The 71,765-nt window shown below is 44.8% G+C and overlaps 1 protein-coding gene across 2 annotated transcripts; it reads left to right on the top strand.

Annotated features, from left to right (window-relative positions):
* The first annotated feature begins 52,063 nt into the window (after positions 1-52,063).
* NR2F2 (nuclear receptor subfamily 2 group F member 2) lies at positions 52,064-65,399 on the top strand. Of its 2 annotated transcripts, none has more exons than XM_061394286.1 (3): positions 52,064-52,876; positions 60,652-61,179; positions 63,905-65,399. In XM_061394286.1, exons 1-3 carry the CDS (start codon positions 52,834-52,836, stop codon positions 64,177-64,179), a joined length of 846 nt encoding a protein of 281 aa, XP_061250270.1. In that variant the 5' UTR covers positions 52,064-52,833; the 3' UTR covers positions 64,180-65,399. The 2 variants fall into 2 exon arrangements, with proteins under 2 accessions (XP_061250270.1, XP_061250269.1); XM_061394285.1 differs by lacking the exon at positions 52,064-52,876 and adding an exon at positions 57,888-59,040.
* Positions 65,400-71,765: the final 6,366 nt, after the last annotated feature.

Here is a 71,765-nt window from a genome sequence, read left to right as displayed (position 1 = left end):
CAGAACGAGCAAAGGCCCAGGAGTACAACACAGCTTAGCCAGTTAAAGGGCCATTGAACAGGCAGCGCGACAGGACTGCTAAGAACTGGAAGTAAACGATAATGTGTTGAAGCTGAGGACATAGGTAGGTAGTCCGTGTAGCGGCTTGTAGACCCCAGAAAGCATTCTGGAGGCTACCTTCAATCTAGTGCAAAGCAACTGAGGGTCTCTAAGCAGAAGGGGCCCCTGACCACATTTGTAGTGGGCTCTTTGGTGACGATGTTGTCAGTTTGAGCAAGGCACCTCCGTTTGTTCAGAAAGAAACACAGTGGTTTTGTTTCTCTAGCCCGGGTACCAACTGAGCTCTAGGAAACCACTGCCTCTTTACTGCTGGAAAACAGAGCCCTCTCCAACCTATCTGGTGTGTGAACCCAGCAGCAGGGTCCCCAGTGCTGACAGAGGAGCTCTGGGCCAGCAGGTATGACACCAAAGATTGACTTTTGAGTCAGTTCTAAGAAACAGTGACTGCTCTCAGGACAGCAAGACAGCTACTCAAACGCTGCAGCAAACCCGGAAGATGACACATAGGCTCTGAATGAAATGGAGTGAGAACAGGTCCCAAGATCCATCAGCGGTCAGTTTCAGAACTGACTGGGCTACATGACATCCCCCTGAGTCCCTGTCCTGCACCCTCTGACTGGTCAGGACCTACCCATTCTGATTCCCCGTTAGAGCACTCTGCTGGCAGGACTTCTTAATGGCCTGTTTCCTCCACACAGCAGGAAGATCCACAGAGCAGGAGAAGCAGGGATCTTCAGTCACCACTTAATCACTAAGGCCTGGTACTGTGCTGGACACTTGCAAGTGCCTGGTAATGTTGGTTTGTTTCATTTGTCTTATGTTCTACAACACTGCATTGTCATTGTGGATTTTTTTTTTCAATCTCCCTCTGTGAGTTCTTTGAGAGCAATGTCACCATGTTTGCATCTGCAGTTGGCACTTGATATAGGATTGTCTGTTAAGTAATGCATAGGTAAAGGAATTAATACGAAGGCACTTCACGAATGCCAACAGCTCCACCTTCTCTCTAGAATCCTACATACCATCAGTATTCACTGATGAAAGATGCTCGCTTAACACTGACGGTTAATGCATTCCTACATTTTAATACACAATCAAAAAGAGAATGCATGTAAAAACTGCTGAACTCCAAATAAGGTCTATAACTGGGTTAATAGTAGTGAATCAGTTCCCCAGTGTTGACAAGGTATGGTGGTCACACAAGATGTTATCTTTGGGAAAGCTGAATGAAGGGAACAGGGGATGTCCCTGAATTCTTTTCACAACTTCCTGGGAGTTTAAAACAGTTTTAAAATAGATTATAATGACTCAAAAACAAATTTTAATTTTTTTGCTCTTTACCTCTTTATATATTTTCATATTTTTTACTTCTAATTTTCATATCTATTTTGAGCACAGCTGAGAAAAATGTAATGATTTAAATGATGCTGTCACACACTACACCAGCAAACAGGAAAGATAATGCCCCAATTCTGGGCACTGTTCTTTTGGTCCTGACAGGTTGGCATTTAAAATATGCTGGGAGAGGAACAAGAGGCATTACTTTTGCCTGATTCAAGCATATCCTCGAAATGGTAGTTTCATAAACAAAGTGCCGACGGCTATGATCTTCTCTCCTCTCCTCCTTTTATCCTAAGTCAGGTCAATAAGTCTGCCTTCTGCAGAGCCCCGGTTTTGGAAGATAGAGAGCAATTACAGACTACAGGGAACTGTTAGTGGAAAACTCACAGGAAGCCAGAGTGCCTTTAAACTTCCTTCGGCGGAGCACCATTCTTTGAAAAAAATGTCAATGTTAGAAAACGATGTTTTAAACAAATGTTTAGTGTGTACACTCTCATGGTGTTCCTGGAGTTTTTAAATTACATTTTCAAGAGCCCACTGTCAGTTACGTGGATAACAATACGGGTCATGACTTCAAAAATCTGAAGCATGGTAGGCAATTTTTCTACTACTGGAAGATCTGAAAACCACCAATAAGAAATCCCTGTGTACACAGATTAAGGTGAAATTGCAGTTTATCTTAAACTGCTTAAACATGGAAGGTCAACAAGAACTTCCCCAGCATAAAAATCTGTAATTTCCAATACCATTCAATTAATAAGCTTCCTAGAAATCCATGTGATGAAAATTATGACAAACCCTGGAGATACCATAAAGTCAAATTCAAAGATAAATGACATTCCTCCATATAATCATCCTTTTTTTTTTCTGAAAACTGAAAACCTGTGAATAGGTACATCTAAGAAGAGTACCTGCTCAGAAGTCCCTGTGGTTTTGTGATAACCTGTTTAAATCAAGTTCAGCTCTAGGGATGGCACTGGGACATCATCTTAGCAACCCACAGGCTTGCCTGGAAAAGAGGTGGAAGGACCGTGTATGATAACCAGGTGCAGAAGGAGAATGCCTCTCTGATGACTGGAAAAGCTCATTAGACAAGGGCATCCATCTTTACTTCTTCAGGGTAACAGCCACACACTGTAGAGACAGAATTTCACTTAATAAAAGAAAGGGAGGGGAAAGTACAAGAATGTTTTTAATATTTGGCTTATCGATTCACGAATCAAAGAAGAAGAAACTATAATTATCTCTGGTTGTATCAGAACTGAGAAATTTCTTCCACACAATCTTTTGTGTGGCGGGAACAAAGCTTTATTCCAAAGAAAATTCACTTTAAAATATCCCCAAAGAGATAAAATACCCGCAAGATTCTACAGCTCTTTAATGCTTGCCATGGGCCAAATTGTGCAATTAGAATCAGTCACTTTAAGTGCTGAAGTCATATAATGCTAATAGATCACTTTATAATGTGAGCAGTTTTTAAAAGTCGTATTTAATTCTCCATTATCACTGGACTGAATGCTAGCTGTGTCCATACAATCGGTTAGAGATTCTCAAGTCCAGAGAAGACAGACGGCCACTTGCTAGGGCAGTGCTCTACCCTGGCTTTCACTCTGAAATCTGAATTGGAACTCTAAAATAGACCATATTTCCACTTTCTTCCTAACTGTGTTTATTTTTATTTCCAAACCAAATGACAAGGGCTCCTTTTGGTTTTGTAATTATTTTATTTCAAAAAGTACAGATTGAGACAAAATCCCCTGTGGGGTGTGTGTGTGTGTGTGTGTGTGTGTGTGTATGAACATGTGTGTGGTTTTCTTTAAGAAAATGAAATGAACCATAAAATAAGCCCTTAACAGTAACCTTAGAAATAAAACAAAATCATTTACAACACATGGGATTGTTGCAGGATATGTCAAGATTGGATGGTTTAAGGGAGCTCTCCTGAATGTGGAAGCAATTATCATGAAATTCATGACTCATTAGCAAACATTCCATATTGTTCCTCATTTCTGGGTCAATGTTATTAGGAAATATAGACTTAAGATTTAGCTGTTTCATTGACTTTAGAGCCAGATTAGAGATAGTTGGACCATATGATAATATAAAGCAAAGATTCCGTGCTTTTGAAGTTCTCAGACATAGGCAGTTTGGTCCTGGAGTTAAGTATGAATGAAATAACCTCAAAAGCATATAGGTAAGAATGAAGTTGGTGATAGAAGGGTCGTCTGCAAATGGAAAGCAAGAGTGCACGCTGCACATACGTACTAGCGGATGTCAGCTGGGATTTCGCAGACACGCTGCTTGGTATGCAAAATGGCTGGTGAACTCAAGTACCCAATACTGTATATAATGGGAACCAGATGTCTAACAGAGAGAGAAAAATATTTTATAGCAATAAATGTGACATTGACTCTTAAAGGGTTTGCTGCTTTTAAACAACTTCCCAATCTTTCCTTTTCCTCGTGCATTTTAAAGCAGATCGTGGAAAGAAACTATTTTCACATTTTTAAAGAAAAAGTGTTTAACTCGCCATGAACTTCTAAATTGCATACATAAGGAGAAATGATCTGAAAGAGATAATTTTGGAATTTATGAAAGCCCTGTGCCCCACAATGCAAAAAAAAAAAAAAAATTACTAAGGCTAATAAGGCATAATTCCTCTTGCCCTTTAAGAACTTAAAATATACAAGATGTGATAAGATGCATACAGCTGTTATGGGGACATGGCCAAAGCAGGCCCTGGGAAAGGGACAAACAGTACTCTGAGGACTTAGAGGAGGCCGAGAAAACTCCTCGGGCTGGCCGGTCCCATGAAGAAGGAGCCCTCTAACTCGTCCTGCTCTAGGCCTCCCGTTGGCTCCTCTGCATGCACCAGTGTTGCCCTGATGAAGGCCTCCAGCTCTCTGGCTTGCCACTGCACTGGTCTCCTAGCAGTTCTGCCCTCAGCTTCCCCCAACCCACTCCCAATATAACCCTCATTTTGCTGCTGGGCTTGTTGGTGTTCAGTTGCTCAGTCATGTCTGACTCTTTGAGACCCCATGGACTGCAGCACGCCAGGCTTCCCTGTCCTTCACTATCTCCCGGAGTTTGCTCAAACTCATGTCCATTGAATCGATGATGCCATTTCACCATTTCTCACCCTCTGCCACCCCCTTCTCCTCCTTCCCTCAATCCTTTCCCAGCATCAGGGTCTTTTCCAATGAATGGACTCTTCGCATCAAGTGGCCAAAGTCTTGGAGCTTCAGCTTCAGCATCAGTCTTCCTGCTGGGGTAGGGGTTCTGAAGCCTTGGTTCTATAAAGGAAGCTGGTTAAGTTGCAAGCTCTCTAGTTTGGCCTGGGTCCACATCTTGCCTTGTCACTTTCTGGTTGTGACCTTGAGGAATTCACTTATCCAACTTCCTTCAAACCTGTATTTTTTTCATCTGTAGGATGAGGATAACCAAAGTGCAGATCTCATGGGTTTGGTGTCAGGAATTGATGAAGTCTGCACAGAATGTGCTTGAAAGTCAGGACTCTGTTGGTAGAAACTCTTTTAGCTCTTCTACTATAAATCATCAGATCCAGGTTTTTAAAAGACAAAATCTAATGTGCTTATTTTGGCGTGCCAGACTGCTCAGAGAGAAGCTGGTGTTTGCCTGCTTCTCTAATTCTTTCTCTCAATCCCCTCCCTCAAATACACGACTCTCCTCCCATCCTTGTCTGCTTATCATCATCCAAAGAGGCCTTTGGGCTCCAGCCCCTGCACATTTCCACAGGTTACCCTGCCTGACATGGATTCCTCACCTTCCACCTTCCTACACAGGCAATGCTTGCTGACCCTGCTGGTCTGCTGTCTAGCAGATCTCTCTGTCTTCCCTGACATCCTATGAAAAAAAAAAATAGTGTTCCCTTTATGAGGCCAATGGTTGCAAACTCAGGGTGCACACAGATAGCATAGCTAAGTGAAGCAGGACAAGGTGATCAGTAGGGAGCGGTGAGGACTGTGGCGAAAAGGAGAACCCCTGCCCTGGCTAAAGGGTCAGCCACTCCTCACTGCTGCCATGAGAAAATGAGCATTCAGTATTGCCAAAACTTCCATTGCTTCAAAGGAAGAAAGAAATCTACATTCTCACCTGAAATCTCCGGTCGTTAATTGTTGACACCTAAAAGGATTTTTGCTTCCCAGGTGGCACTAGTGGTAAAGAAGCCACCTGCTAATGCAGGAGACAGAAGAGATGAGGGTTTAATCCCTGGATCAGGAAGATCCCCTGGAGGAGGAAATGGCAACCCACTCCAGTATCCTGCCTGGAGAATCCCATGAACAGAGCAGCCTGGAGGGCTATAGACCATAGGGTCACAAAGAGTCAGACAGGATTGAAGCAACTTAGCACACACGCCAAAAGTTTATTAATGCTATAACTTTGGGCCAGACAAAACCCTCTGGGGACCAAATGGCTAACTGTATGCAGACCTTGGCTCTTGAGTCACCAGACTTAGGGATTTCCTTACAGGTGCACCCCTCCGTTCTTTGCCTATAATTGTTAGCACACCTACTTCTCCAAGAAGGACAAGGAGTATGTTGGGCGTGCTTTGTCTATCCAATGCCTGTAGCGAGTGGCTCAAAAAAGCATCTCAGAGAAGTTTACACCGATGTTTCCTGAATCTGAAAGACAGGGTAGGGTCTGCAGGTGGGAGGTCGTTCCAGGCAGGTAAAGAATCAAGGAGTTCCCATTCCAAATGTCCCTCTTTCTAAAGAGAAAAGATTTTATAGATATCATAAGCCTTGGGCAGTATCTGACTTCCTTAGAACTGTCTGGGACTCTTCTACAAAGTTTCAAAGTCTACTCCATGATTAGCAACACTGGAATCAGCCCTAAAAAGATAAACCTAGTCTACACAGCCTACATATAAACTTAATCTGTACCTGGCATGCAAGTGAATAACTCAATGAATGAGCTAAATCTTCCTGCCAGAACCCCAACTCAAGTGTCAGACATGACACTGTCTTAATTTTGTTGGAAGGTGACCAGAGAGCAAATGCTGGATCAGAGACAAGCTGTCTCTGAAACTGTGGACAAGAAAAAGAAAATAGTGAAGACTGAGATGTGGACAACTTAGAAGATCCAGCAAAAGCGATGACAGTATATTTTTTTTAACTTTTTGAATGCCCACAGTCTTTAATCTGATGAGGTCCTTACTTCAAGGGATGAAAAGTAGAAGTGCTAATCATTTCATTACATCCAACTCTTTGTGACCCCGTGGACTGTAGCCTGCCAGGCTCCTCTGTCCATGGGATTCTCCAGGCGAGAATACTGGAGTGGGTTGTCATTCCCTTCTTCAGGGCATCTTCCCAACCCAGGACTGAACCCAGGTCACTTGCAATGCAGGTAGATTCATTTACCGTCTGAGCCACTTAGGGAATTATCATTCATAAATGCTTGGCTGTAAGTATGTCCATTGCAGCTTTGTTTACAATGTTGAAAAAATATAGGAATTGTTACATGAGAGCAGTAATAGAGGATTTACTATTGTTAGTATTTATTAATTAATAAACTATTATTAATAATTTACTGTTATGAATGACTATTATTAACAACAGGTGAAATCTACTGAACTCTTATTTATGTGGCAAGCTATGTACTTGGAATGTTGGGTTCCTTTTATCACTTAACCATAATGTTCTATCCATCTTACAGATGAGGACTCTGAGACACAAGAGTGTTTAAATAATTGGTCTGAATCACATAGCACAGGCATTTGAACTCAGTACTTATTTAATACCAGAGCTTAAGCAGGATCTTCCCCTTCTCCTGTAAATAACTGACATCCACTGTGGTCACTGTGAAGTCACCAAAATTATAATCTAGGAGAATATAGGATGATACAGACAAGACTGCTATAAGGTGGAAAAAGCAGGTTACAGAAAAAGTTCATCTTGCTCTGGCAATGTTAGAGGAAAATATCAGAATCTATCAGACACTGCTCCATCAGTGAAGAAGGATTTGAAGTGAGAAGAAAGACTATCTCACAAAAATCACTGCAGGTCAGTGCCAGATACAAGGAGTACCTCTAGCATCCTTCCATTTGTTCCTCTGCTTCTCACCCTCTGTCTCGTTTACTTGTCTCTTGCAAACCACCTTCTTCTGTAATCCCACCTCAGTGTAACCCAGCTGGGGCCTGAGATTCCCCCTCGTCCACTTAGCTGGGGTCTGGAGCTAGAGTTCTCTAACAACTGATCCACAAAACAGTAAATGGCCAAGAGGAAAGCACTGTCCATCTAAGAAATAATTCTATTGTTTGTAACTAAAAACCAAAAATATGTGGCAAAAAGATGGGAAAGACCCACATCAAGGTATTAACAGAGTTTAAATACACATTTTTCTGCTTATGTTTGCTTCTCTATGCATTCTAAGTTTTCTACAGCAGATATAAATTATAGCTGAACAGCAGACCCCACCTGAAAGTTGTTGCATGTAGAGCAAGACCTCACCTTGAAGATGTCAAAGTTGTATTGATGGGACTTCCCTGGCGGTCCAGTGATTAAGCCTGTGTCTTCCAATGCATGGGAAGCAGGTTCGATCCATGGCTGGGGAGCTAAGATTCCACATGCCTTGCAGCCAAAAAAACAAAACATGAAACAAGCAATATTGTAACAAATTCAAAAGACTTTTAAAAATGGTCCAAATTAAAAAAAAAATCTCTAAAAGAAAAAAAAAAAAAACTTGTATTGTTGGAGATGATAAGCATTAACTGCACCCAGGCCATTGCTCCATAACTACACGCTGAGCTAACGGCTCCTAGGATAGACAAGCCAGAGCAGAGAAGAAAGGCATGAGCTACATGGAATGTAAGACATCACTGCAGAAGGCAAGAGACAGTGTCCATAAAAGGGGAAACCAAAATGAAAATACATATTTCAAACAATCAGGTGGAGAATGGACAAGGAAAAGCAGGTTCATTGCTTTGGTCTGAAAAATGGCGGTGTGGCTGCAGGTAGCGAGGAAGCAGAACAAGAAGCAAGGCTTTTCCACGCACAGAAAGGAAAGCTGAAGTGCTGCCGGAGGAGATGAAGGGATGGAAAGATTGTTAGGCCCACAGAAGGTACAGTACACAGAAGACTGGGACAGTAGTGGAACCACGGTGGAGCAGGAGAACAGCAAAGAAACCGGAGAATGCAACACCAAGGACATTTGGGCTGAAATAAAGCTGGCAAGCACCCCCAGTTCAGAGTTAGGAATGTCACCCACTGCGGTCTTATTTATCTTTCAATTCTCCTCAATCACACTCTGCTGGTGGCCTTTCTGTAGGCAAGTGTTCATCTTGTCTATCACTTGGTGCTTGTTTCCCTATCATCCTGCTCACCTGGAGAATAGATATTTCATTCCTTTTCACTAATTACTTCATTGAATTTTTTACAACTCCAACTAGACAGGAAGCTCCTGGAGACTGGAATGCTATGATGAGAGATCGGCAATTTTAAGAGGTGTCCACAAGCTTTCTAACGCTCTTCAAATCCAGAGAAGGGGTCTATGTGCTCTCGCCTTGAATCTGAGCTGACCTGAGTGACTGGTGGACCCGTGATGGATGTGCCTGGGCTAGGACAGAAAAGGACGTTCCAGCCTTTGCCTTGTTCTCTTGGGATGCTGTCTTTGGAAACCTGAGTGTCCAGGAAAGGAGCATAAGAGCAATTCTGTCAGGAAGCTCAGGTCACAGGGAATGAGCAAGCGCTCCAGCTGACAGTCCCAGCGGAGAAAGCAGCGGAGAACGCAGTGGAGAAGGGCTGGCATCAACCATCACACCTGTGAGCGAGGCGGTCTCAGTGGTCACTCCAGTCTCTGCCATCTCATCCTTCTGGAAGGCTCTTTGAGACCCACCCAGCTGAACCCTGCAAACACTCAGAACCATGACGGATAATATAAAATGTCTGTTGTGGTTTTATGTGCGTATATGTCAGGGTGAATCTCTCGTGTAGAAACAGATAACTGGAGCAGGCACTGTTGGTTCTCAACAAATATGTGTTACATTTCATTCAACAGCAGACTAGGGATGGCAACGTTGTCTTTTGATCTTTTTCTCCCTTTTTGTCTTTCTCTCCATTATTTTCTGTTCTATAATCAGGCTCTCCTTATGTCCTCAGTCTCTCTCTCTTTCTTTCTCTCTCTCCAAATCCACAATTGTCCCTGTGGAAAAGAGCTCCATCCAGAAAGCCAGGCTTCTCTTCATACCTATAAAAGGCTTTTCCCTCTCTCTTTTGGAGTGTAGGTGCACGTGTGTGTGTGTGTGTTACTTGTTCAGTCATATTCGACTCTTTGCAACTTCATGAACTGTTACCCACCAGTCTCCCCTGTCCATGGAATTCTCCAGGCAAGCATACTGGAGTGTGTTGCCATTCCCTTCCCCAGGGGATCTTCTAACCCAGGGATTGAAGCTAGGTCTCCTGCTTTGCAGGCAGATTCTTTATCGTCTGAGCCACCAGGGAAGTCCTCTTTTGGTGTAAAAGAGCCCAAATTCTTCATTAAAAAAAAATTGTTCTCCTTTTCCTGTTCTTTGCTGACTTTAGTCCTCCTTCCCCAATGATCTTTGAGTCTTGGGTGTACTTTTCAGGTTGTAAAGATTAGGAGCAAGCTTCTCTAGCTGTTATGCTCTTGGTCATAACCTTACCCACACCTGGAAAGCACAGCTGTTTTGGCCACCTTGGGATCGTCCTGTGGCTGTCCCACCTGTCGGCTGCAGAAGTCCCAGCTTGCTTCCCCAGGCAGTACAGGGGGTCCGCAGGCAGCAGCCACATCAGGAGCCTGAAGGGGTGGACAGCAAGCAGGGTGGTCAGAACCGCTGTGATGAGGGTGCTGAGTGCCGCTTCCAAAGAGGTCTCATAGGAGAGATGCTCGGACGTTGTAATCTGGAGATGACTCACCTGGCCTGGAGAGGCACTGACTGTGTCACCTGAACGGTCACCGAACAGCTGAAAAAGAACGGAAGCTGAGAGATAGGCAAAAACCAGACCAGAAGATTCCCCAGCCCCTTGTGCGCAAGGGTGTGCGTTCCATCTGTGCTGCCCCCGAGGAGCAGCCCGCGCCGGGACCTGGAAACACCACCTGTGATAAGCCCACGTGGGCGCACACTGACGGAGCCCTGCGGCTGCAGGAACGCACGGGGATTCCGGAGGCGCATGGAGCTGCCCAGCAGAGAAAGGAAAAAGCCACCCCCAGGAATGGCAAACACGCTGCTAAAAGGACCACGTGCAGGCTTGGCCCAGCACACCAGCAGCAGGCAAAGTAATATCATCTCAGGTCAAGGAGAAAACCCACAGCCCAAAATAGACACCCTCCCCAGTTGCCGCTGGGTCTAAAATTATACCATCGAAGATTTATTCCTTTGCACACCTCACTTTCCCTGGGGGCCAGTCTGGGTGGGGGCAGGGACAGGCACCCATATGTCTTCACATAAAGGTGTAAAAGGCCTGACAGCTCCGGGAGTTATGTGGGGGCGGGAAAGGAAGGGAGGTGTTGAAAGGAGTGGAACAAGGCAAAGGAAGTGTTGGTGAGGAATACCAAAAGGAAACTTCTCCTATTTCAGAGTTTTACCCAGAAGGAAGCTAGCTGGCAGCTACATCATAAAACCAAGGCCTGAGCGATTTGCCAGTAAATCTGAACCATGCATGTAAACAATTCAAATCATTCATTCCTTGAAATGCCTTTATAATATATCATTATGCAGAGCTGGACACGCCTCTGCTTCAAATTGCTCAAAGGGTGGTGGGGTAAGGGGTGGGGAAGGGCAGGCGGAGGGAGGGGGAACAAATGAACCGGCGATTAGAAAGTATAACAAGAGGAAACAGAGAAAATGTCAGACTGGCACACAAAAGGAAGCTACAGGCAGGTAATCAGACCATCCTCAATCAAAGGCACCATTTCTGGGGCAAGATGTCCTCAGAAATTCAGGCAAGGCCTCTGTCTTTACACACAAAAGTTTGATTAACCTGACCCTAGAAGATTAAGCTGTAAGCAAAATCAAAACAAATAATCACTATTGATTATTTGTAGACCTCCAGTCTACTGTCCCAACAACAACCAGCTCCATCCTCTTCTATCTTTAAAGTCCTTAAAATATAGACAAGAATGTCAGAAAGGTACGCCCCCATCCTCCTTTCTTAAGCTACCTCTGGGGCAGAAAGCCAAGTACATGGATGCCATGGATGAGCGTTAGGTAGAGGCAAGACTCCAAATAGGGAACAGTAGAAGGATAAAAGTGAGAGACAAGGAAAGAGAGCAGAGTGCTGCGAATGAGAAACGTGTTCACACCATTCGGCCATTTATAAAGGGCTGTCATTTAACCTGACCTCCAGTCCTCCCAACTCAGTGAAGAAAGGAAGTTTTAGTCCTCTTTGTATGAATGAGAACACGGTGAATGAGAGAAATTTGGCGACTTGGCCAAAGTCATACAGTTGGGTATTTAGGGACATGGACAGGTCTCGAAAGCTGAGTCTAACTGAATAAATGCCCTATTCCTTCTACTCTAATAGTCTTTGGAGTTACTGAACCCAGGGATTCAAGAAATGTTCCTCCTGGGTCTGTTGGTAATACACTGATGATTTCTGTAACTAAGATTTCCCTTCTTAGCCTTGATTCATTTTTTAACTCAGCCACAACTGAATCTCAACCAGAGCCAGGCCTTGATCTAGGAATTGAAATGAATCTACGTGGGGATTTCACATAGATGACTCCATGATGGTCAATCTCAAATGTCCCCTTTACAGATGGATATTTTGCCAGGCGACCTCAAGTGGCCCCTGGCATCCTTTCCTAGTGACAATTGTCTAATTTCCCCAGAATGTGTAAGACATCTGAAACAATGTAGATCCTATCTTTATCCACTGTTTTACTACTTGTCTTCTCTCTCTCTAGAAAATAAGGTCGTTCAGAACAAGGACCTTCTCTTATTCAAAGCTGTCTCTCCAACACTTAAAACAATTCCTGCCCAGAATAGGTGCTTTAAAATATCTGTGTAATAAATGACGCTGAAAATCACAGAGAACTTTTTCCAGTGCCTACTATGTGTCCAAAGCAGTATGAGACTGTTTGCCTCAGCCTCAGTCCAAGGGGGCTTAAAATTTAATCAAGATTATACATGTCTAAATAGAAAGTACATGAAGAAGATGGGATTTTAATAATGGCAGAGAAAGGACCTGGAAGAATTAAAGCTCAATTTGAAATGCCTGTACACTGTACCACTTAATGCAAGAACAAGAGCCATCTTGTGATAATAAAAGGTAACAAATTTAAAATGAATAAAAGGAAACACTTTTTTAAAACAGCATATAATCTACCTGTGGAATTCACTGCCGCAGGATATTATTGAGGCAAATAGTCTAGCAAGATTCAAGAAAGGATTAGACATTTATATGAATAGGAATAATATTGGCAGTTACACTAACTAGGTTAAAAAGTTACAAGGCATGTCCGTCCTGGGCTCCAGGGCATAACTGCTCACCAGCTGGGGTGAGGAAGGAATTTCCCCTTGTGATAGAGCATTGCATAATTGGCCAGATGCACAATGGCTGGTATTTTTGCAGTCTTCTGTAACAGAGGTAGAGACCACTGCCCAGGGGAAGTTTCTGCAGAAGTCAGACCAATGACCTCTTACCATGGTTATTTCTGTCTTCCTGTTATACAGTCCTGAATAGAAGGTAGAGAAAACACATAAATTTGGAGGGGATTTTTACCTGAAGATTTTTCAACTTCAGAAAACAGAAAAGGTAAAAATAACTTTCTACTTTTTCATGATGAAACTATCTCAGAAAATGAAATCGTACTCTAGCTGTAATCTTATTAGTGGCATAGCCAACAGCTCTAGGAGGCTACCTGTGCAATTCCAAACCTCAGCAGGAGTCCTGGGAAAATCGTGTATAAGGGCATCATCCATCCATCTTTCACAGCCATCTAACACTACGCCTTCTGCGTGTGCACTTAACACATATGTGTTTAATGAAAGTGCATTTTTGCAGATGTGGGAGGAAAGCTTTTCATAATGCAGTCCACTCACATTGTGAAGCTTTTCTCTTTGTTAGAGAATCAGTTACACTGCCAGGCACTTCCTTTAATTCTTATAATGCATGCATGCGAGTGCTCTAAGTCGCTTCAATAGTGTCCAACTCTTTGCAACCTTACAGACTTGCCTGCCATGGGTTTCTCCAGGCAAGAACCTTGGAGTGGGTTGCAATGACCTCCTCCAGGATCTTCCCAACCCAGGGATCGAACTTGCGTCTCTGACATCTCCTGCAATAGCAGGCAGGTTCTTTACCCCTAGTGCTACTTGGGAAGCCCCTTAAAATGCATATTCTCCATTTTTTCTTCATCCTAATGTGAAAAAACCAAAAAGGCAGTTGTTAGCCATGCATTGGAATACAAGTCTCCTTAATAACATGTGATCACATTAAAGAAAACATCAAAACTAAATTATTCATTATACTAACTTACTTTACAAATCTTAGCTATGCACGTGCAGACAAGACTCCAAAGAAATGGTATCAGTGTTTGAATAATTTAAGAAAAAATATCTCCCATATTGCGGGACAAAGAACATTCTGCAAGCCAAAACATAAAGGGTAATTTTAATTTAAATCCTCAAACCAGAAATGAACCCAAAAGGTTTCAAAGATCTCTAAATAAGAGTAGATAGATATACAATAAAGTGTACATATGGTAATACGATGGGATCTTGTTACTCACGGATTCCTCATCTGTGTGTTCACTCAATCAAAATTTGATCCACAATTAGATGAATGTGTGGGTTCAGTACCCACTGCTATGGAAGGCTAATTGTACTACATCATCTTATATAAAGGGTTTGAGCATCTGCAGATTTTGGTATCCTCAGAAATACAGGAAACTATCCCAGATGGAGACGGAGAAACAACTGTATTCGTGGTTTTTTTCTGGAGAGAAAGAATCAGAGATGGACCGTAGTTATCATTAGTATTTTCAAATATGTTCTCACACAAGGTATGTTAAGAATCACTGGTCTAGGACCCATCCTACAACAAAATTCTCAAGTCATTTTGGACACAATCTTTTCCATCTGTGTACAAAAGTTGCTCTCATAAGATTTGCTTCCTTACCTTCAATCATTAATACTTAGATTCTCTTAGTAGAAAATCAGATACATGGGATCTAATTCCCACCCAGAGTAAACACCTTAAACATTTAAGGGTTCTTTTAGACAGCTATCTGTCATTTTATTTAGTGTAGGATGAATCTTTTCAAGTTTGAATGTTTTCTCTTGGTTTAAGTTTTCCTACTTACTTTTTCATGTGGTTACCATTAAGATTAGGGCTCGTCAGATTTTTATTTATTGGTGTTGGGTTGTTTTTGATTTGGGGTGTTTTTTTCTCTATTTTTGGTGGCTAATGCTTGTTTTTTACTTGAAATTAATCACATAGCACAAGGAATTGTATGTTGTAGAAGGTCTGTTGCCAACTAGGATGGGGTTCAAATTTCACTCCAGAAGTATTACTTTAGATAAACCAATTCCTATGACTCTCTTTCCTCCTCTGTAAATTGGAGCTATAATAAATTTGGCTTAATCTGATGAACAGATTAAAGGAAACACGACTATAAAGCATGTGCCACATTGCCTATCATATATTAAGCAGACAATAAATTTCATCTACTTTATAACTGTGGATATTTTGCCTACATATTTGTAATCATTAAGAATGCATATCCTATTTCAAGGTTATTATATCAGCTGCATAACAGTAAATATAAAGAAAATATTTTATACTTCCATTTTCCATATTGGTAGGTTTATATTAGGTTCTAACTATTGTAAGCAATAGTTTGATGAACATCTTCAAGCATTATCTTTTTAGTTCTGAGAACAGACTCCTAGAAGTAAAATTATTTAGTCGAGCGTTGTTAAAAAAAAGCCAGTGGCTCTTGACACATGTGGTCAATTGAGGTTCCAAAAGGGTTTTGCAAATGTACCCCCCTCTCAGCCATATAGAAGTGTCAGTTTCACGACCCTTTGGTGAATAACGGGAATTACTATTTACCAGTAACAAAATAATAATGAAAAGACTCTGTACAAGCAAGCTCTGGTGTTTCCAGATCTAGGAAAATAAATATTCTGTGAATGGTACAAATTTCCATTGCTTCAGCATCAGTGAGTTTCCTTCCAAGTGTTTTCTCAAAGTGTTGCATATAACCTCTCAGAAACTTTCCAGCTCAGTCACACACCTTGTAGTTTTCAGGCTGAGTGAAGTCACAGAGGGGAAGGCAGTTTCCTGGTTTTCCTGCCAGCTGTCCAGTGGTCCCATGAAAACCAGCGATCCAACTGTCACCACTAGCATGAAGGCACGGCATGCAGGACCATTCCCAGAGGAAATGGGACCTGGTGAGACTCATATATAAATATTTTCTTGCAAGGTGGAATACTGGAGACTGACAGCCCCATCTGACCACAAAACCTGGAAGGTGTAACCCAAGGAGGCATATCACTTGAGCCTTGAAAGGAATAATCTGAGGAGGAACAGTTGGTTTGTGCAGCTTTGCTAGAGACTAAATAATAGCTGGGTTTGTGGAAGGAGAGGAAAGAAAAGAAAGAGAATACTCTGGCCTTTGGTGGTGAGTTACTGCATGTGAGAGCTGAGGGATTGACAACGTCGAAATGGAAATTTTCTTCCTCAAGGTGACCAAATAGAGGCTTTTTCTTCCCTTTCCACATCAGTGTCCTGCTGACTCCCTCTTTCTCTTTAAACAAATCTTGAGGAGCCCCAGTTTTCACTTGAAATCTATGTGGGCATTGTTCTAACAAGAAACCATCTGACCTCCCTGCTCATCCACACCAAACTCTTCAACAAGAAATCTCTTTTAAGATGCTATCACTTAGGAGGCTAGTTCAGCAGCATCTCCTGGCTCACTCACAATGCAATATTCACAGAAAAAGTAAAAACCAGAGTTGGGCTCTTTTGACATTTATAGATGGCGTAGCGTTATTTGTTAAATTCCAGAACCTGGTGTCGGGTAAACAGGCTGAAAGGATTAATGACTCCAAAGGTGGGGATCATTGGCATGGATGCCTGCACATCTGGGTATGAAGTACACCCAAAAGCAAGCAACATGGTAGAAGGGATAAAGACTCAGCCTCCCATCAATACTACCTGCATGACCCTCCACAAGCAATGAACCTCTCTGGGCCTTTGTTTCTACTCTGTTAAATGGAGACAGCAACACCTGCCTCGCAGAGTTATATCAGGAAAGTGCCAGCTCCCAGTATAGGGGAGATCTTTATGTCCACGGGCTTCCCTGGTGGCTCAGAGGGTAAAGCGTCTGCCTGCAGTGCTGGAGACCTGTGTTCGATCCACGGGTTGGGAAGATCCTCTGGAGAAGGGAATGGCAACCCACTCCAGGACTCTTGCCTGGAAAATTCCACAGACAGTGGAGCCTGGTAGGCTACAGTCCATGGGATCACAAAGAGTCACACAGGACTGATCAACTTCACTTTATGTCCACACACGTGTGTCTACATGCATATGTGAGTACATGTGTACATGCATTTGAGTTTTTGAAAATCAATTACTCCTCTCCCTCTTTACAGCTCGTAAGGTGAGTTTTGAAAAGTCAATCAAGAAAGGAAGGAGAGAAACATATTTTCCTCTCCAAGAAAAATCAATTAAATGTCAAATATGAACTGTTCCTGGGAGTAAATTTTTTTAATGGGTTAAAGGCTTGGCCATTACAGACCTCCAATATGTAATTTCTAAGAAAGGACCAGGTAATATTTTTTTTAATTAAGTGGAAGATAAAATGCTCGAACCAGTGGATCCATTCAGAAACCACTTTTTTAGCCATTTTCCGGAGCTTCCCGATTGCATCATGCCTTTTAAGAGTCCTGATTTAATAGCACTTTACTTTAAACCTTCATTTGTGAAAAGCATTGATTTATGATAGGGCTGATTAAAGCAATGGTATCTTAAGCAATAATGATTTCAATTACTGGACTTTCACCAATGGGCATTATTCTGACTTACTCTCCATTCTTTCCCCATTTTGATTCACTGTAAGAGAATAGATATAATTTTGGAAAGTTCCCGCACAAACATAATATCAGAAAGAAAGGTGTAGGCAGATGGACTGCTGTACCCTTTTTGATGATGTGAGGGTGTTGCGTTTTAATATGCTTTGACAAACTAGAGCCCCAGTGAGCTCCTATCCGATACCACGAGGATTATCCAGAACTCCAAGACCACTCTAATGCCCCTGGAGCACAGAGAAGTCATAGCAATAAACATAGTAAAGACCAACCCTCCAAGCCTAGTACCTAGAAGCGCACTTTCTCTTCATGGACCTGGAGAAAACAGTTAAGCCCACACTTAGATCTGTAACTCCATTTGAAACTAGCATTGATGCAAAGCAGACCAAAGATTCCCTCCTGATCTGAAAGCCTGTCCCGTGGACCAGGCTGGTAAATTAAAAAGTGAAACTGGCCTGGGGTCATATGCTAGGGAATGGTGGCAACTTGGAAGGAGCCCTGAGGAATGGGGGCAGCTGCTCCTGCGCCTCAGCTAAGCCTCACCACGTGCAACTGTGGCCCAAAGCCTGCTGCATCTCAGGTGTCATAAGAATCCAGAAACCCACACTGCTATGTGAAGCTGAAGTTTCTCCCTTTCTGAAGGTTAGACAAGCACTGGCCAAACTGAGCCCAGAGGCCAACTCTGCTCAGATTCCTAGTGGGTGCACAAGTGGTGGATCCATCTAGTTACTGGGGGCAGGGGGGAAACATGCCACATCTTTTAAAAATTATCACAGTGTTTTTATTCCACTATTTCACAAACATTTAACAGAAATATGTGCAAAGAACTACATGCTGGGTGAAAGTGAAAGTCACTCAGTCATGTCTAACTCTTTGCCACCCCATGGACTATACAGTCCACAGAATTCCCCAGGCCAGAATACTGGAGTGGGTAGCCTATCCCTTCTCCAGGGGATCTTCCCAACCCAGGGATCGAACCCAGGTTTCCTGCATTCCGGGAGGATTCTTTACCAGCTGAGCCACAAGGGAAGCCTGGGTACTGGGAAGCAAAAAAAGAACAGTACCTTTTATCTGCCATCAAGGAACTGACAGTCTAGCATGTATATACAGGAACTATGGAGGGCTTCCCTGGTGGCTCAGCTGGTAAAAAATTCACCCGCAATACAGAAGACCCTGGTTAGATTCCTGGGTCGGGAAGATCCCCTGGAGAAGGGATAGGCTAACCACTCCAGTATTGTTGGGCTTCCCTGGTGGCTCAGCTGGTAAAGAATCTGCCTGCAATGCAGGAGACCTGAGCTCAATCCCTGGGTTGGGAAGATCCCCTGGAAAAAGGAATAGCTACCCACTCCAGTGTTCTGGCCTGGAGAATTCCATGGACTGTACAGTCACAAAGAGTCAGACACCACTGAATGACTTGCACTTTCACTTTTCATGGAGGATTTAGGGTTTAAAATTTTGAGAAGAAATAACCTAACATTGGGGCTAAATCTATCGCATTCCTTTTTTGTATTTAGCTCCCTTGATATCTTTTAATTAAGTTAGTTTGTCCCTATTCTGCTTTGAAGCTTTCTTTGAATTTGAGGACTACTGCCAGGATTTCTAAAGTCCATGTTGGGTGAATTCCCATTAAAACCCCAACAATGATTGGAAGGGAAAATTCCAATTGTACCTTGACAGTTCATTTCCATCAAATCAACTTTACAGATTTCTTAGTTTGGTGCTGTTAACTGGATGCTTGTATCATTTGAATCTAGCTAGTCTGTGCTGCTATAGTTTTTATGAGAGCTGACCAGCAGATGCTTTATGTATTAATCCCTCTGGAAAATCACCTCAATAACTTTTTTAACTTTTGGTTGGGGAAACGGGGAATTATAGAAATCCAAAGACACAAATGAAAGCATTTGGGTCCAACCACTAGAATTTTTTTGGTCTCACATTTGAAAAATGATGTGCTTAATTGCTTTACAGAAGAAAATCAGATCAAAGTTAAGATTCTTCTTTTTAAACTTTGTAATTATTTTTCAGACTCCTACTTGAAATGCATTAAAGTACTTCCACTGAAATGTATATGGCTTTTCCCCTCTTTCTGTTGAATTTGCTTTGACTTTGTTGGGTTGCTTCCATCGCCTTCTTTGATGGCACAGCCTGAAAGGAAAGTCCTCAAACATCACCATCATCGGCATGATACAGACACATAAAACCGGTAGGGCATGGTGCTAAGAGCTGGGCACTGCATGGATTTAAAAACAGCATTTGATACATTCTGCAGCTCAAAAACAGGCAGTTACGGGAGGTGTCATTTCCTTGTTTGTTTAGAATTCTCAGTCAACCCTTTGCCTACAGATCCTTTTTCCATCCTCTCTTTCTCAGCCTGTCCCCTAGTAGGTCGTGTACAGCTTCTCAGGGAGCACTGAATCACAGGTAGCACGCTCTGCCGGCTGTGGGTACCAGATGTCGAGGCGCATCTGACCCTTTGCACTTGTTTGACACAGCAGGCAATTCTTACAAAGTAACTGTCTTTCTTAGTTGAAGCTACTTTGCTGACTCATCTCCAAACACGTTATGTGACAGATGAAGGAGAAGAGACTGAGAGTGAGGAGCTGACTTCCCCAGGTCACACAGTTAGCACTTACGACTTTCTTAGAGTGTTCCCCTCTCTGCAACTCACAGTCATAGAACTGTAGGAACCACGTCTCAAACAGAAATTTACTTTGGCCTCACAATAAAAACTAACGTAGGATAAAAGTGTGGATGGGCTCCGTTTTGTGCCAAGAGCTTGCTCATCAAAGACAGAGATTCAGCAATGAGTGGGAAGCAGTCTAATCCTGATCCAATCGCCTGTTGATAATCCATCCTCCCTGAGTTGATGCCCAGACAGATCACTGACTGAATGTTGCCTAGACTGTAAGTGGAGGAACTTTAGAACTTTCTTCCTAACTTTTGTTTTACAGAGGAGGAAATCGAGGCCCCTAAAAACCTTAAAAGCTAATTCACCCCAGAGGCAGATCTAGAACCTACAATGCTAATCCCTGAGCTGTGTTCACTTCCATGCCTCCACCTAATTTCTGATTGCAACCTAACATGGGAGCCCAGCCTGTCTCATGGATTACCCACATCTTCTCTGTCATCCTTCAGGTAAGTTAGTTTGTCCCTGTGCTCTGCTTTGAAGCTTGTGTTTTAATTTGAGAACTAGTCCCATGAGTACTAAAGTTCATGTAAGGTACACTCCATTAAAATCCCCAACAGCAGACAGTAGTCCCGGGACCCAGAGTTTAGCATGCGGTGACCGGCACAGTATACACATGGGCCCCAAGGGACAGAGACTGGGGAAGTCTCAGGAAAGAGGAGCAGATGATGAATGGAATCTCCATTCCCGGCTCTTGGGTCCCGCCAAGGTCTGGGCTAAAACATGGAAACTGACAAGTACACAGACCAGCATATACCCACAGCTCTGACTTTTTCAAGACAAACACAGAGAAGTGGAATAATAGAGACTGAGATACTGAGGTTAGTGTCTGTACTTTTATCAGACTAGTGGGTTTTTAAGACTTCCTGCTGCTGCTGCTGCTAAGTCGCTTCAGTCGTGTCCAACTCTGTGTGACCCCATAGACGGCAGCCCACCAGGCTCCCCCATCCCTGGGATTCTCCAGGCAAGAACACTGGAGTGGGTTGGGTTGCCCTTTCCTTCTCCATTAAGACTTCCTAGAGATATATTTAAAATAGTAGCTGTGGAGAAGGAAATGGCAACCCACTCTAGTATTCTTGCCCGGAGAATCCTATGGACAGAGGAGCCTGGTGGACTATAGTCCATGGGATCGAGAAGAGTCAGACACGACTGAGCAACACACACACACACACACACACACACACACACTGTTCCTAGAGATTCCAGCTTAGCCTGAGGATGAGCCGTCCTGTGCAAAACAGAACCAGTCACCCCTCACCCAGAGGATCCTTAAGCAGCTAAGGTCAACCTAAGGGTTTCACTTTGCTTTCAAGCTTACAATAGCCTCTGGATCCTGGAGCAAACCGTTATACCAGTTCAACCTCAGCACCAAATCAGGTTCAATGGACTTGATACAGTGTTTTTCTCACATCAAGTTCAAACCTCTGGAAATAGACTTTGGTTGCTAAAAGATAATCACAGTTATACCATTGTCCTTAATTTGAGAAAAGATGAAATGTATTAATATTTGTATGTATTTAGTCTTAATAAAAAGATAAAATTATTATAGAAATAATTGAAGGTAAAGAATCTATTATGTATTTGAAAAAATATTTTTTCTAGTAAAAAAAAAATTGTAGCTGCAGTTTATATATCTTTTCAATGACCTTGTAAATCAACAGTATTCAGTAATCTTAGCTGAAACTATAAATGGCTGCTGGACCCATTAAAGAAGAAGTAAGTTAGATCTTCTATTTTTTTAAATGTGGTCTTCCAGGAAGCTGCCTCTGGACATAAGTACAGAAAATTAACACAATAAGTAAAGCATTATAGAACAGCTATTAACTGATTACACTAATAAAAACCAAATGGGGGCCTTAATGCTGCTCCTCTGGGAGAGAGGGACAGATAAAATAAACAACAGGAAACGAATATGGAGTAAAGGAAATTGATTTTAAACAATAATAATACAGAAACCTCCCACCACGTAAAAAAAAAAGAAAGAAAATCAGATCTCTAGCTTCACTTTGGAAAAGAAAGAAGAAATTTTTCACTCTGCCTTGGTAAGGATTAAGTTTGATACTAATAAGCATGTTCTCTAGGCTAACAAATTGGAAAAGTGAAGGCGTGCTGACAAGAAAGTCCTTAAATGCCAGACACATGGCCACAAGGACTATCTACTGTATTATCAAAACGAGGAGCCCTTCTGGTACCCCTTAGTGGACGAGGAAATCTAAACATTTGGAGCCCCTGCTTCAACAAGGTGGGATGAAAGGTTGATTCCAGTGATATTTGGCATTCACGGCAAAGACCACACCAGACAGAAGAGAAGAAACAAGTAACCGTGTCTGTCTCCTTGGGAGGTGGTGGTGGGCAGACACTGTTTAAGAATGGCACCCCTAGGGAAGCACCGACTGTTAGCTAAATCCTAAATGCAGTAATCTTAGCTGAAACTATAAATAGCTACTGGACACATTAAAGAAGTAAGTTAGATCTTGAGTCCTTGAGTGGACTTGGGGTTAACTATGTAGAAATTTATAGTAAAGAAGTATATCTTCTTTCCATTTTGTTACCTATAATGTGGCCCAAATCCTTCCCTTCAAACCTAGCCAGAAGCCAACAGTTTGTCTCAGTAAGTGCCCACTAGTTGCCAAGTGGCCTCCAAAATGCCTTATACATGTTGTCTCATTCCCAAATTACGTTTGCAAGGCAGGTGATGGCCCAAAATTAGAGTTGAAGAAATGAAGACTCAGGTGATTCAGAGACCAGCTCCATTCCCATCTTACAGGGACTCACCCTTCGTCCTCCTCATAGGTAACCCCGGGCAAGATCCCCAACTATATATACTTTTAACTCCTTTCCTCACTCTTATTTTCACACGTTGTTCTAACCAGTGGAACCCAGGGAGCCAAGCCCTTTTGCAAGGCATATGCAAAATCCAGGTTATTTTTACTTTTCACTGGCAAAAAGTCAGCAAATTCAAATGAAATGATAATTTCTATGTGAGAAAATAGTTTAGCATTTTCTTAAAATGCAAACTTAAAAAAAAAAATTCTCACACAAGGCTCTAACTTCGAAGTTGACAGAAAATAGCCTGGCAGTTTCATGGGAGGCCCCAAGTAAACAATAGTGGTTTAGATGTGTTGGTCTGAGAATTGAAGGGGAACCTTCCCACAGTGAAATGTGGGTGTTTAGACTAGGTAGGTAAGTGATGAGGCTATCTATATAGAGATAAAACACTTGTGTATTGACTTGTGTAAGATTTGTTCGGTACTGGGCAGAGAAGGCTGGGAGATATACAGTGAGACCAGTGGACAGAAGGTTCAGGAAGGGAGATCAAAATTTGAAGCCTTGAACACATTCTAAAAGCCAGAGTCTTTCCAAACTACATTATATTCAGGCCATTATACATGGTAGTAAAATATTGTTGGCATTCTGAATAAAGAATAATTTAAATTCTGTGGAAGTTGACCCTTTTGTAAAAAGATTGGGAAAATTAAGAAATTAAATAATTTGAAGGAAAGAGACAAAATTATTATCTGCAGATAAAAGTATTTACTTAGATGGCTCAAAAGAATCCATTGGCAAATTCTTTTGAATAAGAAACCAGTAAAGTAGGAAAATACAAAATAAAAATGCATAAGTAAATCATTTTCCTCAGAAAACAGTTATAGGATTTAACAGAGAAATTGTATCCACAATAGCAGTGAATAAATTTGACACCATGCACATTGAAAAATACATGAAGAAACTACAACTTTAACAGGAGTTCATATGAAAAAAATAAATGAGAAGGCATGCTTTAGTTCTAAATGAGAAAACTCAGTATTAAAGACTTCAAATTCTCACACACTGATGTACCAATTGTCTTCTCTTACATTTTGAACTTGATGAGTTCTTATGGTATAACAAATAGGCATTGAAACATGTAAAATATCATGTATGAAACGAGATGCCAGTCCAGGTTCGATGCACGATACTGGATGCTTGGGGCTAGTGCACTGGGACGACCCAGAGGGATGGTATGGGGAGGGAGGAGGGAGGAGGGTTCAGGATGGGGAACACATGTATACCGGTGGCGGATTCATTTTGATATTTGGCAAAACTAATACAATTATGTAAAGTTTAAAAATAAAGTTAAAAAAAAAAAAAAGAATAGAAACAAACATAAAAAAAAAAAAAAAACAAATAGGGAGGCATAACCCAGAAAACTAATTGTAAAGAAGAGATTAAAAAAAAAAACAAACTTGCATCACTAGATATGAAAGCATATCCTTAAATTGTGATTAAAAAAAAAAAAAAGGGAGGGTTTGGCAAAAGAAGTGATAAAGACAGAAAGATAATAAATAAAATTCTAAAATACAGAAATAGGTCCAATAAATAGCAACATTTAGATCAGTGAGGAAATAGATTCTTATCATACAGACCAAATATATGAGAGATTTAAGTATTTCTTTTAAATAACAAGAGCCACAAAAATACTAGTAGAAAATACAGGTTAATATTTCTCCGACCCTGAGGTGTGCAAGGCTTATCTAAGCACAAAAGCAGAGGAAGAAAGACTAAATGAAAATAGTTATATATTTAAATTGATAAACATATACATTAAAAATCCATTAACAATTTTAAAAATCTAGTGACAAAATGGAGACATGTTTGCAATGGGCAAGAGTGCAAGGGTGAATAAATGCACTATGCAAAGAACTTTTACATCTGAACAGGTAAAGATCTAACACCATTAAAAAAATTAAATACAACTTTTCCAATTTTAAATAAATAGAAATTAAAATAACAGGCAAATAACATGCACACAAAACAAGACAGCCAATAAACATGAAGTTAGCATCACAAATAATCAAGGAAATAGGGATCACAGTAGGTTCTAAGTTTCTTGTCTCAGTTTGGGAAGAATTAATGATGGTTTGTGAGTTCTGGATTCTGTTCCATGGCAGCTGGGAATATAACCTGGCATAAGTACTTCAGAGGGCATCTCTGCACATTATAGCCCCCCAAAAGGTTTTGGCCCAGGAATTTCACTCACAGTTATTTCCAGAGTGAACAGAGATGCACACGAACATCTTAAAATGCAAAAATTTACAACGTTCCATGAATATCTAGAGGTCAAATGAATTCACCATCAAATAAGGAATTATGATGCCAAGATAAAAATCGTTTTTTATAATAGTTTTAATAACCCTTGCAAAGGTCTCTTAGGACTAGTCAGATAGGAAAACCAGATTCCAAAACAATGGATGATACCAGGGCCTCAGTTGTACTTTTTCAACATGCAAATATATGCATGCAAGAAAGCAGAGGAAGATGATGAGAAAATGTGTATCCACGTGCTGACAATCATTATACACAAGCGGCAGGACTAGAAGAATTATTGACTTCTTCTTGCTTTTCCGTAATTTCCAACTGTTCTGCGATGAACGTGTATCTATTTTATTTTTATTTTTTTTAATTGGCCATGCTGCTCTGCTTGTGGGATCTTAGTTGCCCAGTTAGGGATCCACCCAGGGCCCCTGCAGTAGAAGCGCGGAGTTCTAACCACTGGACCGCCACGGAATTCCAGGATGTGTGTTATTTTTTGCATTCAAGAAAAACATGGTTTCACGTGTGTGTTTTAAATTCTAGCTGGCTGGAAGCATGGAGGTGTGAGATAGGCTGCCCAGAGAGGATGCTGCAGGAGAAGAAAGGGAACTTCTCAACCCCGTGAGTCTGCGCCCTTTCCTTACCCTGGCTTTTTTTTTTGCTCTTCTCGAGAGTTTGCAGCTTCCAACACCATTTCACACGCTTCTCCTGTGAGTGACGGAGCAGAGTGTCCCAACAATACCTAATGCATTTTGTGTCAGGGGCCCGTGGGTCAGCAAGGTTATTAATAAGCATCGCCTCTTGTTCTAATTTGGGTCCCTTCTCTCCTCCTGCCCTGCTTTTCCTTTCACTTCTCTCTCTGACCCTTTTCCCCTTCTCCCTGATCTCAAGGATTCGGCCTTCATTTTAGCTTGACTTCTGGCACTCTTCCCATATCACATTTCTGATGTATTTGTTGCTCCTGCAAAGTTTTCACAGGGAATTTTATTTTTGAGGAAATGCTTCGTGTCCTAAATCCATTCGTCGCAGGCTGGTGCGATGCTCTGACCTGACCTGCCTGAGACGAACGGCAGGGATCAGTCAGATGGAGGCAAATGTGTGCATGAACGGGGGACAGACCTTGTTTTTTAAAAAGAATTTCTGTTAAACAAAATTTACTAACCACAAAGTTTAGCCAGATTGAAGAGGCCACTATTACAATCAGGTCCACATGAAAGGAGGAAGGCGAAAGGCAGCTTAATTTTATTAGTATTTTTCTATTCTCTTTCATGAGACAAAGAGAATTTAAAGAATTTATCATGTATTTTTGGATGTGTGTATATCTATTTTATTTTCCATTTACAGCCTGATTTATGACCTCAGCTTATATTTAGAGTAAAGCTTGTTGTATTTCTGCTGATTTTCTTACACAAATAGAACTGGTTGCATGGTCACCACCACTACCAAATTTTTACATACAAGCTCTTCCGATCCCCTGAACGCGGTGCAAATTCAATTTTTCTTTTCACTTACAACATTTCTAACTGCAAAACTTCAAACCAGAAATAACTGAAAAAAGTCAGTTCCTACACACACACAAACTTGCATGTGCTCTCTCCAAATTTATTAAGCTTCAGTTGTTACTTTCTTGTAATAGACATGATATTGCATCTCCCATCAGAGCCTTCAGAGAGTTAAATGTGCCAATGGGAGTTACTTATCAATGGTAGAGCAATATTTTTATATGGGAAAACATAAAAAGAAATGTATGATTTTTTTCCTGAATTACTCATACTTTTCGAATTTAACCTCATGCCCTTCTTCAAGAATGCATTCTTATAAAAATCTGACCAAGGACCAAGACTACCTTTTTTAGAGTGAATGGAAGTCTTTTAGAGTGATGTAATTTTCTAACACATGATTAACATGATTAATTCTACTCTGAACTAGGGTCCACATATTGAAAAAAACGAAAAGAAAAAAAATTAGGCAATGATAAGAAAACTAAATGTATCCAGGAGAAAGATAGTTTTCTATACCTAAACTTATTATCATGAAACATACTAGTTTTGCTGCTTTAATGGAATTGCACCTGAGTTTGTTCTTTCCCAAACTAAGACAGTCTATGTGAACTTTGAATGAATTATGCATTCAGCTTCTTCTTAATCTGGTCACCTCTCAGCAGTGCACATTAACAGTTCAGGGATCCTAAACTCAGCTCAAATCACCACTGGAAGGAGCCACTAATCAGACCTAAGTAAATGTCTAATTCGTTTCCTTACCCTTTAGTTTTTTATTTTCCTTTTGAATAGATTAATCTTATCTGTTCTGTAACAACTGTCAAAGGATGAGGATAGCTTTAAATGTGCTCTGTTACATATGTGACCATTTATCATTCGTGGGGTAATATTTATTTTCTTGAAATGCAGTATTTTTCTTAATAGACCTGGGTTTGCATGAGCAGTAACTTCTTAGACTGTCTTGGGGAAGAAGAGAGGAAAAAGAAATAGGAGGAGGAGGCTTTTCTTGAGTACCTGTGTGCTGTGTGCTAAGCCATTTTGGTCGAGTCTGACTCTGTGTGACCCCATGGACTGTAACCTGCCAGGCTCCCCTCAGTCCCTGGGGATTCTCCAGGCAAGAATACTGGAGTGAGTTGCCATGCCCTCCCCCAGGGGATCTTCCCGACCCAGGGATTGAAACTACATCGAGTACATCTCCTGCATTGGCGGGCGGGTTCCTTATGACTAGCACCACCTGGGAAGCTCAGACAGTATGACGGTATACCACACAGTATGACACGGATTCACCCATTTGATGGAGCTTTCATGCTGTTTCGCACATCTTTTCAGGTACTCTCTGCACAAGTGAGAAAACCGGGGCTTAGAGATGCTAAGGGATACATCCAAGACACACAATTAGTGTGACGCGAAGCATAGACTGGCACCCAGGCCCTGCTCGCCAAACGTTCTGTGATTATGAATAGACTTCATTGTCTGCAGTGGTAAGGGCTCAGAATACAGGTTAAACCCTGGAATTTACTGTAGGCTGGCCTTGTGGTCAGTGACACTCATCAATTACCAGGTATGATTTGGGGTTGTCTGAAAAGCCAAGACAGACCTCTCAAAGAATTACACTAGATAACATGGCACAGACATTATGAAAGGGCCAAAAAGAAACGCTATCCTGTATACCACAAGGCCCACGACACCTGTGTGTGACTCCAAATAGAGCGGCGGCTTTCAAGAGCTGGCCATCTTGGTGACCTTGTGGTATGTGTTTTAAATATTCTCTATTTAAAGAGGGTCGTTTGTTCCAACACGTTCCTTGAAATTTTGATAAATGTTCCTAGAATCATCTATGGGGAATTTTTCCCTCACATAATCAGGTTGGATGCAAAGCACAGTTTTATGCCCTGTAGCAGGACATTAAAAACAATTTTTTTTCATGCCCTCTCTGTTTCCGCTGCTTCCAAGTTCCAGGCTGGAATCTGCAGGTTGTGAGATGAGGGTGGTGTGGCGGGTGTCAGGCTCCAGTTCTTCATGCTCTAGGGATAAGATTTCCTATGAAAACTGGCAGCTTTTTTGTTCTTCCTCAGCCTTTTTAACCCACAGCCTGGTCTCTCTGTTTGGCTGCGCCCGCTGCGGCGGTGACTGTACTGAGCTAAATTTATGCCGCTGACAAGTCCCATTGAAGTACGTCGGTAGCACAGAGTCAGTGGGAGTTGTGTGTATCTAAGCGCGGGCAGCCCTTGGCCCGCTGAGTGTAATAGCATCTCTGCCTTGGGAGATTATGGGTATGATATGGGCGATGCGTAATGGATAGGGCAGTCTGTGTACAAATTCCCAATGACTTGCTACACCCCTTTAGGATGGTGGCTGTCAAAAGTGTTAGCACTTTACACACACAACAACCCCGGATCCGATTACCGGTGGCCCCTGCTCTCGCAAACCGGCTCCTCCTCCAGGTTATTGCTGCAGGGGTACCTATTGAACACGTACAAAGGAGAAAACACTGGTGAATTTTCTTCTTTGAGCTCCACTGTATTAATGGAGAAGGAGGAAAATACCGAACGGGTTTGAATTAGCCTGGACAGAAGTTCAAAGAGAACTCCCTGTAAAAGGTATCTCTGAACGATTTAAATTTGCAACCCGAGGAGAACTTGGTTTAACACCCGGAAACTGAAGAGGGAGGAGGCGGGAGGAGGGGCGGGCATTATGTTGCTATGCACTTAAAACAAGACCTACCCTGATGTTAGCACTTCGTTGTGGGTGTTAATGGAAAGGTACGCAGATGCGGAAACTTCCACGCTGTGGATGTGGACGCCTTTTCAAACGTTTAAATTGTTTAGCATGTCTTCTGGAATGAGTTTGCCTATGGCTAAGTAATCTACAAAAGTTTAAACACAAAGATCTGAGTGAGGAACGCTAGGATTCTTGGGTTAGGAGACTTTGCATGCCAAAAATAGTGTTCACTCTCCCCTTGGTGCAGGCAAAACTTAACAGTACCCTTGCCCTTTTTCTGTGTTGAGAGTAAACTTCAGTGTCTGATTTTTCTGGTCTTCTGAGCTAAACCGAGACATAACAGATTAGTATCAGTAAAGACACTGGTGACAATGATGACAGTTCCTAGAAAAATTAGGGACAAAATAACCAGTCTGATGATGGCCTGAGGTTGAATGGTGTACAGTTTCATGAGATGGTTGGATGGCATCACGGACTCAATAGATATGAGTTTGAGCAAGCTCTGGGAGTTGGTGATGGACAGGGAAGCCTGGTGTGCTGCAGTCCATGTGGTTGCAAAGAGTCAGACAAGACTGAACTGAATGGAACTGAAAATCTGTTAGCATTGGAAACCATAGCATTGCTTATATTATCTGTCTGCACCTAGTTTCCAGAACACTATGGAAACTCACTCGTCCATATACCCAATTTATTTAGCCCTAAGTATATTCCAGGCACAGTGCTAGTCTCTGGAGATAACAGATATCAATGAGAAACTGCCCCTGTCCTTAGGAACCTTGTCTTGATTTATTTTTGTCTTATAATAAACAGGGCATGCTATGTACCTGAAACTAGTCTAAATGCTTTACATATATTAACTCATTTCATCATCAAAACAGCCATATATTATTACCCCCCATTTTACAGATGAGGAAACTGAGACACAGGCAAATCAACATGCCCAAGGCCATGCTCCTGGTATATCAGCAGACCCAGGATTTAAATCCTGACAAATCTAGTTTGCAGAGGTCCTACTGTTAACCACTGCTTATGAGCTAGTTGAGAAATAAACTTCTATTTTCAACATAATTACTAGTGACATCAAAGAACCTAGAAACCCCAGAAACACTGGCTTCTGTAATATGCAGATCAATGATTGGACAAAACTATAAGAGACACGCTAATGCAATTTGTAAAGGAACAAAAGATGAGAGAGACAGACTTTAAAAGCCACCAAAAAGCCAAAACAAAATGCAATTTAATGGGGATAAACATGAGACATTCTTAAATGCAATAAATCCCTCCTTACACGCTCCTTGATGATTGAGATCTGACTCCACAGTATGGGATTCCTCCCTGACCAGGGTTCTGATTAAAGTCACATGGCATGCATGGTACACAGCACAGGACACGAGACTTCTGAATATTTTGTTTCTGGATGCTTCTTAAAAGACTCTGAGAAACTAAGGCCAACTCAGGAAGACAAACCTTCTGAGTCCAATTTAGCCAAGGGGATGGGGGAAGAATGAAAGTTACCTTGAAGGGTTTGAAAGTCTGCCATATGGTGTAGGGATGAGGTTCAGCTGTACTGCTTCTGAGGACAGACTCCAACTCTGTAGAAAGACGCTCCAGGGACACGGTTTTTGTTCCCTTTTGTGTGTGTTCAGTCATGTCCAACTCTCTGCAACCCCGTGGACTCTTTGCGACCTCATGGACTGTAGCCCGCCAGGCTCCTCCGTCCCCGGAATTTTCCTTGCAAGAATACTGGAGTGGGTTGCCATTTCCTCCTCCAGGGGATCTTCCTGACCCAGGGATCGAACCCACATCTCTTGCATCTCCTGCGTTGGGAGACAGATTCTTCCCACTGCACCAACTGGGAAGCTCTTTGGTTCCCATAGAAGGAACAAAACTTTCTAAAAACGAAGCCCCCAGTAGTGGCAGCCTCAGAAAAAGGACCCCTCCCGCTCCCATCTGTCTAGGTGGTCGGCCAGGACTAACTGGCAGGCTTCACCCAGGTCTTCACATATTTATGTGACCTGACTTGAGTTTACAACTCCTAAAAATCCGTGTCTGCCTGCCCATCTGCCCATTTCCAGATGTCTGGCTTTAGTGGGAAGTTGGACCAGTGTTCTCCAAGCTTCCTTCCAAGGGAACCGTTTCATGACTTCTTGATTCCATTATGGAGCCTTCATTTAAGGCTTCCATGGTACTGTAAAAACCAGTTTTCCCTGTTTCATAGATGAAGAAATATCAGAGGGCTGAGTAACCAACAGAATTAGATGCTGATAACATCTCCCCCTCACACCTAGATTTCTGCTCACATTTGAAGAACTACTCCTACACAACCAACCTTAGCATTGTTACAGAGGAACTTGGTCCTAACCTTATTCTAGAAAATTGGCCTAGTCCCCAGTGGCCACTATATCATTTGGCTGAGCGCTTACTATCATTTCTAAGTTAATTTGTGAGTTAATTGTAGATGTCAGGAAGCTCTGACACTGCAGAAAATGGTAAATTATTGAGATAGACCAGCCAGGGTCAGAAGAATCCAAAATGAATACAGTTGATTGTTGATCAGTTTTTATAAAATATATACATATATATGCTGACATCCAAGGGGACTGGAATGTCCTCAAAGGAGTTTCCTCAGAAGAGAGTCCTCCGTGAAGTGGACACTGGATTCTTGGGTACAAATGTTTTCCAAAACAAAACAAAAAAGTTTTCCAATGCTAAGATTTCCATAATACTTCACAATCAAAACCCCGATCACATTTTCACCTAAATGACTATCCAACCTGTAGAACTTCAAAAAGAGAGCCCACTCACTCCCTGCCTGTGATGTGTCCAGCTTGATGGTCTAAATATGATATTGAAAGTGGTTAAATTATAAACCTCCACACACGTGCATTTCAGCTATTGGTAAAATAATGACTCGTCTTTTCCACAGGTCTGTGCTTCAGGAATAGATGCCTCTCATTTCTTCTTGTTGTCTGACCTCTGTGGTTCCTTTTCCCCCCGGCAAGGTCAAGCCCTTAACATCAGGATTACATTAAAAGAAAGACGAGAATTTTTCTCAAACTTCTGGAATCATCAGGATTACATGCAGTGGGGGCTGGCCTCCTTAGTGAAGGGAGAAAAGGAAATCTCAGTCCCAAATGATTCCAACTCCTTTCAGCCTCCACATTTTGGCCAACTGAGGCCTCTTTTTTGCCCACATGAGCTGTGTCTATGCGTTCTCACAGTAATAATGCCACCAACTCCCGCTTGTTAATGATTAATCCACAGCATACTGGAGAACAGTGTTAAAGTGGAATGCAATGGTAGTGAAGCAGAAGATGTCAGAGAGCCTTTAGTTTTAACTTCTTTTGCAAAAATAACTTTTGAGGAGTAGCAAACTGAAAAACCACATCCTGACACAGCATCCTCAGTCAATTAGACCCTTCCCTGAGTGAGAAAATGCATGCTCTCCTCGCAGAGGATCTATGTTAAATGTCTTACCTGGAAGACAACATTCAGTTTCCCATTCATTGACATTTTAAGGCAAGTAACAACAGGGCTTTTCTAGCTGATTCTCTCTACCCTCAGACACACAGGTCAAAAGAGACGGCAAAGTTAGGCTGAAATTTCTATAATTTACAATCTCCAGCTTGTGGGCCAGAGCCAAAACGGCTCTTGGCTACGAAGTGTAAACAGAGCATTGTTGCCTCTTAATCTGAGTAATTGGTCCCAAATGTTGTTGCCACTTTTCAGATCAGATGCTTTACATACTTTTTAAAGAACCTGGAACTTTTCTCCTTTGGCAGGGAAAAGTTTGGAGCGTAACTCAGTCTTTTCATCAGCACTAAGACTCCTATAAACAGCCAGGTGATTTCATTTGGGGGCCTGTAAACACAGGAGGCTGGGAGTCTGCTTGGAGCGTTCCAGTCCACGTTCGAATGTTCGTCCATCTATCGTTTGCTCCCCCATCCAAGCCAGCTTCAGAGGGTTTACTTTACACGGCTTCTGCAAGAGCTGAACAGACAGGCCAGCTCTTAGAGGATGCCCGCCAGAAACCGGGCTATGTCCCATTCCGGCAGAGCATGTTCTTATCAGCGTGTGCCCCGGGAGTGATGCACCGCAGTGCATTTGGCCTAAAACCAATTGTTCTGTGACATCATCTTCTGGGAGAAGTCCTAGGGATGCTGTGTGAGAAAAGACAGCGCGTGATGTTCTGGGAGGAGACGAAGCTTGGGATACCGTGGGGGGACCACAGGCTGCAGGACCCTGGGCAGGTAGCACAACCTCCTGGTTCCTCGGTTTTCATGTCTGCAAAATGGGGCTAATAATGTAAACCTGACAAACTCACCATGAGGATTAAATGAGAAAGTTAATATAAAGGTTATGGGGGCAGGCCACATATAACTCAGACGGTAAAGACTCTGCCTAAAATGAGGGAGACTTGGGTTCGATCCCTGGGTTGGGAAGGTCTCCTGGAGACGGGAATGGCTACCTACTCCAGCATTCTGACCTGGAGAATTCCCTGGACAAAGGAGCCTGGTGGGCTACAGCCCATGGGATCATGAAGAGTCAAACACAACTGAGAGACTTTTACTCCCTACATATGATTATGATGTCAAGCACTTTTTAAAATCCATATATATGGTTTTAAAAATTCTTTATAATAGTATATATAATAGTAATAGTATGTATATATATTACTATCATATAGTAATATATAACAGTTTTTATATTATATATACATATATATATATATATGTATATATAAGCCTATCTTTCTGCTTCAGGCTTCCCCAGTAGCTCAGGGGTAAAAATCTGCCTGCCAAGCAGGAGACATGGGTTTGATTCCTGGGTCGGGAAGATCCCCTGGAGGAGGAAATGGCAACCCATGCAAGTATTCTTGCCTGGATAATTCCACGGACAGAGGAGCCTGGAGGACTACAGTCCATGGGGTTGTAAAGAACTGCACACAACTTAGTGATTAAACAGCAACAACATCTTTCTGCTTCCACCTACACAAGGCAGGGAATCCATTTGTGTTTTCCTGTGAAATTTCTGGCTTGGGCTTTAGTATTCCAAAAAAAATATAGCTTTCATTACTGGTCTTTCAAGAACATGACAAAATCTTACTGAGTTCCCTTAATTTGTTCTTTTCTCAGACCTTCCTCTTCACCTATTTCCAATCTCCCTGGTGACATTTGTAGGCCTTGGTTTTTCTTCTGAATATCTCTAGAGTGCTACTGAGTTCTAGATTAACTCTTGCTTTTCCAAGTTTTCCTTTTTTAGTTCTTTTGATCTTCTCTCCCCAGTCATCCTCTCACCCTGTCATTTTGTCTTTTTTTTTCCCTTTGAATTCCACCCCATTTATCTCCATCTCTGTGGCATTAAAGTATTCTACATATGTAGCATTCCAAGTAGAAGCTCAGCAAAGACTTCAGGGAGATTTGAGCCTTCAACTCCCTTCCTACTTCTGGGATAAGGAGATTAGACAAGAATGAGCTTTCTCTACCTTGGTTTCTGCCATTACATTTTACCGTTCTCAGCAGTTAAAAATGGGAAAAGGCTTCTGCCACGAATCACTGTAGCAGTTTGTTCTGCAAACAACATTGCAATTACAGTTTCTCTAGGGAGGCAGGAGAGCACTGTGCTTAGGTACGGAGATTCCAGAACCCAACATGCTGGGCTCAAATCCCTTTCAGGAGCAGTGTAACTTGGGCAGGTTACGTAATTTCCCCGTGCGTAGTCTTTCTTATCTGCAAAATGGAGATAATAGTGTTTGTCTGGTACTGTTATGGTCAGCTGCTGCTGCTACTAAGTCACTTCAGTCGTGTCCGACTCTGTGTGACCCCATAGATGGTAGCCCACCAGGCTCCCCCGTCCCTGGGATTCTCCAGGCAAGAAAACTGGAGTGGGTTGCCATTTTCTTCTCCAATGGATGAAAGTGAAAAGTGAAAGGTAAGTTGCTCAGTCCTGTCCGACTCTCAGCGACCCCATGGACTGCAGCCTACCCGGCTCCTCAGTCCACGGGATTTTCCAGGCAAGAGTACTGGAGTGGGGTGCCATCACCTTCTCCGTATGGTCAGCTAAGTTGAGTTAATACGTGCAAAGTACTTAAAATGGTGCCTGGTTATAGTAAGCTCTCAAGAAATGTAAGTTACTGATATTTCATATAGATTCTCCTTTAAAAAAAAACTCATATGTGTATTTAACTGTTGATTCCCCCTCTGGTCTCTCCTATGTGGTCATATCTCCACATGTACCATTGAAAATGAGCTTCACATACTGTTCTCCCCTACCTCAGAACCTGACAGGAAACATGAAATAAAATAAGACAAAACAGTAATTCCAAAAACATCTAGTTCTCTTTCCCAGCCCATCATCTATTCATCATTAGCTAAAGTAGGATGAAAGTTTTATTATGAACACAAAATGCAACTATAGTTTACCCCAAAGTGAGTGAGTCTGGGTTAGCTTTAGGAAAACCTGGTTTGAATTTTAGGTGAACCTCCTTTCTACTCTCAAATGCCAAAAGAGGATTTATAGTTTCAGGTGGATACCAAATGAAATTTGGTAGGTTCATCTGAGTTTTACTTTGGGTTTGTCATTTGAATGAACTCAAATTTCATGCAGCCTTAATCCTTATATTTATGGTTTTCCTGCCATTTTCACCTCAGTTGATAAAAAACATTTTTAAAATAAAAATTGAGGCATGCTGTTCAATATTTAAGCAAATTGCAATATTTTAGAGCATATGAATTTCCTTGTCTCAATAATAAATAACTGTGAGAAAAATATAGTTTTGGTAATATACGCTTTAATGAGTCATGCTATTTTTGCAAATATTCTCCTTTATTTCATACTGTGTTCATTAGCCATGAAATTCCAAGCTGACCAGATAATAATTAATAAAATTATCTATTTCTGTCAACATTTAAAGATCTGCACTTGCATCAGTTTTTAATCCCTGGCTCACCTAAACCATGACTTTAAAATCAAATTTGTATAATATAAGCTTTCTCCATTTTTACATATCTTCTCCCAAGAAGTCAGAAGCCCAGACTTTAGCTAATTTCCTCAAATTATATGCTAGATGTTTGGGGGGATTTAAGGATAGATCTTTTATGTCAAAATGATAGGTTCACAGTTTGTGATTGATGATCCTGGGCATATAAATGATATATGCCCATTAAATAAAGGGGCCTTAGGATGAGAAGATTAAGCAAGAATGAGCTTAATTTCCAAATCCTACATTTTCAGAGATATGGGCAACATGCTTCCCGTTTCTGTTTTAAGACAAAATGACCTTAAATAACCTACAAATTGAGACTAACATATCAATGAGCTCTATTAAGATTGCCTGAAAGTGCATTTTTCACTCCAATAGTTAAGTAGAAGCTTTGCAATTGCATTACTTGGAATACCTACTTTTCAATGGAACTAAAGAAAGTCACTTTGGGATTAAAAAAAAAAAAATTCCCTAAAGAACTACGCATTAGATAAAATTTCCTCCAAGTGCTGCTGATATCTTTTCATAAATTAATCACATTTTATATTATGTAAAAAAAAAAAAATCCCTGTAAAGACATAAACAAAAAGTCATGGGTTTTTTTCCTTCCTCTAATCTGTAGTCCCCAAATGACCGGTCATAAAAATAAAGTTTACAACGTCTTTGAGAATCCCAAAGAACCCCAGTAAAGATTATTTTGGCTAGAAAAGAAAGCAATTTTGATATTCAAAAATTTAGCCTTCCTTAGTCAATCCCCAAGAGGGAAAAAAATCAGCTAATCTTAGAAAGATGATAAATTTAAGTGAATCTGTAATCCAAGTTAGTCCTCAATCATGTTTTGAAATATGATCAAACAGTCAAGACTGGGAAACGACAAAGAAAGTTTCAAAAATAACTCCGAATAGAAACATCGAGCATCTCTTTAAGAGGCTTTTGGTTTCTAAATTCGAGGATGAATAGCATTTAACTGGAAAATAGCAGCGAGTTTGTGCTGGCATGCCCACTTTATGGTAACAAGAAGAAAAGAAAAGAAAAAAAAAACCACTTAACATATTTTATTACCGGATCATTTAAAACAGCATGAAACATCAGATTTTTGTCGCTCAAGTATTCCAGGTATCACCCTAGACAGCACGTCAGCTAAATATGGACCCATCTATACACAGGCTGTAACACTCATACAACAAACAACCGGGCACGCACGCATGCTGGCACACGCATGCGCACACTCAAATACATACACCCGAAACCTGCTCGGGTTTCGCTCTGGGTCCTTGATAACTCTGGCATATTGTAAACCCTGGAAAGAATTTTAATCTACATGGATTGAAAATAGGAGCCTTTTTAAATATGCTGCATACAATTTGTGATGGTCATCTCTAAAATGCTGCTCCATTATCCTTTTCCATTTGGAATGAATGAGGCTAATTAATTTCAGGCCATACTTGATGAGGTCAGCACCATACGAGGGGTGCGTGCTAGACATTGCTAATCTCTTTCAGCTGAGAGTGATGAATTAAAGATGAAGCATGCCTTTGCAGGCCTAATTTAGAATGTATATCAAAAAACCTACAGCCAATAATACTATACCCTACAACAAAGGAAAACTTGTTCACTTGGGCTCCCTGAGTTGTGTTGATTTTAAAGACATTTTCAGTCATCTTTGGAATTCCATCTGTGGATAGGTAAACCATAACAAGAAAATCAAGCCATCTCTCACACATAGCGCCCTGTGGACAAAAAGTGGGATTAAAGGAGACAAAAAAAGAAAACAAAAACAAAAAACAATCAGGGTTTGATCCCTTGTATATTAAAATTCCACCTACACATTAGACGCTTTTTTCCAGAGCTATCAGACTGACAAAATTCCCAAATTAGCAATACCTATATTCAAGCAATGACCACCCAGCTCTGCTGGGACATTTCAAAGAAACATGCTAAATGAGGTGGCCTGTTGTTTTTAAAGCAGATATCTTAATGAGGCTTATTAGGTTTTTCCATGTCTCTATTTTGAAAGCCGATAGAGATTGACCAGGTAGATAATGTGATACCTTTTATTAAGCCAAGAAAGAGATTGTAATACAGATGCCTCCGGGCCAAAATGTTCTTATGAAAGTGAATGCAAAGCCAACTTCCGAGTTGTAAAAAGGGAGATACTTGCTGATCTAAACTCTAAAGAGAAGAAATTAGTCATAATTTCTCAAAGGTAACTACTCCAAATCCCTAAGGGTGGCAAGAAAGGTGGCTCAGCCCAGAGACTAAAGAATACACCTTGCAAAAAGTATTTCAACATACTGTGCCTAGCAGGAGAAATTCAGACATTATTCTAATGGGTCGGTGTTTCCAACTGGTGGCCACAAGAACTCCTGACTCTGTATCCCAGTAGCCTTCATTAGAAAAAAGCTGCTTCGAATTAGGTCCAATCTACATGCTGAATCAATCTTTCATCCCTTTGATTGCTTCTGAAAATATTTATATTTCTTAATAATGCACATTTTGTCTTGCAACTTCTGATTAAACCCAGACGGGTTTTCCCAAAGAAGCCAATGTATGTGGAAGGGTGATTTGGGACAGGAAAAGGAAGATAAAAAACACAGGTTTTTCCCATTGGGGAACCATTAGAGAATATAAATCTAGCAATTTTGGTTATGTAAGCATCAGAGGAGGGTTGTAATAAATACAGATTGGAATATTACAGTGACCTAATGGAGATTATAGAATATTTTTATTATTGTATGAGTCTTCATTGCAGCTTCAACTCTTTGGCTGGTTAGCTTAATAGATTTTACGGAAAATTACTGTGGTCGAGATCTAGGAAGATTTCATGTTATAACCAATACTAACCCACACAAATTATCATATCAAAATAGTTAGAACAGAGAAATAGTTGTAATAAGGACATGACCAGATCATCTAAAATAGGTTTTGCTTTGTTTTATTTATGAATAGGAACATAGTGTTTGGAAGATATAGGAGGAGGGTGGATTTCTGGTTTAGGAACCAAGAGAAAAAGGAATCAAATTTCAACCCTGTCACCAATCAGCTAAGAGAACTTACAGGAGTCACCCAGCTTCTCCAGACCTAAGGTTTTTCTTCTTGCTTTCATCTGAGAAATAAGGGAGTTAAAGTTTTCCTTGTAAGTTTTAAATTATAAGGTTTTGTAAAGAACTGTCCTTGTCTTAGGGCTTCCCAGATGGCGCAGTGGTAACGAATCCACCTGTCAATGCAGGAGATGTGGGTTTGATCTCTGGGTGGGGAAGATGCCTTGGAGAAGGAAATGGTAACCCACTCCAGTATTCTTGCCTGAAGAGTCCCAAGGACAGAGGAATCTGGCAGGCTACAGTCCATGCAGTTGCAAAAGAGTCCGATACAACTGAGCAACTAAACAACAATAAAATGCTTGTCTTACATATTCAGTGTCCTCTGGCAGCAGAGAGGAAGAAAACAGAGACCTTGTCCAATGCTGAGGGCCCCCAGTGCTGGTGTCTGAGAGACAGTAGTCACACCTTCTCAAAGCACCTCGAATGTCCCTGGTCCCAGCTCTCCTCGGGCATGGCTGTCACTTTTCTGTTCCTCACTTCTTCTCTTTTAGAGACCAAGATGGAAGGAAACACCCAAAAGCAATGCCCATAGTTTCATTTGACCAAAGCACCCATTTCAGAGATGAAGAAAGTCAAGGGCAAATGAAAGTGAAAGTGTTAGTCGCTCAGTCAAGTCTGACTCTTTGAGACCCCACGGACTGTAGCCCACCAGGCTCCTCTGTCCATGGAATTCTCCAGGCAACAGTACTGGAGTGGGTAGCTATTCCCTTCTCCAGGGCATCTTCCTGACCCAGGGATCAAACCAAAGCAGTGGAGGTCAAATATTTGGTAACTGGCAAAGCTGGAATTTAAACCCAGGTCTATTTCCAAACCAAGATCTATTCTTGTAAAACACAGTGCCTCAGAGTCTGAGAGATTTTTATATTACCAAAAAAGTAGAATTTCTTGTGACTACTCAGTGCAACTGAAGACTCCTTGCAATTGGAAACAAGAACATAAGATAGGGCAGTGGCTTTGAATGTAGACTCCCTAGATTTGAATTATGTGTCCCAGCTTACTAACAATGTGAGTTTCAGGCAAGTTCCTGACCTCCAAAAGCTTCAGTTTGCTTGTGTTGTTGTTTTCTCATGGATAATGGAAATTAACCACAGTATCTCCCTCAGAGTTGTATAAGAAATTAAATAAAACAGTCCATGTGTAGGACTTCCCTGTGGTGCAGTGGACAGTAATCCACCTGCCAATGCAGGGGACATGGGTTCCATCCCTGGTCGGGGAAGATCCCACAAGCCACAAGGCAGCTAAGCTCACGCGCCACAATTACTGAGCCCCTGCACCACCACTACTGAACCGCATGTATGTGCCTGGAGCCTGTGCTTGAAAACAACAGAAGCCTCCACAGGGAGAAGCCCACGAAAGGCAACTAGAGGGTAGCCCCTGCTTGCTGCAAATCGAGAAAGCCCACGGAAAAAACAGCAAAGGCCCAGCACAGCCAAAAATAATAAGTTAATTAATTTAAAAATAATAATAATCCATGTCTATACTCACTATTGGAGAAGGAAATGGCAACCCACTCCAGTATTCTTGCCTGGAGAATCCCAAGGACGGCGGAGCCTGGTGGGCTGCCGTCTATGGGGTCGCACAGAGTTGGACACGACTGAAGCGACTTGGCAGCAGCAGCAGCATACTCACTATAGTTCTGGTATATATATATATATATATATATATATAGTAAATGTTGACCGCTGTTAGCAATCACCATCATTTTCTTTATTTACATAATGAAAATCCCTGAAAGGATCCTAGGAAACCAAGGTATGAATTCTGACTCTGTTCCTATTAGCTCCATAGCCTCAGATAAGTCTTTGAGCCTCAGTTTACTCATCAGCAAAATGGGAATTTAAAATCTCAGTCTTGCAGGATTTTGGTAAAAAATCCAATGAGTTAGGCATGTGAGGATAACTTTTGTAAATAGTTAGAGCTCTATAAAAATGCAAGGGTTGATGGTTGTATTAAAACATTATTATTCCTAGGTCACAAGTTAACAGGTGATAAAGGAACTAATACCACTGATTTGTTTCTCAGATAAATCACCTTAGAAATGAGATATATGCAATACCATGAAATCATAAAAGAAAAAATGCATTTCCTCAATTATCACTGTTATCCACTTAGCCCTGTTCCACTGTTCTCCACCTAAACTTGTAATTCTCTCATAATTTTATTTTACCAGGGAATTAGGAGATGTTGAAGTGGCAGAGACAGGGTTTAGAACACTGAAAACAGCACTTTCTTCTTTGCCTTTCAAGTAAGGGAAAGAAAGAAATATCTCAAAGTAAAGAAAACATACTTTATGAAATATTCATTGAGCGCTTCCAAGAAGGCTTCATAACTGTGTTAAAATACTGGCAAACTTTGCCAATGACCAGCTGTCCGTTGCATGTGAACTTTAAAGTATATACATGATTAAGATACAGTTTTGTTTAAACTAAAGAAGCATCATGGGATGCGTAATTGTTTTGTGAGTAGGATTAGTAAAGAGTCAGGGCCTAAAGGTGTATGTCTATTTTAAAAAGAAATTTTCTGATTGCAGATAACTTCTCAATTTGATTTACTGTCGAACGATAGTGATGGGGTTGATAAGTGAGCATTCATCGGTAATTCATCTTGTGCTGGTAGAAATTTACAGCAAAGCAGTGCTTTCCCAACAGTGACAAGCCCTATTAATCTTCTTCAGACACATTTCAATAGGTGTTCCCATCTGTGGCCAACATCTAAACACTCTGGTATCACTGGCGACTTGAAGACACCTTCATTTCAAGTCACACTAGTGAAAATGTGATACTAGATTGTACTCTATTTTTTAACCTAATTCTCTCTCTTCATTCAATTAGCCTTTCTTGCCTGGATTTTCTGCTCATGTGTAACATCATTTCCCAGGGAGAGCACTCAAAAGATGTGGTTTCTTAGAGATGCACAATCTCAAGGTTAACAACCAACAACTTTTTTACAAATTAATATTGCATATAGATTCCAGTTCTGATCATCACTGGCCTCTGATGGCGTATGTCCTTAAAAAGTAGAACCTGCTCAAATGCAGCCACTGGTGCCTTGAGAGGCCAGAGGAAAAGAGGAAGGCTGGAAAAGCTATTGTGTTCATATTCAGAATGCAGGGTAGTATCCTGAACTGTGATGCTTAATTTCAGCGCAGGGGAATGCTGGGAAAAAGAGATGTTATTATGAAAACGGAACCAAAAAATGAAAAAGAGGCCCAGCGTTCAAAATAGCCACATGTACTCAACACAGTAAGGCTATAGGATCAAACCCCTCTCCTGTTCCTTTGCATCTGCTGGAGGACCTCCGTTAAGAAAGAAATACAGTAATCACTTTAGGGGTAGATTATTTTACTTAAATTGCCTCTAGCTGCAAGGTTAGTCTAGGTGAAAAATGTGGAGGGGGTGTTTGATTCCGGATTGTACCTAAGTGCTTTTTTGTGCCGTTTCGTCCTTATAATGGGTTTGGTCTTGCAAGGAAGGTGCATTTGAATAGCATTTTTCTTGTGTACTTTAGAAATCATTGAAAAGAGAAAACTGGCTGACATTCTTAGTTTGGAAGGGTTAGATCTACCTGCATATTGAATGGATTTTTTTTTAATTTATTGAACCTTTTTGTTTGTATGTGATCTGAAATGTATATATATGTATTACTTCTGTGTGTGTATATGTAGGTAGCTACATATATATGTGTATGTACATATCTTCATATGTAATAAAGACAGTCATTCTCAGAAAGATCTCCTTCCCTCACACAAATTATTTTTCACAATGATCATTTGAGTTGTTATAGATCTCAAAGTTCTTATTGTAGGTGGCAAGTTTAAATGTGCCATATTAATAACTTGTTATCCAAGACAAATTAAGTCCTTATGTGTCAAAAGCACTCGGCACTGGATTATCTACAAGACAAGTATTTATTGAATAAATGTTGAGTCCAATTTCATTTTAATGTGACTGACTCTATGTTTCAGCCTCTCAGACAGAGATAAAAACACTCAGACCTATAACTGTGTTGCAACATTGAACCTAACTTGTCTATTTCTATTATTGTCTCCTAACTTAGAATATGGAAAGAAGCCTTTTTTTTTTTTTTTTTGTGGTGGTGGTTGTTGTTCTGAAGAGCAAGGGGAGAGATAGAAAAACGGCTGGCATTCAGCCTAAAGAGAAATCATTGAAACAAATTAATCCTATGCCGTTTAAATTGACATGGTAATCCATCATCAGAGAAGGCAAACTCTGAAAGCAATCTAGAATCTGCCCTGCTCTTTCACTGGCCCTGGAGGCACAAGACAGATAGTAAAGGAAGGGGGATGGGGGGGCGGCGGAATCATAAAAGTTAGGAATGCCTTAGAAAATAATAAAATTGGTAATATCAACTCTCACAGTCCTGCCTCTGAAAACCTTCTTTGGAAAGGAGAGGTTGACTTTCAACAGTTGCTTTCCAAACTTTCCCTCTAAGTGGTAGGTCATCTGCAGTGAGCTCAGAGAATCTGCTTCCTTTTTGAGGCTGCCAGGCTACTGGCTGGAGTGTAACCACTGCCTGGCGAGTTTCAAAGTAGACCAGCCAGGAGCTCAGGCAGGACCCACAGTTAGCACAGAAACTTTCCCTAAAGTGGTAAGGGGCTTCTTATGTGGGGGTTAGGATTGGAGTTTGTTTTGGCTTTTGTTGGTGCTTTGGTTTTTTGGTGGAAAAGAATGAGAGGGAACCTTTTCTTTTCTCCCTATAATTATCTTGCTTTGCACCTGATGTGAAAGCATGTTATTGTAATTTTTTAAAGTAAAACTTTCATAACATCCCTAAAAACGAAGACAAGCCTCATGCCTTGTCACGTGTGTGTGTGTGTGTGTGTGTGTGTGTGTGTGTGTGTTTACTTTGGAGGCTTATTTTTCAAATCTTCCTTCACTTCAAAAAGCCTGTGATATGTTGTTAAAACTTGATATAGTGTTAAAAGTTGCTCAGACTTTAAAAATTATATATAAAACTAAAGTGTCCCATCTTGGGAGATAGTTAAGATGAAAAAAGTCTTATAAAGAGTTCCATTGTGAAAAACAATGGTCCTACATTTCCAACACACTGAATCCTAAGGTTTATTTTTTTTTTCTCTTTAAATTGTGTATATAATAATTTTGTTGTTGTTGTTGGATTTGGGGGGGTGGGCGGAGCAGTGCAGAGAGTCACCTCCTCATTATTGTCTGGACATACAAATTTGAACACAGAACTGAATATTACTTCCCAATTTAATAATGTATGAAACTATAAAGACAAGACCACTTGAAAGTATTTTAATCTCAAAATCTGCTAACAATAGACAGTGTGTGAAGACGAGAACCCAGATACCTTAGTGCCAAAGGCAAAAAGGCAGAAGGACACGAATATAAACCATACCCAACAGCTGCCCTATTTAAATTTATCTAGGATAGACTTTCTTCCGGTTTATGAAGAAAACTTTACATGTTCCTGAAACTTCAGAGTAAACATCACACCTTTTCTCTATAATTAGAATTTTATTCACTATTTTTCAAGAGCATGAATAATTCTTGCATATGGACTAATGCTTTTTTAAAGTATTTAAGCATAAAAGACAAATTAGAGGCATTTCCCAGATAAACAAGAAGAGAAATACAGGCTCTTATATAAAATATTCATCCACAGCCATGCCAGTTGTAATTTTAAAAGTTGGTAGGAAAGAATAAGTTTAGGTGTTTGGAACCTGGGAAATTTATACAGTAGCTCTTCAATAACTGAATATTCAATTACACTTTCCGAGAAAGATCCGATGCCTTTAAATTTGTTTTCAATGTAAAAACAATGTAGAATTCATCACAATAGTACATGATTTTAAAAGCTATTAATCAAAATCATATGGAAAAAGTCAGTGAGTAAATAAGCATAATTCTTGGAAACTATAAAGAAAAATATTGTTTAAGATTTTTTTTAAACCTCACTTAAATTTCACTTGTTTCTATTTGGATGGCAATATGACAACAAAGTATATGAAAAGTAAAAAATTTCACCATACCTTTTGGAGTCAATAAATATATTATTAACATGCATTCCACAGAGAAATAGGAGTGCCTAAAATTTTAACTTCTCCCTGACCTGTGATGTAATGTAATCCTGTCAAGAAATACCCAATGTGACATTTTTCACTGAAGTCAATATTCCCTTCCTTTTACATTTTCACTTTTGCTTTAAACTATTTTAAGTGATATCATCTCAGTCAAGTTGCCTCAGTCAAGCACATTGTAATCCCTTTGATAAGGTTGACTAATTTATTACAAATTGTAATAGACAGATAGAAAAGGCACCTTTCTCTATTCTGTATTCAAAATAAAAACGATCAGTGTAAATTTTATTTAAACATCACACTTTGTAAAACCTCAAGCGATACTTCCTACAGTCAAAAAAAACTGAATATTGTTATATAGCCTCCTCTTAATTTTGCACAGTAGTCCTTTATTTTAATATGTACCTTTACCATTTCAAGAAACCATCCTTTTAAGAGAAGTACAGCTGATAATTAACTAATTAATTATGTTTTCTAAATTCATACATTATGCTTTTCTATTATGGCAGTATATCTTTGTCCATTTACTTACTTTTCTAATTATATGCTTTGTACTAAAACTGGGGTTTTTCAACCTTCTAAAAGCCAAGAGAATGGAAATTACCCCTTATATTATTTTCTCCTTCTGAAATTCAACTTAAGTTTGTGGCTAAAGGAAATTAAACAAGATAAATCCCCTCTGTTGTTTTATTTTGTATTTTCTCTAAGTACATTGATGCAGCGAATTAACAATATTAATTTATCTGAATAGTTGCCTTACTAACACCTTCACATTTAAATGACTGGCACTTGATACCATTTGATTAATGCCTTTTTTGACATACCAAAAATGAACTGTCATTTTAAAGAATTCATTACCAGTCTCTTAAGAGAAAAAAAAAAATACAGAATCAAACAATCTTTCCTCACTCTATCCACTTCTAAATAAGAACTGATGTCCACATGGCTTTAGATGTCTTTAAAACTTTTACAACAGGAGTTGCCTTGCAATATAATATTAAAAGCATATACAGACCACATCAGACTTGGTTAAATGGGCAACAAATCCCTTATGCTATCATCTCTAGCTAGAGCCTATTCTTTTTTAATTCTTCAGTTCATTGAAAAGTAAAATAAACAATAGGGTATTGTTGAATTTTTAAATAAATATATTAGACAAAAGATGCTCACCTTTTGTTTAAATGCCCTGCCAAAGCTACCAAACTGAAAACTGACATTTTTACTTTGAAGTATCTTTCTACGATTCTGCAAGGCACAATAGCTTCATCAATACTAAGTTGTTTTAGCTTGTATTTCAACAATAGTGATTCTAAGGAACTCATTCGAAACTCTTTTTTGTACTGTTTTCCTCCAGAACTCCAGCATATACACATGAGTGACAGCCTCTATCTAGTCCTTGAGTATATAAACCTTTAATCCATCATGGAACTTCTACCACCCCAAGAATATATACACACCCATGTGCATATATACCTTCATGCACATAACTATTATATAAGTACTCATTAAAAGGCCACCAGGTATGAAAACTGCAGAATGTATTTTCCAAATCTCATCTGGATTTTATGGCTATAATTTGACTACTGACAAGATTCTAAATTAGCTTTTACTTAAAGAAGGTAAAATATGTTTTAAGATTGAGGGGGTGCTTAACCCCTCCCCAAATAATTCATTGTTGCTTACATGTTAGAATGATTTTTAAAGTGAACTGGGTGGTCAGTTAAATAGAAGAAAATATTTCACGACATTGCGTTTTCTTATTCCCCAAAGTCCCTCTCGGTGGACTGAGGTACCTTGATGGATGAGACTGTGGTCTCTCTCAGTGGAAACCCCCTTTCGTAGGAAGGGTGGGGGTGGGGGAGGACCAGTGAGAGCTTTAAAAATCCTTGCAGCTAGAATGAATTTACCTTTCTGTCCTTCCTCCCTCCCTCCCTTCTTCCCACCCTTCCCTCTCTTCTTCCTTCCACCCTTCCTTCCTCCTTGCTACATTCCCTTTGGTACATTAGTGTAGTTAACCTTCGCTCTGGCCGAGACCAAGAAGGGTTAATAGAGACCCGGCTCCTGACAGCCTGCAGGTCAGCGATGCTCTCGAGCTTCCATGGCAGGAATTAAAGGATTACCAAGGAAAGAATTCGAGGCACCAATCGCTTCACACCTGAACACATCACTCCAATCCACTGGGATTCATATTAAAAAAAAAAAAAAAAACTCCCTTCTGAAAAACGGTTAATTGGATCTGCAGTTATATTTCCTGTTGCGCCGAGGAGCCAAGTAGGGCAGCCTGAACTGAATTCCTCAAGCTGCCAAGGAAATCGAGCAAATTTGGGGAGAGGGAAAGTAAATAAATAAGCCAGCGAGCTATCAGCATCTTCAGGAAGAGCAGATTGTTAGGGAAAGGTTAAGAGCGAGAAAGGGACGAAGAAACGAAAGAGATTCTTCCCTTTCTTGCCTTCTGTGTCCCCCTTTTCCCCCCGAAATTTGTGCCTTCTTGATTATTTGCAGCTGTTTCGAACCTCAAGGTTTGTCCACAAGAGAGAGCGATGCCTCTTCCGCTTCCAGAAGTGAAAAGCCTTTTTTTTTTTTTTTTTTTTAATTCCAGGACTTTGCTGTTTGAGCTTGGGGAGAAGATTTTCCTCTTCTTCCCAGCAAACCTCCCCCCTAACTTCAGCTAGCCCCGCAAGCCTTTGCGCCCTCGCACTTCAGGCCCCTGCATCTCGCCTTGGGGCCACAGACCCATTTCCCTCGCTGGACAGTCGCTTGAGACCCCCCACCTCCCCAAAACTGCTTTCCCAGCCCTGGAGAGGACGGAGACCTCCTTAGGGGCGTCGCTGGTGTGTGTCACCCCGCCTCTGCCTGTCTGCTCGCCCTCAGACTCCCTCCCACCTGTCCAGGAGCCCCGAACCCCGAATCCACTCGCCCTACGGTCCGCAGCGGGTCCCTCACCCGGCGGCTGCCCTTGACCCTGGATGGGTGGGAAGGAGAGGCAGCCCGCGGGGCTGGGCCGCTGCGTCCTCTCCGGGAACACTAAGGGAGACGGGGGCGCCCAGAGATTCATCCAGGAGAAAGTTCGGGGATGCTACGTGGCGCGGCGAGGGGGAAACGCAACCGTTTGGGCCACAGGGTTCCTCCAGGAGGCTGCCTGGAGCGCTCGAGCTGTGGCCAACGTGCCAGCATCCCGGCGCCGGGCCTGCGATCCCCTTGCGCGGCCACCTGACCGCTGGCCCGCGCGACGTGCAGCCCGAGAGCCCAAGCCCTCGGCCCCGCGGCGGCCCGCTCTGCGCTCACCCCGCGCCGGCCCAGCCGAGCCGGGCTGCGCCCTCGCGTCTCCCGTCGAGGACGGAGGGACGCAGGCCTGCACCCGCAAGCTCCCCGGCAGGGCTCGGGCCGCCCCCCTCGAGGCTTGCTCCCCCTCTCTCAGCCTCGCCAAATCCCTGAAAGCCCCGGCCCCCTCGGTCACCCCGGGGGCTTCTAATCACTCCGTATCGATTTCCCTAACTCTTTTCATCCCGTTGAAGACACATCTTAAAACACTCCAGCCCGGAGTGTGCTCTGGGCTTTATCCACACTAATAAAATGATTTACCCTTCTCTCTGAGCTCTCCTCACAGAGGAAAATCGTTGGAGCCCCGGCTATTTGTGTGTGATCAGTAAATATTTAGTGCGGTGACATCCTCAGCTAGGCTTCGGATCGATCCGGGGCCCACCGGGAGGTGCGCACGGGCCGGGCGGGGCCGCGCCGAGGGGGCTCCTCCCGCCCTCGCCGCCGGCCGCTGATTTACGGCCTCGGCAACCAGCAAAGGGGAGGGGGGTGGGGGACGAAAGCGCGCCGGGAAAATTGGCTTTTCAACCTTTTTACTTTTGACATTCAGCCGCCTCCCCAGGCTCTAATTCTCGCCCTACTCCCCCCTCCCCACCCGGACCCAGGGCGCTCCGTGCGCCCTTCCCGCGCCCCGGGGACCACCTATCACAGCCCTGCGCCGCCACGCGGGGAAGCGCAGGCCGCGGCCCCGGAGGTCGTCTTCTGGGCGCGCTGCACTTTGTCCGCCCACACCTCCGAGGGCGGAGGGGGTGTGGGGAGGCCCGGGGAGGCTGCGGGGACCCGGCCCTCGAGCTACTGTCCTGGCGCCCTCGTCTCCGACCCCCGGTCATTTCCCCACTTCTGCGACTGGCCCTCGACGCCCCTTGGGCCGGCTGGCGTCGGGCGGGAACTTCGCTTTGCTCGCCGAGAAACTCCCGTTTCCTCAGAAGCAGAGAAAGCCCATAGCTTGGACAAGTTGGAAGGGGGCTTCCTACCCTGATCCCGGATGCCCGAGGGCTGCGGCCGCGGCTCTGTCCGCGCCCCCCCAGGCCCCGCGGGCCTCCCCGGGGTGCACACTCCTTCCTTATTCCAGGGCCGCGCCCACGATCTAGACACCAGCCCTGGGCCCGACCTGGACTCACAGCACCACCCTCGCCCGCTCCTTCGGGACCGCCACCTCGGGCCGAGGGTGAGGTTGTGAGAGATGCTAACACCCTGGGCTCCGCCGCTCTCCGGTCGGGGGCGCGGGCCTGCAAAGCTCCAACACGGCCCACCTGTGATCGGCCCTGACCCCCTCTCACCTGAGGCCCGGGTTCCTCAAATCCCCCGGAACCCAGGGAGAGAGGTGAGCGACCCTGCTGGCCCAGGCACCCCCTCCCCAGTGCTAGCCCTCTCTCCTTTGTCCCACACGTGATTTTTCTAAACCGCCTTATCTGCGGACTATATCTTTATACTAATGCATACTTAATTGGTCCGTCTTGACTGTCCATATAAAACAATTTAATTAGGGTGCTTTCTGGCTTTGGAGAGCAAAGAAAAAAAAATCTGCCCAGTGCTTATTGTATTTAGCACCAATACAGGCAGAAAATGTAGCACAAGTTTTTGGTTGAAAGAGCACCTCTGTGCCCATTGAAGGGCGTTGATCCGAAAAGACAGAAAGGACAAGTAAAATCGATTTGAAGCGACCCTCTCTGTCGCTTTCACACCATTCAGAAACTCCATTCCTTCCAAGACAAAGACCAGCGCCTTGGGAATTCTCAGGGGAAAAGAGGACTCCAGTCCCACGAGCCTAGGGCACTTTTGAGAAATCTTCAATATTGCACTGAAAACCCGCTCTCAGCTCTGTGTCCCCCGCGTGCGGGTTTCACGGGCACCCCCTCGGAAGCGGCAGGCGGCCCACTCCTTCGCCTGCTCGGCCTTCTGGCCAGGCCAGACCAGCCTTTTAGGGTTAGTGCAGAGCTCACCTTTGACCCCCGAGATCGAAGTGGCTGCTACACTGCGGAGTGCAGAGCTACATCTCAGGCCGGAGTTCAGTCAGCAAAATATGTCTTTACTCCCAAACCCAGAGAAACCAGTTCCGGTTCGGTTGCCTGAGCCATCTTACCCAATAAACACCTCCACCCTCAACTTTTTTTTTTTTTCCCCTTCTTTCTTCTTTTGCAATGAACTGCCCTAGTCACCTCTAAAGGAGGGAACTTGGGTTGTCAGAACTTGGGTTGCGATGTGCTGTCCTCCATTAGGAGCTCAACGCCAGGTTATCCGACTGGCGCCCTGGCTGGGGAAGGCGGTCACCGATCAGACCTGGCAGGAAAGGGAGGAGGGGAGGGGAGGCGAGGGTGAGGGGAGGGGAGGGAAGAGGCTGGGCTGTGATCACCTTCACCTGCCCCGAGCCCGGCCCCCCTGTTCAGCTATCCCTCGACCTTCTGCTGGGGTTAAAGGGGGCGGGGGCGAAAGGGAGGGGGGCACCCCCAGTTACACAAGTGGCCTCCTTCTCGAAGAGAATGAGTTCACCACCTCCCCAGAGGAGCCTCGCCATCCATCCCCTCGGTGTAACTGATGAGACAAACCGCAAGGAAAAACTTCTGTAGCCCATATTTATGGTATTAATGAATAGTTAAAAAAAGATTTACACTTCTTATGATCAATATTCTGAGTTATTTCCCTCAAAGTATATAATTACAGTGTCTTCAGAGTTTTCATCATTGTTTGAGGTGGCAAAACCATTTGTAATTTTCATTAGCCAGTAAACATGTAATTAACATTCAGCACTGTGTTTAACTTAATTCCTGTTTAAGACAAGGACAAGAAGCAGCCGAAGAGCGTTAGTTCCATTTGTTAATTCTGACATACATCTTACCATAACAGTTTCCTAAAATAAAAGATCCGTGTTTCCCCCATTATTCTTCTCTTAAAACAAAACAAAACAAAAATCCATTAGTTAAAATTGTATTAAACTCTGAGAGGCAGCATAGTTTATTCTCATTTTTCGCTAGTTACTGTATTCCTGCTTCCTTTATTCATTTTGGGAGGTGGATGGAGGGAGGGGGTGAATTAAGCATTCATTATCTGAAGACTTGGAGTAGGGAACCCCTCCCCCCCCCCCCCAAAGAAATAGGTTCCGGCTTCAGGAAAGTTCTAGAAGCAGAAATGGGAAGAGGGGGGTGGGCATGAATCCGCAGGGGAGAGGGAAAAATCACTTTGGGGGATAGTTAAAAGTAGAAAATGAGGATTTCAACGGATTCCTAGGAAAATGTTGCCCTCCTGTTTCAAGTTCTATCTTTGATCCAGGGTGAGGGGAGCCTGTCTGCCAGTCTGTGAGGCTGCTGCTTTTTTCCCCTCCTCTCCCACCTCTGTTTTTTTTCCAACTTGCTTTAGGATTAGTCTCCATCCCTCTCGACCCCAAACAGTGGAATTTGGCTGTGCCTTGGGTCGTCTTTGCTCTGCACTATCGCCTATAGTTGTTGGCGGTTTTCTGCTGAGGCTGAGCCGTTAGCCCCAGCCTCCGACTAAACTCATTAAGTTGGGAGATTTTTTTCAATTGGACGGGTGTTTTTAAAGTCTCCTCTTTCCAGCCCCAAACAAGGTGTAACAACGCACTCTTCCTTCTAAGGAATGAGATGAGAGACAAGGATCACTCCAGACATCTCCTACCTACGGTTTGGGGTTTTTTTTCTTAAAGGCGAGGCTTGCATTCCTCAGCAGCTATGTACAAAGCTCCCTGAAACCTCGTCTCTCTAAAGTTACTGTGCAGGGCTTTCCAAGGCTGAGAGCGTCTGATACATGGGGAAGCACTTCCTTGAGGTGGAAGATCTTTCCCTTCACCTTTCCTCTTTTTCCCTGCAGGCTAGTGCCTACTTTTTATCAGTTTGCACAATCGCTTAGATAAACACCGAGGAGGAGATTCTCTTTAATTATCAAAGACACATCTTTTCAGGGGGCCAACAAAGCGGTTTATTTCACCCGCCAAACTAAAGGAGAGTTATTCCTGTTTAGAAGGAAGATGCAAGCGGTTTGGGACCTTGAACAAGGCAAATATGGTTTTGGTATGTTTACTTACAGTATTTTTTCTCTCTCTCTCTCTCTCCTTTCTCACTTTTCTCCTTGTGCTATGTGGGGTTGGGGATGACTTGGGGTTTTTCAAGAAAAAATCGGATTGCTAACGTGTATGGAATGCCTAGGACTGTGGTTTAAGGGGTTTGGGGAAGGGGAGACCGTCAATTCAATGCATTGCCATATTTTATTACATGTGTGTGGTAGGAGAGGTGGTGGAGGGGGGAAGAGGGGGAATATACAATTGCAAAGCTGCCAAAATATGATTAAACCGAAGCGTAAAGACTGCGGTGCCTCCCATCTCCTCAAACTCATTTCCTTCGCTAGAGCAAACTAAAAGCCAGTCCTTATAAGCGTGCTTTTCCAAGCAACAGACGACTCGGTTTTCTAGCAAAGGAGCTGCTAGGCTCGCACTAAGTGTCAGAATATACTGTTCGATTTGCCTCGGCGCTGCATTTTGCAACCTTGTGCAACTGACAACCAGCCAGGCAGGGAGGGAGGAAAGCGCTGCCCGGCGCCCTCGGCCGCGGCTCGGGGAGGCGAGCGTTCGGTTAGCTAGGAGGAGAAGCGCGACGAGAAGGGTACTCACCATCGGGCGGGGTGGTGGAGCTGGCGTGCGAATTTCAGGCAAACGTTTACCTTTTTGCTGTCTATTGCAACCGCGTCGGGCTGACTTAAGCAGTTCTGTGCTCTATCCAAAACGTTCAAGGAACAGTTCCTCATTTTTAAAAAGCCAGCGAGAGAAACGACAGAGACAGAGAAAGAAAAAGAGAGGAGGGGGTGAGGGGGACGCACATAAACCCAGTTCAGGAAGAAAAAAAAAAAAAAAAATCATCACCTCTCCGCCAGGGAATCGGGAAACGCAGAGATCTGAGTCCGGTCCAACCAAGTCAAAGCCAATTAATTTTAAATCCTGAAGAATTATTCAGATTAAAATGTACAGAAGTTTCATTCTGCTATGCCTACGTGAGCTCAAAGTCGTTTCCCTTTAAGAGCTCTTTTCTTTTAAAGTTGAATTTTAGGCAGCGAGGACTCTTACACTAGGGGGCAGACAGATACTGTACTAGCTCCAATCTTAAGCAATTTTTTCCCTCCCAGCATATGCTCTGATTTAGCACTGTAAATTTTTCAGAGGACCCAACTCTGACAGCCCCTGGTGATTTTCAAAGTACCACAAGCCAGTGGTTAAAAATTGCATTGACTTGGAAGTTCAGAGAGACACAATGGAAGCCCCTTTCCCTATTCATGGAGCTCCAGTGTGGTGGAAGAGAAAAACACACACGGACTAGATTGAGGGGAAGGAGGATTTCAATGAATCCTGGTGGACAGAACTGGTTTCTACTGAGTTCAGAGTTAAACTCAGCATTTGCTGGGGTTTGTATTCATGTTGTGATTTAATTTGTGTAGAATTACAGGCACTTTCTGCAAGAAAATCATATTCCTGGGTGGGTTTTTTTTTTCCCCTACAGTTAAACAAATGTTTTTTCAACTTTCTCTGGCCAAATTTAAGCTTGCCATTCTTCTCATTAAAATAAATTTATATCTGCAATAAAAGACTGGGCTGGATTTAAAAAAAACATATTAATATTTATATTTTAGCCTTAGAGCTGTTTTGTTCAAAGAATACGAACATCTCTGAAGAAGACATTTTAAAACCTGCTCCCCTCTTTTTCATTCTCAGTCTGCAATCTTCTCTCTTCTTCCATACAATAAAATTAACTGCAATTGATAGTCATTTTTTTGGTTTGTTTTTGGCTTTTTAATAGCACCCCCATAACTGAATGAGTCCTAAGATAAAGAGTAAAACACCTCTGACTCTATAGCTGCCCTGGGGTCGTATGCCTAGCAGACTCCAGAGCTGTTGAAGATGGTTGGGAAATCCTTCATTTAAAATCTGAGGCCATCAGAGCGTACTTCAAATACCAAAAATCTCAAAGTGGATGGGGTAACTCTTGCTCCTCAAAATTTTTCCCACTGCATGTTTGTAGAAGGTTATCTTGCCATAGAAATGCCTGCACCCAAGAGGCAAGTTTAGGGTTTCTCTGTAATCAATTATTCTTATCTTCTATTAAATTGAGATAAGGATACCCATTAGATTTTCTATCTCAACCCCAGCCCTACCACATCTTTGCTGAGTCTGCCCCTAATCTATTGACATCTGTAGCATTAGGCAATTCCTCCTCGAATCATAGAGATTGAAAAGAAAAAGAAGAAAAAAGACACAACCTTCTCTGAAATGATTTCTCTTCCATCCTTCTTGTCCTCTTTAGGAGAAAATTATATTGTATCTATAATCATCCTGAAATTTGCTGCCTGGCTTCCCTCTACGGCAATCTCATTACACACCAGGTTCATGATAGTTCAGTGTCCACTGAAGGTTAAAAAAAAAAAAAAACCTCCAAATAATCCCAGCACCTGCAGCTTTAGTGAAATATCTAATTTCAGCGGAGAAACGGTGAGGGCTAAGAAGGTTTCAAGAACGAAGCAAGGAGGATCTTTTCTGCCCTAAAACCAAGCCCCTCTCCGCCTACATCTTCCTTTAGTTCTTAGCTCGTATTCTGCCCCTGTGTGTAAAGTGTATTGAGTACAGAGTACAATCTACACATGTCAATTATTTGTACGATTTATTTTTTTAAATTCTTCATTGCCTCGATTTCTCAAACTACTAAGGATGCTTTCCTGTGGTCATTAATTTACTCTTTATGTGTGTTCATGTTTCCTAAAGCTCAGCATGCTTTGTGTAAAATATCTTAATTGTTCATAAACCTGGTTGGATTACTAGTCCATAGATTTTTCTTGGTGCAAAGAGTGTATGATGGAGTCGCAGTTTTGTTCTATAAATGTTGAATAGTGATGATCCACTAGCTGGTCAAAAGCGAACAGAAAGATTACTGCGTTGGAATATAACGTGTTCTGGGGGACAATTCTAGATGTTTGATGTTTAAAACTAAATGCTCCAGAATTCAGAGATACAACCGGCTTGATGATTTTTAGCACATTGAGCAGAATGGCACAGGCAATGAAGTTGTTCTCATTGCAGCGAATCTCTTGAGGTAGAATATGGCTTGTGCAGTGATTCCTGTGACTTGTACTTGGTATTATTGCCAATTTGGGGCAGAATCTCTGTGTGTGTTTTAATGGCTGTATGAATGCTTAAAAGGAACTTGAGGAACAATGAAGTCCTACTCAACTGTTCTATGACCTAGGAGTATAGTCGCTGAAGTCTTTGTCTGTGTACGTTGACAAATGTGCATCTGATACATGTGCGCTTACATGTGTGTACAGAGGGTACGCACAGGGGACGCTGGAGGCTGCGTCCACTTGTCCATCAGCCAGCAGAAAGGTCTTTTCACCTCTCCCCACGACTGGGTGTGTGTCAGGACGCTCGCTGGCTTGGGAGTTAGCTGAAACTAACGAGAGAGAATAAAGTTGAAGAAAATTGATTTTAATTGCGTCATGACAATGAGATGAAGTCTACTTCGGCTTCTCAGCATCTGAGATGCTTTATTTGAGCAATTAAAATGTCAGGCCACGTACCTGTGAAATGTTAACCCTACATGGACAAAAAAAAAAAAAAAAAGAGCCACTGAATGGCTCTTTTTATTTAAAAAAGAAAGAAAGAAAAAGAACCACCAAACCAAGCAAGTGATCAGACTTGAATAAGGAAAGGGTCTATTCCCGGATTTGACCAAATGGTTCGTTTGGAAAATGCCTGCCAGCTGGGCTCTAGGTACCTTCCCATCCTCACCCACTACCCCTCTGCAAAGAAACCCGGCAACTTTTCTCTTTCTCTGGCACCGCGGGCACCAAGATGCGCCGGGAGCCCCGGGTGGTGCGCGAGCTGCGGATCCGGTGGCATTGCCAAGTTGTGAGAATCGAAGTCCCCGATTCCATCCAAAGCCTCTCGCGGAGCCTTTAAGAGGCGTCGTTCCGTGCGCGCCGCGCTCCTCACCCCGCCGGGGCGGAAACCTCGGGTGCGGGGTGCGCAGAACGCGGTGGCCGCGCGCCCGGGGACGGCGCGGGCCCATCCCCCGCCTGGCTGCCGCGGGGGCATCGCCACCCCCGCCCCGCCCCCCGCCCCGAGCCCCCGGAGCGCCCGGAGCCCCGGCCGCGACGCCGCTCGCGCTAGGACCGGGCTGCGCCCGCGGCCGCCATGGCGGGGCCGCCGCGCTCCGGCCAATGACGGCGAGGGGGCGGCGCGCGCGCGCCTGGCCAGGCCAACCCCGGCGGCTGCCTTATAAGGCGCGCCGTCGCCATGGCAACGTGCGCTAAGTTGCAGCAGTCGTGTCAAAGTTCACTATATAGAGAGCTCAGTGAGCTGATCGCGGAGAAGCCACTTCTGCCAGCCCCGGCGCCTATAAATCGCATTCCCTCCCGCGCCCCCCTTTTTAGCATATTTGATCACTTTGATTCTCTGTTCTTTTCTCTCCGCGGTGTGTGTGTGCGTGCGCGCGTGTGTGTTTTCTCGTCCTCCTCCTCCTCTCCCCGAGTTGCCTTCTTTCTCCGGGTGCCGTGCTGCCTTTTTTCCCCTCTTTCATTCTTTCTCTCCGTCTTTTTCTCCCCTCTCTGCGCACGAAGGATGTGCTTCTAGGTGGTGATCTGCCCTCCTCTCTCTCTTTTATCATTTCTCCCCCGCCGCCGGCGAGTTGACTCTTTCCCTATGTGTGTGAGGCGGCTCCGGCGGCAGCAGCAGCGGCTCCGGCGGCGGCAGCAGCGGCAGCAGCGGCAGAGCCTTCAGCGGCGGCGGCGGCGCTAGACGCGGCGGCTCCGGGCCCGACCCGGCGGCTTCGGCGGCGGCGGCGGCGGCTCCAGCTCCAGCTCCGGCGGCGGCGGCGGCCCGCAGGGAGCAGCGAGCGGCCTCTATCCGGCGAAAGCGGGCGGCGCGGCCGGAGCGAGCGAGGCGCGCGCCGGGGCGCCCGGGGCAGGCGGCGGCGGCGGCGGCCCAGCGCCAGGACGACGCCGCTCAGCGCCCGACGCGGACCACTTTCATGCTGATTCCCCTGGACCCGGGCAGCGCTCCGGCCACTCCGCGGGCCGCCGGCCTCCGCCCCGGCCTGCCTGGCTCTCTGGGCGCGCCCGAGACCGGCGCCTCTGCTCTCCGAGTCCTCCCGATTTCGATGGCTTTCCTGAATGGCTGACTGTGGGCTGCCCTGGACTTGGCCCCCGGACAGTCGCCTCTCCTCCTCCTCCTCCAACTCCTCGGCTACACACCAGCTCTGAGAGCGAGAGAGTAAACCAGAGAGGGAGGGAGAGCGAGCGAGGAAGATCTTTGGAGAGATTTTTTTTTTTTTTTTTCCTCCTACTTCTGTCTTGAAGCCAGACAATCGACTTGCAGCTCTCCCTCCCCTCCCTCTCTCTCTCTCTCCCTCTCTCTCTCTCTCCACGTTCTGCTCCCACTTGCTCTCCCCCGGCCCCATCCCCTCCCCTCCCCGGCGGAAAGCCCCCCGAAAGCAACAAAGCTGAGCCGAGAGAAACAAACAAAACAAACACACCGGGCCAGACGAGCCATCGACAAAACTTTGCAAAAGCAGAAACAAAAAAGGAAAAACTAACCAACCTCAACCAACCAGCCCCCCCGAGCCACCCGGGGCGCCCTCCCGCGCCCTCTCGCACCCTTTGCACACACAAAAGGCGGCGCGCCGGAGCCCGAGACCCGGGAGCCCGCCGCCGCCCGCAGCCAGGGGAGCAGGAAGTCCGGACGCGGCCCCCATAGATATGGCAATGGTAGTCAGCACGTGGCGCGACCCCCAGGACGAGGTGCCCGGCTCTCAGGGCAGCCAGGCCTCGCAGGCGCCGCCCGTGCCCGGCCCGCCGCCCGGCGCCCCGCACACGCCACAGACGCCCGGCCAAGGGGGCCCGGCCAGCACGCCGGCCCAGACGGCAGCCGGCGGCCAGGGCGGCCCTGGCGGGCCGGGTAGCGACAAGCAGCAGCAGCAGCAGCACATCGAGTGCGTGGTGTGCGGGGACAAGTCGAGCGGCAAGCACTACGGCCAGTTCACGTGCGAAGGCTGCAAGAGCTTCTTCAAGCGCAGCGTGCGGAGGAACCTGAGCTACACGTGCCGCGCCAACCGGAACTGTCCCATCGACCAGCACCACCGCAACCAGTGCCAGTACTGCCGCCTCAAAAAGTGCCTCAAAGTGGGCATGAGACGGGAAGGTATTGGCCTCTCATTTCTCCTCCCCTCGCCCGGGGTCCCGGGGCCCTGGGTGCGTTTGGCTAGCCTGCTCTGGGTAAGGACACAGACGCCCCAAGCTCTTCTCTTCGTATTGCAGCTGAAAGGGGTTTTTATACTAGAAGCAAGTTCTGCAGTGGAACCCAGACCCCCCCAAATCCGCATGCTTTGGCCGACTGATTTCCTCAACTCTCTTCGGGCTGTTTTCATTTCCTTTGCATTGATGGCCAGTTCATTCGAGTTCGCCTTTTTGCAAGGGATGGGGAGGTGGTGGTGGTGGTGGTGGTGATGATGGTGGTTGTTTTAAAGCCTGGTTTACTTCTCTTTCCTCTCCGTTTCTCTCTCTCTCTCCTTGTTTTCCCTGCATGTTCAACATATGTCCCTCCTCCCCACCCCTCTCCCCAGCCCCCACCCTCTCAAAAAAAAAAAAAAAATCAACCTGAGATTGTACTTTTTGTACAGGAGGTTCAAATTACAAATGGCAATTTTATGCACTTCGCCGTATTAACGCTGCCGCCCGGGCAGCGCTCATGTGACCCTCCGTGGATTAACATTCGGCTAAAAAAAAATACCTCTGTTTTCTTTTTTCCTTTCACTTTTGAAAGGAGGAGAGCGCGATAGGGAGTAGGAGCAGGGTGGGCGAGGGGCCTGGGGCGGCTGCTTTCGCTCTGCGCGAGTTGGGTCTTTGTGATATGAAATTCGCCGAGCGCCGCGAGCCCTGCTCGGCCAATGGCGCGCTCGGCGGCGGGCGCGGGCTCCGGGTTGCGGCGAGCGAACGCCCGGGTTTCTTTGTGTTTCTGCGAGAGCGACTCTCCCCGTCCGGCGTCAGATAACCGCTCGTGCCCGAGCCTGGCCGGCCCTCCCCGACCCTCCAGGGCGGCGCCGCCGCCGGCCGCCTGCTCCCCGCCTCTCGCCCGGCTTCCTCTCGCCTCGGCCGGCCTGTCTCTCCGCCCTCTCTCTTCCTGCGAGCACACCGAGTCGGCTGCCGCCAGACCTTGGCTGTCGGCTCGCCTCTCGCCAGGGGTGGCCCGCGGGGCCGGGGCTGCGGGCTTGGGGGTGTGGGGTATGGAGAACGGTGCTGGGGTGGCCAAAGGCCGTCCGGGGTGAAGCTCCTCGGTGTCTTTTGCAAAAGCGTCTCCCCCTCCCCCCAGCCTCGGCCCCCCCACCCCCCACCCCGCGCTCCTTCTCCTCCAATCAATAAAAATATCAGCCGTTCAGCAGTAAAAGAAGAAAGATGCCCCCCACAATGCTCCATCCCTCCCAACGTGCCGGGGACCCCGAGGCAAAGTGGTCCATGCTGGGTGCGCGGCCTCCCGGCCTGGAACGGGCCTCTGAAGCCAGTGGGCCGCCCTGATTGCCGGAGCTGGCCTGGGTGGTGGTCGGAGGAGAGGGCGGCCGGGCTCCCGGAGCCCCTCGGGTCGGTGGCCCTGGCTCGCGGGTGAGAGAGGGGCAGGCCTGCCGGTTCCTGCGCCGCGCGGAGTCGGGGTCGGGGGTTTTGGGGGGTGAGGGGGGCGGGCTTGGGGCTGACCCTGCCGAGGGAGCAGGGGAGACGAGGCTGGGCATTAACGGCAGAGTGTCTCCTTTCCTCCCCGCAGCCGTGCAGAGGGGCAGGATGCCGCCCACCCAGCCGAGCCACGGGCAGTTCGCGCTGACCAACGGGGACCCCCTCAACTGCCACTCCTACCTGTCCGGATATATTTCCCTGCTGCTGCGCGCGGAGCCCTACCCCACGTCGCGCTTCGGCAGCCAGTGCATGCAGCCCAACAATATCATGGGCATCGAGAACATTTGCGAACTGGCCGCGCGGATGCTCTTCAGCGCCGTCGAGTGGGCCCGGAACATCCCCTTCTTCCCTGACCTGCAGATCACCGACCAGGTGGCCCTGCTCCGCCTCACCTGGAGCGAGCTGTTCGTTCTGAACGCGGCCCAGTGCTCCATGCCCCTCCACGTCGCCCCGCTCCTGGCCGCCGCCGGCCTCCACGCCTCGCCCATGTCCGCCGACCGGGTGGTCGCCTTTATGGACCACATACGGATCTTCCAAGAGCAAGTGGAGAAGCTAAAAGCGCTGCACGTCGACTCCGCCGAGTACAGCTGCCTCAAGGCCATAGTCCTGTTCACCTCAGGTAGGAAGGAACCCTGCTCTCTCGTGCCTGGGGGCTCCTAGCTGAGAGTTAGGGCCTAAAACTCTTGGGAGCCCCCAGAGCCACACTGTCGAGGGAAACTTGGAATGGGAACTCTGCCTAGCGGTGGGGCTCCGGCAGGCTTGTTCTGGGGAGAGGAGAGGAAGGCTGGGCCACGGGAAGGATGCTTCAGACTTGACTGTCTCAAAATGGGCCATGGGGAAGCCTCGCAGGCCTGTTGCCCTTCCGCCAGACCAGGATGCACGCTCCTGTTCCCTCCCTCACCTCAGGCACTCTGGGCCAGCTGAGCGGGAATCTCCTCTACCCCCATGGCTCTCCTGTCACCCGGGCTGAGCCTCCGGGAGATGCCTGTAGGCGCTGGAACAGTCCTGGTATCAGCCCCTCAGGGGAAGGTTTGCCCCTGGCGGGAGGGGGAAAAGTTTGCCTGCTAACTCAGTGCAAGTTGGAGCTCCAGGCCCGGCCAACCTGAGGGCAGCAATTTTCAAAAGCATATTTTTTCTTAAAACAATGCAGACTGTCCAGAGAGGGGAAAGAGCTGTCAGGAAGGGGCAGGAGGAAGAAAGGGGCCATCATCGCTCTTCAGAATGTCTGCAGGGGGTTCAAGACTCAGGTCTGTCGTTTCCCCCGCCCAGGCAAACACTTAAGGCAATTTTTAAACACCCCAAAGTGTGTGCCAACTTGGGCTGGATATGAGTGTTGCCAGAGATATAAAACCATCACTGACTGCATTATGAAATCTAATTAGTTTGCAGGTAGTTTAACCTGTGTGAGTAATAGATCTAATGTTAATTAACTCTGGAGGTCAAATGATCATGGAAGGTGTCTGGCTTACCACTTTGGGCCACACCTGAGCCTTTTGGCTGGCCCCCCAGGCTGAGTTCAGCAGAGCCCAGGTGGGTGGAAATCACCCCTTCCACATGCTTGTTCCGAGTTGTCAGCTGACCCCCTTTGTCACGGTTCAGAGAGGAAGGGGGCTCCCCGTTCAAGATAACAAAATTTGGACCTGGGTAGGGCTTGGAACCTAGTCACCCACTGCAGGTTTTGCAGCTTGCAGTCAGGACACCAGGAGAGCTGAGGAGTTCCTGTAGCAGACAAAAAGATCCACAGTCTCTTCCTTATTGTTCCAAGGAAATCTGGGGACCCAAGTCTTGAGCTGAGTCTGTCTGTCGTAGGTTCTGAGTCCTTAACCCACTTTCTTTTATATATTACCTCTTTTTGCATAAAGTCCATCCCCTCCACCGTCACCCCCAAATTCTGTCTTTGAAAGTCCTTAGGTAATCAATTAAAGGGCAGTGTCTGGGCAAGGAAGGGCTGTATGCAGAGGCTTGGATCTGGATTATTTTTCTCGGGGGACCTGTCACAACTAGAACGGTTGCCTGATGCAAATGTACAGACAGGATCGTCCCCTAACCCAGAGTCACCTTCAACCCTTCCTGCAACCCAACACCCAGCCCATGTTCCCAGACCATCCAGGCGGTGGTTCCTTTCTTGAGCTCATTGTTAGCTCTTAGACTTACCTTAGTCTTCCAGGGAAAGAAATGGCTGATACTCTTGTAACAGTTTAATTTATTAGTGTTTGTAAAATGTAGAGGCCTGTGTGGAGAATGCAGATCGCCTCACAAAGAGATAAAGGTCCCTGTTATCTGATTCTGAGAGAGACAGTGCACTTGCGGAGAGGAGTCCAATGCAAACAGATCTTTTAATTTCTGATCACAGACACCTATGCATTCTGTAGATATGCAGAGCCCTAGATCCACACATGAGGAGGTTGTATGTGTGTTCTGGTTCTTGGGGTGGACTCAGTGGTGGCTTTTTTTGAATATCTGCTTTAAGGATTGACAATATGCATGTGTTAGCCCTAGTCTTGCCTGAGGAGCCCCCAAAGGTCAGGTCACAACCTGCACCGCCTTCACTGAGAAGCCTCTCATTTCAAAGGCACTTATTGTATTTTCACATATCTGAAAAAGAAACGTGTTTTCCTGAAGATAACAGGGAGGGGGTTTCTTCTTCTCGGAGGGACCTGGGTTTACCAAAAAAAAAAAAAAAAATCAGGGGGGGTGGGTAGGAGAAAAAGGGAGAGAGAAGAAAAGGAGGGAAAAGAAACAGCTCAAATGAACAGAGAGATCACAGTTTGCATGGCTGCCCTTCAATAGGCTAAACTGACAAGATCAGTTTTAAAGGGCCACTTAAATCAGTTTCAAAGACTGGAGAAAAATGAGTCGCCCTCTTTGGGGAGAATCTGAGGCTGGGTCGTGGGCGCCATTACCCGGGGCTGGGCCAGGTTGTTGCCCCCCCCCCCCCACTATATAATTATAAGCCAAACTATTATTTACAGAGGAGGAGGGGCGGAGCACTGGTAGTTTTGGTTTCATCTGTTTGTCAGTCTGTTTACTGACCTGAGCTGGATTCACCCGGTGCACTTTGCTTGGGCCTCCCGGTCACCAAGCCTGAGGAGTGGGACATAGAAAGCCTGCAGTACACTGAATTGTGTTCTGTTTTAAAGCTAATATCCCAGGACCGTCTCACACAGTTCCCCCCTCCCAAGCCCCCAAGTTTTCAGTCCGTAGGCATTTGCTCCAGCTCCGGTTGGGGCAGTTTGACAGAGCACTGTACACACACTTCATGTGACCCATTTCAAACCTCTTAATCTGATGACTGAATTCTTCGTCGTCTTCTTCTTTTTTTTTTTTTTTAAACTTTCTTCCAGATGCCTGTGGTCTCTCTGATGTAGCCCATGTGGAAAGCTTGCAGGAAAAGTCCCAGTGTGCTTTGGAAGAATACGTTAGGAGCCAGTACCCCAACCAACCAACACGATTTGGAAAGCTTTTGCTTCGCCTCCCTTCCCTCCGCACGGTCTCCTCCTCAGTCATAGAGCAATTGTTTTTCGTCCGTTTGGTAGGTAAAACCCCCATCGAAACCCTCATCCGGGATATGTTACTGTCTGGCAGCAGTTTTAACTGGCCGTATATGGCAATTCAATAAATAAATCAATCAAAATAAGAAGGGGGAGTGAAACAGAGAGAAAGAAAAGGCAAAAGACTGGTTTGTTTGCTTAAATTCCTTCTGTTAAGAAAGGATATAAAAGGATGTTACAAGTTTGCTAAAAGAAGAGAGGGGAAGAATTTAATGGACTGTGAATTTCCAAAAAAAAAAAAAAAGACTGTCGAATGAACTTTTACAGAATGCATTAAAAAAAAAAAACTCCTGTGTCGGTCAGAACAACTTGCTACTTATCATTTTTGTATAAAAAGGAAATTAGTCTTTTTTCTTTTTTTGGGTAAATTTTGGAAAAATATTGCTAAAAGTGCATTTAAGGAGATTGGGAGAAAATTAGCAGAATGGAGAAAGTAAGTCTTTTTTTTTTTTCCCAAATTATTAATTGTCCTGTGTCTATGTACCTCTAGCTGTTCTTTTTTGTACTTTTCTGGTTCCAAACCAGTTTATTCTGTGGTTCTATAATAAGTTTTGATATAATCTTGGCTTCTTAAAAACTGTGTATCCTTAAAATATATGTTCTGCAAGAATTAAAACTGAGTCCATGAAAATATCATAGGAAGACATAAAACTTTAAAAGGCAACTCAAAGATGATGGAAACGCACTTACAAGTGGTGACCAAAAATTTTAGATGAAGTTGAGCACTCTAATTTGAGAACTGGAGGAACCACATACAACACTAAAAAACTTCCCCTACCCTGACCCACCCCCGCTCCCCAAAAGACACCATGACAAACCTAGCTTTTTAAAAATATTTTAAGAAAGAGAATGAACTGTGGAATTTATTGGCAGCCAAGGAATGTGTCCAAGACACATGCTGAGGTTTTGAATAAAAAGTGAACTTTTGTAATTTGAATTGGGTCCCGCTTAGTTCTTGAATTGTTATGAAAATCCTATATCTGTTTGTATATTTGCAAACCCTTTGTATTATAATTGTTGATATTTTCCCTTTTTAAAAAATACCATTGAAATCAGCATGACAAAATAACACTGTTGGCACTTATAGGTAACGTGATTGATTCAGTATCTTAGAGTTTACAGTTTGTGTTTTTAAAAAAAAAACTGAAGGTTTTTTTTTTTTTTAAGTGCAACATTTCTGTATACTGTAAAAGTTATAATAACTGAACTGTTTGGTCGAGTCTTTGTGTGTTATATTCCAAGGAAATTGAAAGTATTCAGAAATTAAAATATTATTTGATATCTGAAACCTGTTTGGCTGTCCCCACTGTCTTTCCATCGAGAAGCCCCTGTGAGCTAGCTCTCTCTGAGCTGGGCCAGGGGCTCGCTCTATTTGTTCACTTCCCTCAGCCAGTTTGTTCAAAGGTAGACTAGTGTATTTGCCTGTTTAATTTGGGTGTGATGGGGTGGGGGAGCTGAAGTTAATGGTTTATCTATGGTTTAGGAAGTGCCATACTGATATAGTAAACCACCCCTATTCACCTAATCCTTCTTTTAATTAAAAATGGATTTTCCAGGAAAAAAAAAAAAAAGGCCCTTATATTTGTCACACTTAAGTGCCTGCTTAGGGGAAGGTATTGTGAAAAGTATTAGAAATCTGGAGATCAGTATCTATTTTATGATCAGGAAAAAATACTGTTTTGTACATTTCTGACAGTTACGCAGAGGGCGGTTCAAGCAAGCTAATCCAGCCTTGTCAATAGAAGGCAGTTGTTTGCAATGAGTTTTTCCTTAAGTAGGCGTGATTTTTAAAAATATTCTGTGGTTCTCATCTAGGGTGGTTGTTGAGAGGATTTCAAAATCAGTGATGTAGCTTAGAGTGGCTGAAGGGTTTATTTTTAATGTATATATGATAACTTGCAGTTGGCCTGCCTTCCCCTCCCCCCTGTACGTTCCTTCTGTGAGAGCATGACCACAGGTCAAGGGAATCTTTTCCATTGGAGTTCTGCACATAAAACCACAGCGACATTCTGACATTTCAGATTGTGTAGATACAATCTGTACTACTCTTGGGATCCTTTGTCCTTAAAAGCCAAATTAAGAAAAAGAAGAGAAAAAAAGAAGGAAACTTTATAGGGTGTGTGGATTTCGAAGTATTAACTATTTTGTTTTGGAGGTTTGTTTGTTTGTTTGTTTGTTCCTTTTCCCTCTCTCTTGTCCTGGTTTGAAGGAAGCTCAGTGTGTGGGAGCTTGCAATTTTTGTTCTTACTGAGGCTTTGCAGTACCCACACCACCATCATACATCACTGTGTTGTGGTTTGATTTTAAAAGGGGGTGGTGGGTAAGGGGATGTGAAAGAAAAGGGATCATTTTGTAAAGTGTATTAAACTTTGATACTCAGTTCCAGTCAATACATGTAGACCAGAAAAATCTGTCTGATTTGTGCATCTGAGCGGAGTTCTCCATCTGACCCTCAGCTTCTTTCTGTAGATATATACATACGTAAATCTAAGTATGTTCTTATGACAGAACATTGCTGACCTCTAGATTGAGGTTCGTAGGTTGTTGTTTATTTTCTCCTCTTGCAAGTGCTATCCATGTGAGTGTGTGAAGTTTTCTCTAATAAGTAAAACACAGGCCCTTTGCCTTGTTTGTTTTGTTAGTTTATTGTAAACAGCCATTTGTTGTAAATTATTATTGGCATTAAATTATAATTTATGATTTTCAAAGCAAAAGACAGTCCCTGTTTTATTCTGCTTTAAGCATGTGTTCTAGACGTTGGAAATGTCTCTCTCTCACTAAGTTTCAGCAATGTAGCTTGGGATCTGCGAGGCAGAAAAACAGGACCCAAAATTTTTCAAACGGTTAAAACAAAACCCCTTGTATATGTTTAGAGTGGCCGGAGGAGGATCTGTTTAGAGTCTTGAGTTTGGTTTAAGTTTATAGCATTTAAAGAAAGTTTTTCTTTTCACGCTGAGTTAGAACAAAAGATCTTTGCTGCGACTGAATTGGACAAAAGACGAGGGCTGGGACCCAGCGAGTGCGTTCTGTGTGAAATTGACGAGATCTTTTTTAAAAAGCTGCTAAACATGGCGACTCTTTCCCTTTAAGTGTCTCTTTTTCCTTGCCTTTTTTTCCCCTTACCACCCCCCCACCCCCCATCTGATCTGAGCTCGCTTTATTTCTTTTCCCAACCCCGCTGCCCCTCCTCCTGTTGGTGCTCGGGGGTGGGGGGTGTGTGAGAGAACCCAGTTAGACGCGAAATGCAACAATGGTCCGAGGAGAGAGAGAGAGAGAAAGGGGCGACCGCTGCTTCTCGCCACTTTCAAACAAACCCGGGGGCAGACCGAGCTGGGGAGGGGAGTGGTGACGGTGGTGGAGGGGGGTGGGTTGCGGAATCCTAGCCCGTGCGCTCGGCTCGCGGTCGCCCGGCCTCGGCCCTTCAGCAGCGAGTTCTCGCCAGGGGCCGGGGCTCAAAGTTCGCAGGCTGCGCCCGGGGCCGGCCCCGCGGAGACGGGATGCCGGGGCGAGCATCCGGCCGGCCGCCGGGCCGGGGGCCGGGAGCAGCCGCAGGAGAGGTGCCCCCGGCCCCCGCCCCCCGCCCCCCGCCGACGCGCGGCGGGGCCCCGTCAGCGCTCCCCGGAAGGCCCGGGGTGCCGGGCGCGCCGGGCCGCCCTCCCGGGACGCGCGTGAGGCGGCGGGGGGCGCGCGCGCGTGCGAAACTCGGCCGCGAAGCCCCGCTCCTGACTGGGTCCTGTGAGCGGAGCCAACATGGCGTCTCCCAGCGCGCCGCGAGCGCCGGGCTGCCAGGCGCGGCGGGGCCGGCTAATGGGAAACACATTGGGTATCCGAAAGGGGGGGAAAAAAAAGCGGGGGCGGGGGGGAGGGTGGGGGCTAAAGGCCGCTGCTTCTGCAGGCAGAGAACCCTCTTTTCAAACTCTCCCCGGCGAGTAAGTGCGGGCCTCGGTGGTGCCTGTAGTTAGAGCGACAGAACTGCGAGGGGACACGCTGGTGACGCGGTGGCCCCCTTTTCCGTCCGCCCCCCGCCCCTCATGACCAGGAGGGGTTATTCCAGGTCTGCCCCCTCAGCAAGAACCGAGTGAGAGAAAGTCGGCCTCCACGACCGCTGGTCTTCAATGAGTGGTGGAGGGGGAGGGGGCGAGGCCATAGGAACAAACCTCGGTCAGTCGTCGCGCTCGTTAATGTAGGGGCTGCAGCTGGGGGGTCGTCCCGCGAGCCCCTCCGAGTTGTTGGGGTGGGGTGGGGGCGGGATGGTGGAGTGTGGGGACCGGCCGGCCATCCCCCCCGCAGGACGTGGGCACAGCTAACTTGCTGCTTCCGTGGCAAACTTGGAGGAAAGGGGGCTTTCCGGGTGGAGGGCTGCCTGGGGGCGCTCAGGGGTCGAGGGCGGGCTGCGGGGGCGGGGGTCTCAGGCCCTAGAAGCGCACGAGCCGGCGTGGACGGCGCCCCTGACAGGAGCGCTTCTGCAGTAGCGGGGGAGGATCTCTTTTATCGAACAGGTTTGAGAGCAGGGGAGGTCGGCCGTGGGACAGATCCGGCCGCCCATAGAGGGTCTCCTGAGGGCCTCTTAAGAGACTGGCTTGGGCCCGGGCTGAGCTCTCCGCCGACGGGGGAAATCGCCCTGAACGTCCCACTGCAGCTCCGGCCCAGGCCTGGAGACCCTTACCCTCAGCCTCCTGGGAGGGGAGTGAGGTTACTCTCTGAATTCCGGGCCTCGTCAAGATTTATTGAAGTTAGGTTTAAAAAACGTGCTTCAGATGATTTTTTCCCATTTTCTCAGATTTCAAAGGCTCCCTGCAGTGCGGCTGCCTAATTAATGGTGAAATTCAACTAAATCTAATTATGCAGTAATTTTAAAGCAGTTAGTGCTGGGCGTTGGTTTGTAATAGGACCCCAGTTTTTTAAAGTTTGCTTACTGTGTTGGTTTAGGAGAAAGCTATCTTTTGTATGGCAAAGAAAGAGGGGGAAATAGTTTTCCTGCGTGAAGGCCTGAGACCGCCCCCCACCCGCTCCATTTCCATCCCCACTTCTATCTATCTCCCTGCCCTTCTCGCTCGCTCTTTTTCCTTCTGCCAAGCTCAAGCTGAAAGGCTGAGCGAGGTGCTAACCCAACCAGGAGACCCGGTTTCATAGCCAAAGGGGAAAGGCCGAATTTTTCACAAGGAGACACAAAGGGACTTTGGTATCTGCCCTCCTGGACGCATCTGTAAATGCCCGAAAACAGGGAAGGGACTCTCATCTCCTCTAATAGAGAACAGATTTCCTCTCTTTAACATCCATTGTCATTAAGGGGAAAAGCTGACTCTTGGAGTTATAAATCTTATCGTCCTTCTGATAACAGACTTGTAATAAGTTAGCGTCTTATTCAAAGTGAACTGTAAAACTGCCTCATTTAATATGGCATCTGTGTCATTAAAACTTTTTCATTTTTTTCCGCCTTTGCGTCTTGCAGGCCTGGCATTCAGGCAAGCCCCGAGGTGCCTAGTGGGCCTCTGGGCTTGGACCAAGAGGGAGAGAGGTGTGAGAGATGGGCTGCCTGGTTTAGCCTCTGGATCTCAGTCTGGGGGTGAGAGACCCCTGAGGCAGAGAGGACGTGGGTGGGGGGGTTGCTGTGTCCCCCTTTCCCATTCCCCTGAGCGGCCCCCTCGAAATGACGTTCCTTGAAAGAAACATGCTTGTGATTAGCTAAGCAAACACATCTGCTTTCGGAGTTGGGCCTTCGTTAATTAGCTGAACAAAGGGCCGTTTTGCTTTTTACCTTTTGCTGGGGGAGAGTGTGTTATTTCAGGAGTGTCGCGGGCCCTCCTCTTTTCAATTGCAGCCACGACGTTAATTTTATTGGGATTACTGATGGGAAATGAGGTGGCGCAGGCTTCCGAGAGGAAAAGCTTGATCATTACCCCCTCTGGAACTATATTTTTCCACCCTACCTCCTGCTTGCGAGGAGGGGGTGGGGGCCGAACTGCGCAGCAAGTTCGGAGCAATTGGAATCAGGCTCGCCGTCCGCTGATATCGGGTGACAGAGCGTGTGTGGAAGCTGAACTCTGTAATTTGCGCTTCTGTTTCTTTATTAGGCCTGGACAACGAACTAATGAGCTTTGGCCCAGCACAGTGTCACTTGTATTTATTTTCTTATGGTAACTTTGAGGTAGCGGAAGTGTTCCTCACCAAGAGCCGGGAGGGCCATAAGCCCTGACCGAGGCTGCCCTCAGCCGGGGCTGGTGGCCGCGTCCCCGGGGAGCGAGGAGGCGCGCAGAACTGAGGGAGCCGGGGACTGGGCCTTTAGGTGAGGCCCTGGGGCGCTCAGGAAGGGTTAGGACCTTTGGAGGCCCAGGCATTCCCGCAGGCCCAGCTCCCTGAGATCGAGGCCGAGGGCCAGGTCGAGGGCCGTGAGGCTAGCCTGGGGCAGGTCCCCAGGCGGGATGATGGTCAGAGGTGCAAAGGTGGCATGGCTCCCTCCTGGCGCCGGACGGAGGAGGGCTCCACAGGCCGAGCAGGTCGGGCCAGGGACGCCTTGGAGCGAGCGGGGCTCTCCCGCCCCGTGGCCAAGGCGCCGGTCTGCTTTGTGTCGAGGGAGGCCTGGTTCAGCTCTCTGGCTAACTGGTTGGGGGGTGGGTGGGGCGGAGGGGACGCTTTAAAGGCGCTCTCGGAATCCTCAAGTGCCGGGGCTTCCCTGCCGCCTCTCCCTGGCTTGCTCCAAGGAGTGTCAGTTGGAGAGGCCTAGGATACAGTCAAGGAGGAGTTGGGGCCTGGGGACCGCAGAGGGTCAGCGGAGGCAGCGCGAGCATCCCTTGCGCTGAGACTGAGAACACAAGCCCCCCAGGCGGAGCGGGGTCGGGGTGCGGGACGAACGGGAGCCCAGGGAACTGCGAGGCGAACGGGGGCTTCTCCGCTCCGCAGCCGGAGGCTTCCCGCGGCTCCTGCCTCGCTCCCCGCCAGGCAGCCCCGGCTAATAACGCCCAGGCACTGTGTCCCCGCCCGCCCCATCTCCCCTCGCCCCATCCCTCTGCTTTTTCTCCCCCCTCCCCACCTCTTCCTTCCTTCCTGCAAATGGGTGTTAACGTGGGTCTTTATGTTCTGTCTATAACTAGGATGTAATCACGCGCCCCATGCCTCTCTCTAAAAGCATTTAATAAATGTCTATTAAAGCGCTACAAATGTAAGATGAATTTAGTGGCGCGGCTGCCTCCCTGAATCTGAACGGTAATGATGGATTTATCAACGGGGATTCGCCTTCAACTCAGCAAGGGAGGTTTACTCAGCAAATACGTCTGCGAGCACCCACCCAAATACAATCATTTGACCCCCTGCGGGCATTAGCCACCTCACCTCTTCCGCAGCCTGCTTGGGGCGGGGAGGGCAGGGGGGCGGTTAGGGTCGCCCGGGGCCAGCGCCACCGGAGGACCAGAGGGGCACCGCCCCTCTCCTGGCCTTTTGCCTCTCCTCTGGGCCTTCGGGTCTCTGTCTCACCTTTTGGACGAGTGGGGGACCCGGCTTGCAGGTTTGGGCATGGGGAGTGGATGATGGCAGTGTTAGAGCACACGATGAAGTGTGGGCTGTCTTGGTTTTGCCAGGTGACATCAATGAGCGGCCTTTCGCTCCTCAGTTTTGAAGAGAGAGCAATTGTTCCTGCGATTAGGTTCTCGAGTACCCA

The sequence above is a fragment of the Bos javanicus genome, chromosome 21 (assembly GCF_032452875.1).
Source record: "Bos javanicus breed banteng chromosome 21, ARS-OSU_banteng_1.0, whole genome shotgun sequence".
Classification (NCBI taxonomy): Eukaryota; Metazoa; Chordata; class Mammalia; order Artiodactyla; family Bovidae; genus Bos; species Bos javanicus.
The sequence above is the reverse complement of the archived record's forward strand: the minus strand, read 5'-3'. Positions and strand labels throughout refer to the sequence as shown.

Excerpts from the sequence above, each read along its gene's own strand:
- NR2F2 (XM_061394285.1), top strand. The coding sequence starts at position 58,599 with ATGGCAATGGTAGTCAGCACGTGGCGCGACCCCCAGGACGAGGTGCCC. Across the intron at positions 59,041-60,651 it reads AGTGGGCATGAGACGGGAAG|CCGTGCAGAGGGGCAGGATG; the intron begins GTATTGGCCTCT and ends TCCTCCCCGCAG. Across the intron at positions 61,180-63,904 it reads CATAGTCCTGTTCACCTCAG|ATGCCTGTGGTCTCTCTGAT; the intron begins GTAGGAAGGAAC and ends ACTTTCTTCCAG.